The 72089-nt window shown below is 45.2% G+C and overlaps 2 protein-coding genes across 4 annotated transcripts; one reads left to right on the forward strand and one right to left on the reverse strand.

Annotated features, from left to right (window-relative positions):
• Window positions 1–2681: 2681 nt before the first annotated feature.
• Window positions 2682–50993, reverse strand: KCNK6 (potassium two pore domain channel subfamily K member 6). Its single transcript, XM_088450171.1, has 4 exons — window positions 50744–50993; window positions 43721–44034; window positions 10420–10815; window positions 2682–8125 (listed from the first exon to the last, which is right to left on the reverse strand). The coding sequence occupies exons 2-4, from the start codon at window positions 44025–44027 to the stop codon at window positions 7902–7904; spliced, it is 927 nt and encodes a 308-aa protein (XP_088306297.1). The 5' UTR covers window positions 44028–44034; window positions 50744–50993; the 3' UTR covers window positions 2682–7901.
• Window positions 50994–65637: 14644 nt separating this feature from the next.
• Window positions 65638–71455, forward strand: YIF1B (Yip1 interacting factor homolog B, membrane trafficking protein). Of its 3 annotated transcripts, none has more exons than XM_088450109.1 (8): window positions 65638–65752; window positions 67442–67668; window positions 68247–68351; window positions 69138–69216; window positions 69328–69385; window positions 69848–70003; window positions 70106–70199; window positions 70299–71455. In XM_088450109.1, the coding sequence occupies exons 1-8, from the start codon at window positions 65725–65727 to the stop codon at window positions 70452–70454; spliced, it is 903 nt and encodes a 300-aa protein (XP_088306235.1). In that variant the 5' UTR covers window positions 65638–65724; the 3' UTR covers window positions 70455–71455. The 3 variants fall into 3 exon arrangements, with proteins under 3 accessions (XP_088306235.1, XP_088306236.1, XP_088306237.1); XM_088450110.1 differs by lacking the exon at window positions 65638–65752 and adding an exon at window positions 65753–65836; XM_088450111.1 differs by lacking the exon at window positions 65638–65752 and adding an exon at window positions 65753–65797.
• Window positions 71456–72089: the final 634 nt, after the last annotated feature.

Consider the following 72089-nt stretch of genomic DNA (forward strand, 5'->3'; position numbering starts at 1 on the left):
ACCTAACCCTCCCAGTGGTGCCTAGCCCTAACCCACCCCCAGGGGTACATAAACCTAACCTCCCCCTCCCCTCCCCTGCTAGAAACTGCGCGGGTTAGCACTACAGGCGCAGTCACTGCTATCCCCTGCTCTCTGTCTCACTAGGTTAGGCTGGGGCTAGGCTGCCTGTCACTCTTCACACAGACAGCGGCAGCCAGACATCGTACAGCACAGCTCCTGTCCCCTGCAGTTTCCTTCCCTCACTAACAGGCAGCCAGGCAGTAGCTCCGCCCCTTAGAAGAGACAGACTCGAGGAGCCTGTGCTGGGATGAGAGCTGCAGTTGATGTAGTGACACCATGGTGGTGTTCCTGTGTCAGAAATGTAAACTGACACCTGCAATTTACTTTTAATTGCTATGTTTTGCACTGTGCCACTCCCTCCCTGCAGCTGGCTATCTATCTGTCTCATGTCTCTCTCGTGTATCTATTCCATGTCTGTCTTTCCCATCTCTGTCTGATGTCTATCTCATGTCTGTCTATCCCATGTCTCTATCATGTATGTTTGTCCCATGTCTCTCCCATGTCTGTCTGTCCGTCCTATGTCTGTCCGTCCATCCGTCTGATATCTATCTATCTATCTAATATCTATTTATCTATCTCTCTCGCTCTATCTATCTATCTCATATCTATCTATCTAGCCATCCATCCATCTATCTTATATCTAATTTGCGTTTTTTGAGTCTACACATTTTTTTTCGCAAATGCAGTCTGACTTGCGATAGTGTACTATTAGGGAGCTGGAGTAGATATGTTCGTGAGGGGCTAGGCGGAGAGTTTGGAGGAAGCAGGGGCGGCATAGTGAAACTTTGCCTAGGGCGCCTTAAAACCTTGCACCGGCCCTGTGTATATATACACACACACACATATTCTTTTTCTCTGTCAAAATTTTTCAAATATCCCCATTATTCCATTTTTATTCAAATTTAAGTCCATTAAATAATCTGAAATGGTATAAAAGGTAAGCAGAAAGCTGCTAGAGGTTAAACAAAACAATTTAGATTCGAAAAAATGAAAGATAATGTCAATTTCAGAGTTATAAAAAAAGGTCTTTATCAGGGAACAAGCAATGGGCTAAGGGCTTACAGCTGCTGCAGCAATGAAAAGAGGCTTTCCTGGGCCATCAGGCACCGTCAGTGGACTACTAAAGACTGAAATAAGGTTTTGTGGACAGATGAATCAAAATGTGAAATCTCTGTTTCATCACGCAGGGTTTTTATATGCCGTTGAGTAGGTAATAAATAAACATTTAACTGGATAACATAGTGTGAGGTTGTTGTGAAATAATGCTCGATCATGTTATTTAGCGGTCTATTCATTATCACTTGATTTCTACAAAAGCAATTAACATTTTCACCTGCAATTGTAGAAATTAAGTTATCGGGTCATTAATCAAGATGGTAAAACAGGAGAAATCACACTTCCTGGAGATGACGTGTGAAAGTGGGCGTCTTAAGACAGGATGGTGGGCGTCTGCATACACAAAGTGTTCGCATGCCAAGACATAGTGGGTGTGCTAATGCCTTGCTGGGCGTGCGCTGGATTTGCATACACTGGGTGCGAGCGAACGCATCTAGCGAGCGGGTCTGAATCAGCTCCTCACTCCCAACCATAAGAAATTTAGTATAAAAAAATGGAAATTCAAAAGGCTGAAAAAGGGAAATATATATACTATATATATATATATCTCGATGTAACCTATACACTAATTCCTCACATAAATTATAAATTTTCATGAGAAAGATTAAAATTCAATGCTCTCATTTAACCCCTGTGGACCCAGGATGTTCATTTTGAACATCCATAATACCTCTCTAGAGCACAATGTTTTAAACCTCTCACCTCCTCTCCAGGTTTTTTTCACATGTTGTACCCCCGTGCATATCAATCCTTCCGGATTACAATTATAAGAATCAGCAAATTAGGATTTGATCAGGATTAATGGTGTCCTCAATGCTGAGAAATACAGACAGGTACTTATCCATCATGCAATACCATCAGGGAGGCGCCTGATTCGCTCCAAATGTATTCTGCAGCAGGACAATGACCCCAAACATACAGCCAATGTCATTAAGAACTATCTTCAGCGTAACGAAGAACAAGGAGTCCTGGAAGTGATGATATGGGCCCCACAGAGCCCTGATCTCAACATCATCCAGTCTGTCTGGGATTACATGAAGAGACAGAAAGATTTGTGCAAGCCTACATTCACAGAAGATCTGTGGTTAGTTCTGCAAGATGTTTAGAACAATTTCCCTGCTGAGTTCCTTTAATAACTGTGTGCAAGTGTACCTAGAAGAATTGATGCTGTTTTGAAGGCAAAGGGTGGTCACAGCAAATATTGGTTTGATTTAGATTTAACTTCTGTTCATTAATTTTGCATTTTGTTAATTGATAAAAATAAACTATTAACACTTCTATTTTTTAAAGCATTCTTTTTCCACACCTTCCTAAAACTTTTGCACAGTACTGTATATATATATATATATATATATATATATACCCACATGACATCTTATACACGGCATGAGTATAAGCAAGCAAGCCACTCAGATCACACATCGCCATAATCCTTTACATCTACACCTGACCGAAAATAACATAAAACGTGATAAAAACATAAAAAGTGATTAAATAACATTTTATTAAAAACAAATTTACTGCATTGACATCAGGCAGAGGAAGTGAGTATACAGTTTTTATTTTATTATACATACAATAATATAGGAGAGAATAAATAAATGAAATGGCACAACTCATTATTTGATGAGGTAAATCAGATCATAAAATGAAATCTACAGCTATCTAAGGGGGAGATTTATCAAAACTTCTACAAAGTGGAGGCGTTGCCCATAGCAACCAATCAGATTCTTGTTATCATTTATCTAATACAGTGTAAATGATAGCTATAATCTGATTGGTTATTATGGAGAGCATCTCCACTTTTTCTTTTTTAGAAGTGTTGATAAATCTACATGGGAGTATATTTATTAAGCAGCGGGTTGTCATACACACTGATCATCGGCGGCTTTGACCAATAGATTTAAAATAGCAATAGAAACAAAATGCTAAATCAGGCCTGCTTAGCATTTATTTCCAATGCCGCTATCACTCAAAGCCGCTGTATAGTAAATATACCCTATAAGGGCAGTATCGTTCAAATGTATAGGAAAGGTGCACATACTTCCCTAATATATTCCTCTTTAATATACAGATTGCACGGAGACTCTTTCTATAAAGTGTTTCTGTGCAGATCTACCATTACAGTGATACAGTTGTATGTAACGGCTCAGTGTACTATGATGTAACCTATAGCAACCAGGCCATGTAATTATTCTAGTGCACTTCATGAAGTAAAAGCACATGTCCATTTGCCATAGATTACAGCATTAAGTTATTGGATAAGACCCATTGTGGGGTTTTCAATGAAAGTGGAACACTGCTTAACTGAAATATTATAAATGCTGAATCATTAACATGAGCAAAGTTTAGCTATAAACTAAGTGTAAATAAGTGCATTTTAAAATTAGATTTGGCAACAACTAACCCTGATGACAAGAAGACCCACTCCAAAGAAGCAGATGACTGAAAGTAATACATGAGTATAATGAAATTATTTATACAGGATAATATATTTAGTAGGGAATGGTATCGAAATACCGGCGGTTCAAATCCCAACCGCAGAAGCTCGACAGGAGATCCCGACGAGGGAAGGAACGTACCCTAACCCTCCCCTCTCCCCCCCTAACCCTCCCTTAGCCTAACCCTAACCTTCCCGGGGGGGTGCCTAACCCTAACCTCCCCCCGTTGGAGACTAAACGTAAACCCCCCTTCCTCGGGGACATGAGAATACTTACCCGGCCGTGGATGTACGGGATTCATGCGGTTCGGTATATCGACGGCCGGCATCCCGTCCGCCGGTAATATCACTGCATCCCTTTAGTAGAATACAATTTGTGTGACTATTGTATTAACAATTACTAACTAATACATTAATATATAATGATGAATATAAAAACATTTTACAATAAAAATGACTGCAATATAAACGGAATCTCCTGTGTGGCGCATTATACAATAGTCTTTTTAAAGGATTTTATTTCTAAAAAAACATTTATACTAGTTTTTATTGTATGCGCTATAGCACTTACACTACAGAATACCCCATCTGCCTTATTCGTGGAAGGATGGGAGCCAGCAGTTTGCAGCCACTAAAACACTTGCACACCAAAATAAACAGCTTTCATAATAAATCTACTTTCTCTCTCTCTGTGATCCAAATGCTGGTGGGGGGCTGTTGCAAAAACACCAACTTTCACTGCCAATAAGTCTTTTCTCCCTTTGATAGATGGTAATGGTAACTGTAGGGCTATAACTCATGCTTGCTGACATTCTGTCAGCCCCTGGGAGGGGGGCAGCCAGGTTGTCCAAGCGGGGGGGCACGGCACAGCATAGGGGGGCGCGGCCGGGGATATTACCTGCCAATAGGGTGGAGTGGGGGGCATGGCCACACGATTGTGTCTTTTTAGCCCAGCCCACGCGACACAGTTCTGAGATTACTGGCATTGTGAAGTAGGGGGCGGGGTCATAATGACACGATTCAGCGAGAATCTCATCATTCCCCCCCCCCCCCTTCACTGCAGGGTTTTGTCTGGGAATTTCGGGCGAGGGGTTCGGGGGGTCGGCGGCCAGCCAGGAGGCTTGCCTACTTTTCCGGTGGGTAGGGAGCGCCACCCAATTTTCGGGAGATTCTGTCCGAATCGGGAGACTAGGCAAGTATGCTATATATTGATTAGACTTAATAGTTATTTAAAAAATAATAATTTTATTTTTTTATTATGCCTACCAGATTTGTGGATTACCTTCATCAGGAGAAGATTGCCTCTTTAAAATAAAGGATAATTCTCTGCCTAGGACACCAGGCGGTTGTAGTCTAACCTGTGGTCTCACCTATTTATTCTCCTTTAGAAAGAAGTGTAAGTGTCCTGGGGGCGTTTAGGGCAACTAGCTCTTCTTACCTATAAATTAAACTGTTCTACCTGTTATTTACTCAGTTTCACTGAAGATTCAATGAAAAAAAAAACTGATTAAAGGGGATGTTTCTTTAACAACCGGTTTATGGTCATGTTCTCCAGCAATTTTTGAGATACGTAAATCTGTATGTAATGCTGTGTTATGTACTTGTTAGCCGTGATGTATTTATATTATCAGCGAATTTTTTATTTTCAGTGCCCAGGTAATGACACACTCTGCTGTTGGGGTTGCACTGGACACAGTTTTATCCATAGAGCAGTTTGGTGTAGAGTCTCAGGCCAACAAATTCTGCCTGATGATGTGCAAGCATGAGTAAGAGACACAGAATAATAATGTATCTAGTACAAGCAGCAGAAGGGCATGTGCAAGTCAATAGATTAAATTTAACTGAACGAAAGTTATAAATATAAAGCAATGTATTTAGTAAAGCTTGCAGGAAGGCGATAAATTAAAGTTATGTGGAGGTTGAAAAGTTCTTTAAGATTTGATGGCACCAGAATATATTTATGGTGTCAATATCAGAATAGCCATAGCCCTAACCCGAGAGACTACAGGACGTTCTCAATAAACACACAGATCTTACAAAGAACTTCAGCAGGTTCATAATATAACCGGTACATTCTCTATCAGCATAAATAATATTAATTTATTTCTTTAAATTGTACTGGCATCAAGTGTTTAAAATGCACCTGTCACCCACACCCAATGTAGGCAGCCATTCTGTGTGATGAACCAATATTAGTGTGAACCTACATTGTCCGCCTAGTAATCTCCAGGCATATGCTTCCCTCTCAGTAGAAACATTCCCTAAATCAAAGGGCGGGATGCATTATGATCTAATCTGCTGTCAAATCCTCGAAAATGCAGTTGTCGAGGGTTTGACCACATTTTTCATATCCACTAAGCTCCGGAACGTAAAGCTTTCTGCAGCTTTGAGCTGGCGTGCAACGCCATCTTCAGATGGCGCTGCCCAATAGAAGTCTATGGGTTTCTCTTTCAAAAGTTCACAAAGAGGGATACAATTGGATCCCTCCCAGTGTCCCCTGTGGCACGCATGTGCAGAAGGGGCCTCTGCCTAAATCCGGACGTCCCTCTCTCGCAAAGGACAGCTCTTATCGGGAGAGCTGTCCTACGTGATTTTATTCATACATACCAGCGTTATTTATGCATGAATGTGAGGAGTGCAAAATTAGATACTTTATGCAACCCGCCCAATGTCCTCTTTTAATTGAGACTAGAGATACCATTTGTTCAGTGCAACTAAATGATTCAGTTTGTATGCTCAAATACTGCCTGGTTTCAATGTGTTGGGTCCGATATCCCAGCAGTCAGGATCCTGACGGTCACAATGTCGGCTCCAGTATCCCGACTGTGAGGAGATGACAGGATGCATTTTAAAATCAGACTAACAATATACATATTTACCAGGAAGAGGAACATGCACAGACAATTCCTGCGTCCTCCTCCTGGGTTTTAAATCTAATCTCATGATACAGAAACATTGTGAGACGCTGCAGGTATAGGTCTGTATACACAGGATGTCAGGGACATTTGCTGCTAAACAATAATTATATTTTCCAAGATCTGCTTAAAAGACGCTACATGTATTTTCAAGCACATTAAAAGGTAATTTACACCAACAATATCTATATTCCCTTTTTATCATCCTTAGTAGAAAAATAAAGTGTTAATTATTACTAAACATTTTTGTGCAAGTCTCCCCCTAGGATTAGTAAATCAGGATATCGGTAATCCGCATAACTCCATTGTCTCACTAATGGGTATCATTGTCCTTTGTGTGATTTTCTGGCTTCAATGGTCCTAACCGCAGCTGCATAGAAATGTGGAGCCATTTACAGGAGAGACAGTGTAGGAACAGTACAGACGGCAGAGATCTCTTCTCCGCTGTTATTACACAGAAAAATGCTTCTCACAGGCATAATAATAAATAGATTATTGGTATTATTTCAGTCAGGTACGTACACAATGTATGTGTGATAATAAAGTATCCTAGTACAGGGAACCGTTCATGTGACCTGTTATGAATATGCAGTTAGTGTGAAACATCCGATGTACATAGAGAATTAAGATAAACAAAAAGTACTTGTAAAAACAAAGGCACAAGTCACTATGATAATAAGTGTGGCACTATCAGTATAACACACACATACAACATTCTCTACTCTAATCATAATGTAAACAGGTTCTAATCCCATTGGTGATGTCATATTTGCACCAACCTATGAGATAATAGAGGTGACTCCGCGGTCAGGTGATCTCTCTATATGTAATGAACAGATGGGCACCTAGGGCTCCATTTACCAATAAAGCATAACCCCCTTTAGTGCTCGCTGAAGAGGTTATGTCCTCGTTTTTGCATTTAACAAACAGCGATAATCTAAGATTACCGCTGTTTCTCACAGCATTGCTCTCTGGGCATCTTATAGATGGCGAGAGCAATGTGGTCCCCATTACCGGCAATGGAGACCCAGCGCTGCCTTTGCGGCTTCGCAAAGCCAGGCACTGCCGGGTCCCTGTGTCATACACATGCGCATAACACTGGTGCCCCGTCGCTGGCAGCATGAAGCTGCAAGCAGCCCAGCGGAGGACTTTGCAGAGGACAAAGACTTTGCTGGACTTCGCCGGAGGGGTAAGTATTGGTAAATACCAGTGAATTTTTCATTTGTATCACAGTGATAATAAATGAAAAATGCCACTGGTATTAGCCTTCGTTGGTAAATGGGGGCCTCTAGTGGCTTATTAAATATTAATATCAACATACATAAAACAGGATTGGCGTCTTCAGGGACCAATTTCCATCTTGTCCTGGGTTACCGATTGATTGATGAATAGCTAGGTTGTGCCCCTGTAGTGAGTTGCCTTTTGGGCTCAGTGTTCCTGACAGTGGAGTTTGAGGTCTCCAGAATGGCCTCTTGGTCCTCCTGGTCATGCAGACGAGGGAGGTAGAAAAGGTCAGTGAGTCCATGGAGATCTGAGGCTTTGTGGAATGTCTGCAGCAGGAGCAGCATGGCCATAAGGCCAAGTAGGAGGTAGACTGTAGAAGAAATAATTATATGTTAGGGTGAAGGAAAGGGGGATCCAGGAGAGAAGGGACCCATGCCTAGGTGTCAGACATGGTCCAAGCAGGAGCACAAATAAGGGTTACAGATGGGAAACATGGAGGATGTATGAAGGGAGCGAGATGTACGAGTTGAAAGGACTTGTAAGAAAAGAAAAGCCATTAATGCAGTGGTTCCCAAACTTTTTTGAATCACGGAAGTGCATCAGCATTATTTTCATGGGACCCCTAAATTGTGCTTACCTGTAATCCCTATGTTTTTATTAAATAGTGGTGGACAGGTTGGTGCTTCCTTTTGTGCACATAGTTAAATTACATTGACCATAAAGAATTTGATTTGGTGCTGGACCACCAACCTGAGGCACCCCTGCAAGTGTCCAGAGGCACCCCAGTGCACAGTTTGGGAACCACAAAAAGATGGAGGAATATTAGAGATGTATATAATAAGTAAAACAATAAAGAGAGACAATTTTGAAATTTGTGAGAACGAAAGTGAAGGAGCTATAAAAGAGACAGAAAAACCCAACATAGAAATGAGATATAGGAAGGACAGTCCAGGTGTAAGGAGAGGTGGAAATAATAGTGAGGTCCAGAACATTGCAAACATCAGTATTAGTACCATATATTAGCTGGGTAAAGCATTAAAGCTCACCAAGGTTCCTTCCAATCCTGTATATTATATGTGTATTGTAATGGTGGCTGTAGTGGCCTCTGCACATATCATCTTGTTATAGAAGGCTAACTCTCTCTTTGCACATAGGGATTCTCTTTGTGTACTGTATATATAAATCCTTCTCTACATGATACCAGTAGCACCAACCACCAATGAGATTACACAGGACTAACTTAGGGGTGTACACACAACAACATTGGACAGGGCAGATAGCCCTCACATACATACTCACATGAGTGGACAGAACAGTTTCCTACAAGATGTGCACAGACAAATTAAAATACTTTGTGCTGCTGTGAACACTGAGATGACCCGATCAGCTACAGACTATTCTATCCCCACCCACTTCTAAACTGGAACATACAGACAAGCAGGACATAAAGAGTTAATGCAAAAAGGTGCCATAGTCCTAATCAAATGCACCTTAATAATTTATATATAAGTTATCTGGTATTGTAAAGATATTCTCTATGGTATGGAGTTAGGAGGTTGACTCTCATTATGTCACCAGTGGGTATGGGGACCTCACAATGCCGTCGCTGGGATCCAGACACAGATGTAAGGCTACTAAGTTGTTTCCCCCTGCGGGTGTTAGAACTTTAAACATGCTGCTTACAAGTGTTGACCTCCCGTATCCAACCCATTTTCTATAGCGTCTGGTGACAATCTGGCTGGGAATCACTGACGTAATTTCTCAATAATATGGACATGGTCTCTTGTCTGTTATGATACTAACTGTACTGTATATTGTCAGTACCTCATGCAACTGAGATAGGCAAAAATAAATAAATAAATATGGACATGCAAGTTACTAGTGCAGCTACAACCACACTAGGGAATACATCACTATTCTCTAAGTGTATGTCCCAGTAGACCTTCTGTAGCACGTTCGGCAGAATGCAGTAGGGTACATAGCACCCCAGTGGGAGTGGGGAGGTCCCTACAAGTCTTCTTGTCTCTAAAGAGAGGCTGTAGGAATTTGGATGCTCTGCTAGTGCCAGTTTACAGATCAGCCTGGTCAATATAAAAATAAAATTTATTATTTGTTACACGAGGCGTAACCCCTCAGAGTCTTTATTTCGCTAGCGGGCCAGCAAACTGAGAGCCCATCCTGTAGCACGGGGAGTCTAGGACTAAGAGGTCAGGTTAAAGCATCAATCGATAGGGACTGTCCTGCCTTCTAGCAGTGAAGGAACAGTCATCCCTGTTATCCTGGGCCATTCTATAGGAAACTTAATACAAAACAATCTGTTTATTAGTTTATTTATTAATTTTTCTGCCCTTTTGTACGTATTTACAAACGCATTATGTCAAATACGTTCTTATTTAGTTCCCGAGGCCAAGGCTAAGTGACGCTCTTACCATTACTCACTTACACATACCACATTCCTTCCTCATTCCAAAATGAGCTAGCTAAATTCTATAAGTTCTTTTGATTGATCATGTGTTATAATGGAATGAGAATTAAGAAGAGAATGACATGCAGTGTGTCTGGTTCTGCCATGGAATAGGGCAACCAGAAGACAACTGCATATGTCCGAAGAAACCAGTACCATTACGTCCATCCATTCTGCCACCCCCACGACCCCATACTTACAGGCCACAGACACTTTGTAGAGCTGCCGGAGCCACTGGTTGTCCTGCTCGCCAGGGACGTAGTCTCCAAGCCCAATAGTGCAGAGAGAGATAAAACAGAAGTAAAATGCATCCAGGAAACTCCAGGAGCTCTCTATGGTGCTGAATATGGCAGATGGCACCACTAGGAATAGTGTTACCACCACCACGCTCATGAGCATGAAATGGACCCTTGTGACCTTCTTGCGGTCAAAACCCCGATGAATCTGGAAGTAGTGAATGGGCCTGTAGGTAAAGATGTCCATCAGACGCTGGACAGCTGCACTGAGGACCAGCAAGGTGAAAGGAACTCCCACCAGTGCGTAGAAGATGCAGAACGCTTTCCCGGAGTCTGTGAGGGGAGTGGTGTATCCATAACCTGAGGACAAGCACAGGAAGGAATGGGTTAATTATTACTGCACTGAAATTCATTGCGTTACAATCACATGTGAGCAGATGTCATACTCAACTAAAACCAGGGAGAACACAATTTTCCTTTGCACATCTCCCATTTAAACACTGGTGTTGTTGCTAGTGCTACATATTCAGATCCCACCAATGCTTATACAGTGGTAAGCCCATGGACAACCTACATCCCCTGATATTATTTATGACTAATTACATTCTAAATAAGCTCTCTGGCTTGTTGTGGAACTACAAGCCCCAGCATGGCAGACAGGCAGTCAGTCATGGCATGCTGATTTAGTGGTCTACACAATATACACTATTATTATAAAGGAAAACTTTAACTAGTACAAATGCTAATTATTTACTATAAACAAATGTATTCTATGTTATTGTGTGTTGCTATATGCCTCCTATTTCTTATTACATCGATTTCATTTGGTGTCACTGTGGCTACAACTGTCCATGCAGAAAACACTATTTGCAGACAGGGGATATAGTCATCATCCCTGCGGTCAAGATGCCGGTGCTCAGAAGACCGGCACCGGAATCCCAACAGCAGCCGGAAACCCGGCCCCAGAACCCCGACCGCTGGCATCCCAGCGTCAAGTATTGGGGTTAGGGGGAGGGTTAGGTGTAGGATTAGGGCTCAGACACTAGGAGGAGGGTTAGGTTCCAGGGGGGGGGGGGAGTTAGGGTTAGGCTGTGGGGGGGATTAGGGTAAGGCTGCGGTGGTGAGTTGGGGGGAGGGTAAGGTTAGGGGTTAGGCACTAGGGGGGGTTAGGGTTAGGCTGAGGGGGGAGAGTTGGGATTAGGCTGCGGTAAAGGTGGGTTGGGGGGAGGGTTAGGTGTAGGGTTGGGGTTAGATCGCCCAGGGGTGGGAGTTCGGTTTAGGCTGTGGGTTAGGGGGAGCGTTAGGATTAGGGTTAGACTACATACCTTCAGGCATCAGGATTCTGACTGTAGGGATGCAGCTGTCAATATTCTGACCACCGGCATTCCGACCGCTGGGATCCCGTACCCAACCCACAGACAGCAATATATTAAAGAGGAGTCTCAATAGAAAACTTGCTAATATGCATGTTTATATAATAAAATACATTACAGTGCTCAATCATCCTGTATATGTCACACTACATACCGTTATTACATGTAACAGTGATGAGTGTTATTGGCCTGTGTGGGATCATTTGGTATAGGAGTGGTCCGGCTTGAACACTGACATGAGCTGTCAAATTGGGAAGTGATCCTGTCACTCTATGCAGAAACTGCTGCCTGTCTGTGGCCAGCTTAGGCTCCTCTTTGTTTCAACTCTGCCCTGTAGATAGTAAGCCCTTAAGATCAAGGCATCGTGTACTACTTACATTTTCATGTAATGTCTGTGCAGCATTTCACATTGGTGCTTTATAAATGCTGGATGATTATAATATGTCATCTATCTTTACTAAACTGTTTAAACTCTAGGACGTTCATTCTGGCGGTGACCTTCAGATCATGTCATACATAACTGATTCCAGCTGGGACACTGAAGGACACTGCTTTGTTCTTTATCATCCCTAGCAGAGCCGTAACTTGTCTTTTTGGTGCTCTGTGCCAGAGAGAGCATTGGCGCCCCCCCCCCCCTCACTATATAATAGCCCCTGAATGTAGTGAGTTCTTCTTATACGTCTCCACATAAATTTATATATGTCTCCTCTCCACACAACCACTAAACGTAGTGCGTTCTTCTTAAACATTGCCACATACTGTATATATGTCTCCACACAACCATTGAACATAGGGAGTTCTTCTTATACATCTCCACATATACAGTATGTCTATATGTCCCCACACAACCACTGACGTAGTGAGTTCTTCTTACAGGCTTGGACTGGGCTGCCGGAGAGCCAGCTATGTCAGCCCCAGTTTGCATGTGGGCTCCCCAGACGATGCAGGAGAGACACAGCGCAGCACCTGCCAAGAGGAGCTGTCAGAGAAGCTGCCAGGAAGAGACAAGCTGGAAGCATGAAGAGCAGAGTAAGAGAAGCCTAAGGTAAGTAAACCAGTGCAGGTGGTTCAAGAGGATGAGGAGGTAGGGGAGTTGGGATCATTACACTACAGAAATATGGGAAAACTATTATTTAAGGTGGTAATATATATAATATACTGTAGTAGTGCTGCTATTGGGGCACTGCAGGGGCTCTGGATAGTACTGTTTTACAAAAAAAATGTGGCAAAGATTATATTTTTTTAAATATACTAGTAACTGTCCCTGGCTTTGCCTGAGCTTTCTTTCCCTCTTCCGCTTATTCCATCTCTCTCTTTCTATGCTATGGGGACCATTAATTAATGCGAACTGGGCATGGTAGTATGCCCATGATCGCATTGCAAAATGCGAACATAGTGCCGGGATGTATCATCCGGCACACACAGTGACAGGGGTTCCGAATGGAGCCTGTCTCTACGATGTGACTGGAGTGCTGTCGTGGCTACTGCGCAGTCACGCTGACTGCACATCTGCAACCGCCATTGCCGGGGAGGGTTCCGGGGGAAACCTCTGCTGGCTAATTACGCGATGTTAAATAAATACAATATATCAGGCGCCAAACAGTCACTGATCAAGTGAAAATGTGCAAGTGATATATGCTGCCGCTTGCCACCTGGGAATAATTGCCAATCTTCCCAACAGTAAAAATGGAACAAATTTAGGTGGAAAGCGCTGCACAGACACACATAGAATCAAAAGAAGTGTAATAAATCACTATTTAATAAACAGTAATACACAATAATATATCTCCAGTCTACTGATACTAGAAGGTTAATGTCTGGAATAGCATGGTACACTGCTAACATAAATAAACAATGTAACAATACCAATGGATACAATAAAAAATGTCAAATGAATTGTAGATTAAAATGACTGAATAGTCCCTCCTACATAAAAATAAAGTCACTGGTAGGACCGTAGTGTTTATCCATAGAAAAAAGATATTTGTTATATGCTTATGGGCCACACTCTAAATGAAGCAGTAGTGGCTTTGCTAGGTGAATGAATCAGGACAATTGATGGCTGTTGTTAGTTGATGAAATGTCCACATATATTGCACATACCCACAGCGTTTCCTCAGGTATCTGTCACTGCCGCAATGGATATGTCCTCCGGCAGCACAGTGGGATCGCTGTTCCTACCAGCTGTATATTAGCCCTGCGGTCAGTGCTAGGACCCATCCTCTCCTGTGGATATGCCCGTGCCGCACCAGTGTGAGCCGTGTCCTCACAGCCAGTCTGCTGTGTTGTAGAGAGGAAGTCCTACACCACACAGGGCGAGTGGGTCACGTCAGGAGTGTCAGCTATCCGACAATGCGGAGTAGCGGCGCCGGTGTAAGCGGCTCCACGGGACAGCAAGCAACAGCTCCAGAGATGTGGGAGTGCACAAATTGAACAGTCTTGTTCCCTTTAACGCGTTTCACCGCTAGCAGCGGCTTTATCAAAAAGGCAGCATAACTTTTCCATGTCCACAATGGGGTTTAAATAGCCTGTAGTTGGGCTCAAACACCTGTCGGTAGTTGATTAATTACCAGGCTTAGAATAGCATACCAGGTGCAGCTAGTTCCTTATCCACCATTAATATCAGTAGTTCCAGCAGCAAGCACATACTTTAATTTATTATTCAAAAAATGGTGAATAATGGAAACTAGAGTGAGAGGGAATACATAACAGAATATAAAATATATATATATATATATAAAAAATAAATATAAAAAAAAAAAACATTCACATTGAGATGACCATATGCATATAGATATATATTCTCATAAAATACAAAAAATATATGTATACAAATATGTATATACATATGTCAATTCCCAAATACATGTATCCAGATGAAAAATAAATAGTAACTTAAATGATTTGACGTGTTATACTATAATGAGAGAATTTAAAAATTATTCATTAATATTCAGGACCCAATCAGCTACACTCATTTAATACAAGCCAAATGTATATTTAGATTATCGCAAAAATTATATAGAAAGTATATTTATAAGAGGGTGAGGAAGCCACAAGAACAATAAATACAAGGAATTATTAATTCCTCTCAAGCCATTTATATAGAGCAGAGATACAGATACAAAATTAGATCTATTCATGTTGAACGTATGTTTCTATAATACACATATAAACGCATATAGACAATGCCCAGCGATTGAATCTAGACTAAAAGATATTTTGTAATGGTCAAAATATCATAACATTAATAAAAATAACATATACGTTTCTGCAAAATATGAAGGAAACCAAAATAGAATGAATATCTAACTGAAGTTCTGATTGAATATTGTGAATCAAAGTACATATATAGAAATAAATATAGAGAAAAAGGGTACAGATATATACTAGAGCTCATCCACAAAGCAGATCTAAACAGTACCCGGGAATAGAGTCTGAATGAAAAGTTTTAAATAGTACAAAAAAAACATATGTATGGAAGGAAGTGAAGAGAGACTAAAGGGAAATAGTAAGGAGAGTAGCTAACCACAACTCTGATCAATACTACATTAGATAGTAGATGTAAATAGCTAGAGTAAATATCAGTACTCAGATTAGCTAGCCCTAAAATATACACAACCCAAATGTATCTAGGGTGAACACCTTGAATTGCAGAAATACGTATGACAGGAACAGTAAAGTATATGTTTAGATTAATTCAAGATCTATTGTCTCATTGAGACCCTGCGGACTTAATGTCTGCATTTTAAGGATCCATGCAGCCTCTTGTCTACATAAGTGTCTGAACCTGTCACCGCCCCTTGGCATCTGTGGGATCTGCTCTACCCCCACCACCTTAAGGCCGTAAGGGTTACTGGAGTGATGTTCCAAAAAGTGTCTAGGTACACTATGGTTGACACATTTCTTAATAATATTCCGTCTGTGCTCAAGGAATCTTTGCTTAAGTGGCCTGATTGTACGACCGATGTAGTATAAATTACATGGGCATATTAGCAGATATATCACAAATTGCGAGTTATAGTTGATGAATGACCTCTCAAATTTAGTAGGAGCCACCGAAGCCGACACATATTTAGTTTTATTTAAAATATGAGAACACGTGATACATTTGTTGTGATTACATTTAAAACACCCACATTTTATTAGTTATTTGAATAATAACACTTTTGGTTTATCATTTACTCACGTTTGTCATCCCTCACTAATTAATTATTTGGACATCACATTGGAAGTGATTGAGAATAAGATTTCGGTTTCTACATTTAGAAAAACAGTAGATGTCTCTAGTTTATACTAGGGATGTGCAGGCTCGGTTCTACTCGGTTCCGTTCGGTTCTTTTTACCGAATCTTATTGGCTATCCAAAACTCGTGACAGCTGAAACCCAATAAGATCCGGTAAAAAGAACCGAACGGAACCGAGTAGAACCGAGCCTGCACATCCCTAGTTTATACCCTACACCAGTAATCATAAAAAGAAATGGCTCAATAACGTCTCGAAAAGCCAGCTTTACAGAATCCGTAGAAATTGTACATCGGTAAATAAATTCCGTGAGCATGCGGATGAAATGATGAAAGATTTCGCCAGGAAAGAATATCCACAAGCAGTTTTGGATGAAGCATTTGATTTTTCACATTCTTTAGATAGAGCATATATTTTGGGTCATGATAAGGAAGGCACCAATAAGAATATCAAGAAAGATAGGAAAAATAAGGAAAATTTAGATACTAACTTTAATACCTTGAGACCAACATTTATCTCAAAATACAATGTAGCCGCAAATAAAATGTGTGGTATCATGAGAAACAACTATAAACTATTGTTAACAGATCCTATCCTGAAGACCACCCTTGAACACAAACCATCTTTAGTGTTCAAAAAGGCCACAAATTTAAGAAACATCTTAGCTCCTAGTTTTTTTCGTAGCAAACATGATCCAAATGTTACTTCAGTGCAGAAAACTATTATGGGCCCTAAAGTACTTGGGTGTTTTAAATGTAATCACAACAAATGTATCACGTGTTCTCATATTTTAATAAAACTAAATATGTGTCGGCTTCGGTGGCTCCTACTAAATTTGAGATTAGGTCATTCATCAACTGTAACTCGCAATTTGTGATATATCTGCTAATATGCCCATGTAATTTATACTACATCGGTCGTACAATCAGGCCACTTAAGCAAAGATTCCTTGAGCACAGACGGAATATTATTAAGAAATGTGTCAACCATAGTGTACCTAGACACTTTTTGGAACATCATTCCAGTAACCCTTACGGCTTTAAGGTGGTGGGGGTAGAGCAGATCCCACAGATGCCAAGGGGCGGTGACAGGTTCAGACACTTGTGTAGACAAGAGGCTGCATGGATCCTTAAAATGCAGACATTAAGTCCGCAGGGTCTCAATGAGACAATAGATCTTGAATTCATCTAAACATATACTTTACTGTTCCTGTCATACGTATTTCTGCAATTCAAGGTGTTCACCCTAGATACATTTGGGTTGTGTATTTTTTAGGGCTAGCTAATCTGAGTACTGATATTTACTCTAGCTATTTACATCTACTATCTAATGTAGTATTGATCAGAGTTGTGGTTAGCTACTCTCCTTACTATTTCCCTTTAGTCTCTCTTCACTTCCTTCCATACATATGTTTTTTTTGTACTATTTAAAACTTTTCATTCAGACTCTATTCCCGGGTACTGTTTAGATCTGCTTTGTGGATGAGCTCTAGTATATATCTGTACCCTTTTTCTCTATATTGATGTCTATATATGTACTTTTATTCACAATATTCAATCAGAACTTCAGTTAGATATTCATTCTATTTTGGTTTCCTTCATATTTTGCAGAAACGTGTATGTTATTTTTATTAATGTTATGATATTTTGACCATTACAAAATATCTTTTAGTCTAGATTCAATCGCTGGGCATTGTCTATATGCGTTTATATGTGTATTATAGAAACATACGTTCAACATGAATAGATCTAATTTTGTATCTGTATCTCTGCTCTATATAAATGGCTTGAGAGGAATTAATAATTCCTTGTATTTATTATTCTTGTGGCTTCCTCACCATCTTATAAATATACTTTCTATATCATTTTTGCGATAATCTAAATATACATTTGGCTTGTATTAAATGAGTGTAGCTGATTGGGTCCTGAATATTAATGAATAATTTTTAAATTCTCTCATTATAGTATAACACGTCAAATCATTTAAGTTACTATTTATTTTTCATCTGGATACATGTATTTGGGAATTGACATATGTATATACATATATTTTTTGTATTTTATGAGAATATATATCTATATGCATATGGTCATCTCAATGTGAATGTTTTTTTTTTATATTTATTTTTTATATATATATATATATATATATATATATATATATATTTTATATTCTGTTATGTATTCCCTCTCACTCCAGTTTCCATTATTCACCATTTTTTGAATAATAAAATAAAGTATGTGCTTGCTGCTGGAACTACTGATATTAATGGTGGATAAGGAACTAGCTGCACCTGGTATGCTATTCTAAGCCTGGTAATTAATCAACTACCGACAGGTGTTTGAGCCCAACTACAGGCTATTTAAACCCCATTGTGGACATGGAAAAGTTATGCTGCCTTTTTGATAAAGCCGCTGCTAGCGGTGAAACGCGTTAAAGGGAACAAGACTGTTCAATTTGTGCACTCCCACATCTCTTTAGCTGTTGCTTGCTGTCCCGTGGAGCCGCTTACACCGGCGCCGCTACTCCGCATTGTCGGATAGCTGACACTCCTAACGTGACCCACTCGCCCTGTGTGGTGTAGGACTTCCTCTCTACAACACAGCAGACTTCGGCTGTGAGGACACGGCTCACACTGGTGCGGCACGGACATATCCACAGGAGAGGACGGGTCCTAGCACTGACCGCAGGGCTAATATACAGCTGGTAGGAACAGCGATCCCACTGTGCTGCCGGAGGACATATCCATTGCTGCAGTGACAGATCTGTCTACCTGAGGAAACGTTGTGGGTATGTGCAATATATGTGGACATTTCATCAACTAACAACAGCCATCAATTGTCCTGATTCATTCACCTAGCAAAGCCACTACTGCTTCATTTAGAGTGTGGCCCATAAGCATATAACAAATATCTTTTTTCTATGGATAAACACTACGGTCCTACCAGTGACTTTATTTTTATGTAGGAGGGACTATTCAGTCATTTTAATCTACGATTCATTTGACATTTTTTATTGTATCCATTGGTATTGTTACATTGTTTATTTATGTTAGCAGTGTACCATGCTATTCCAGACATTAACCTTCTAGTATCAGTAGACTGGAGATATATTATTGTGTATTACTGTTTATTAAATAGTGATTTATTACACTTCTTTTGATTCTATGTGTGTCTGTGCAGCGCTTTCCACCTAAATTTGTTCCATAATTACGCGATGTGTAGCCCATAGGCTACAAGCAGCTAACGCCATATTCAGATGGCGTTAGCAGCGGGGCCAATCTCCTGAATGCATTGCATTCCGTAAGTTGGTACATTTGGCAGCAACGTATCCCCCATAGAAGCCTATGGGGGAAGCGGCTGCCAGTGGGAATGAAGGGATCACAGCAAGTATCGGAGATATCTGCTGATGTCCCTCCTTCATTCATCTGGGAGAAACTTAATATTTGCGGTTAAACCCTGAAAATTGATGTTTTGGGGGATTAAGCAGCAGATATACAATGATACATGGGCCCCTATATCTTCCCCATTGTATCTATTTCTTTCTCCCACTTTCTTTTTCTCCTGCTACACTGTCTCTATATACCCCCTTTCTTTCTTCTCTTTCTCCATCATGCTGCTCCTGTCACTCCTGTCCCTCTCTGTCGCATCTGCCCCTTAGTCTTCTTCCCCTCCATCTCTTATTTTTACTCCTGTCAGCCTCAGTACCTCCTCCTCCATGGAACTGTCTTAGTCAGTTGCCGTGGTGGTCACACTCTGTGGCGGGCTGGGCCGGGGGCAGGGTGCCATGTGCCCCCCGGGCCGCAGCGTCATGCGGGCCGCGGGCAGTCTGTGTCACTGCGACACAGACTGCACCGCGTGTGTAGCGCTGACCGGACGGAGTTCGGTCAGCACTACACAAGTGACAAACACACAGCCGCCGGCTCCGGCAGCTGTGTGTTTGTTTTGATCAGCAGCCAATGAGAGTCTGTCAGACTCTCATTAGCTGCTGCTGCGCCCACTGCAGTAGCCGCTCCATCTTCCGGCTCCCGCAGTGGGCAATGGGAGAGGCGTCATATCGTCATATGACCTCTCTCCCATAATACAGAGCGGCCCGGCCCGGGAAGGACAGACGGAGGAGCGGATGGCGATGGCGGGAGCGGAGATTCAGGTGTTTTTTTTTTTTACTGTGTGTCTACTGGGGGGGGAGGCTGGCACTACAAGGGGGGAGACCACTACTGGAGGCACTGCAATGGGGGGACTACTACTGGGGGCACTACAAGGGGGGGACTACTACTGGGGCACTACAAGGGGCGGACTACTACTACTATGGGCACTACAAGGGGAGGAGGCAACTACTAGGGGCACTGCATATGGAAGAGGGGACTACTACTAGGGGCACTACATAGGGGGGAGGGGACTACCACTGGGGGCACTGCATCGAGGGACCACTGCTGGGGGCTCTATAAAAAGGGCAATACTGGGGGTAGTGCATAGGGGGGAGATTACAACTGGGGCCACTATTTAAGGGGCACTGCATAAGGGTTACCACTATTGGGGGCACTGCATGGGGTGTGGACTGCTCCTGGGGGTACTATATAAGGAGCACTGCATAGGGGGTACCACTACTGGGGGCACTATATAAGGGGCTTACTACTGGGGGCACAAGGGGCACTGCATAGGGGGGATCACTACTGGGGGCACTACTGGAGGCCTGCATAAGGGGGTCCTCTCCTGGGGCACAGGGGGGCACTGCATATGGGCACCACGACGGGGCTGTCCCTAATCTTTATTTTTACTTTACATTAATCCCATATGGCCAGCCTCCTCCCTGGAACACTTGAGGGGGGGGGGCGCCGTAGCACGCACGTTCTTCGGGCACCCTGGCTACACGCTACTCCTCTGCCAGGTCCGCCTGCATGCATTTGCCCCCCAGGCAAAAAGTTGCTAGCCAGCCCCTGGTCACACTGTACTCGGACGGGTGCATGTTGGCATCTAAAGTGCTCAGCGTGCAAACTGCTATACTGTAACCAATACATGTGTGGATTTTTCTCAGTAACTCCATGTGCAGCTAGGCACAATACATGGGTGTGAGCGGGATAGCATCTCCTAGTGGTGGTTGGGCATAGTAGGATGAGATAGATTAGATAGATAGGAGGTCCTGAGGATGGAATTTGAGAACCTGCGTATTACACGGATAGGGACCCACATTTTCTTTAAATACTAAAGAGTGCACATTATTACTGTTTTAATAAAAGGGGCGCATACTGTTCTCGGTGGAACGAGCATACGATTCTTGGATACAAAGAGCTGATCAAGCCACACAAGCAATATATGTTAAAAAGACATTTATGACAAAGTAAAGGACTTAACTTGCTTTCAGATCTACTTAAAACATAGATGGCTTCATTCCCCAGGAGCCTCTCCTCCAACACCTTGGAGCTGGGATCTCATACATCGAGCATAGACAAAAGGCTAACTGTATACTGACAGGTTACATCTTATATAGGGAGAAAACCCCATACTTAAGCAGTTTAACAAGTTTAAATGTCATTTGGAAATATTAAGTAAAAGAAAGATGAAAGAATAGATAGTAGGGGGCACTGTTGCCTCAATTATGAATGTTGGACATCTAACTATTTATGAGGGGTGTAATGTATGTACTCAGACACTGTTGACCCAGGATTAGTAATGTCTGTCCACATATCTAGTAACAATAAGACACTATTTGCTTAACTTAAACAGTGAACTTTGGGCCTGATTCAGAGCCGGATGCTCTGACCAGAGCGCTCGCTCTGAATCAGGGCCCTCCTCCATTAAAATGGAGCGTCCTCCTGGACGCTCGTATAGCTGTGGGTCACCACCCACAGCATATATGAGCGTGCAAAAAGATGGTCGCGATGGTCTTGACCATCGCGACCATCGGACTTGCGAGGGAAACCCTGCGGTCGGGTTTCCCAGCCACAAGCCCTGGAGTGATTTTGGCTCTATCAGAGCCAAAATCACTCCCACTGACATCACTAGTGATGTCAGTGGGGCCGGCTTCAGACGGTAGGCGTTCCCATGGGAATGCCTCCGTCTGGCAGGCACGCCCCCGGCACGCCCAAAAAAGGGGGCGTGCTGTCAATCAACATCGACAGCACGCCCCCTTTGGTGCGAGACCCGGAGCGATGGAAAGCCCGTCGCTCGCCGGGTCTCGCGCATGCGCAGTGGGGAACATCGACCCACTTGCGAGCGTACTGCCGCTCACGAGTGGGTCTGAATGACCCCCTTTGTCCTGTCCTTGGGTTCTGTCGAGAACACCTTAACATAACTATCCCTTCTAATGTCTTGACCATTGTCTGATGCCTTATACATTTATAAGATCACACAACAATATGGCTTCCAAGAACCATTCTCTGTACTCCTACCACACATACGATTACTATTCTACTATTACTATTCTACTATAGACTAAAAGGGGCACATATTATTATAAGACTATGCTGTGTTTTTTGTGGGATGGCATTGCCCCTCTAGTTGATGGAGAGGCAATCGGGAAGCCGACTGCCTAAATACCGGCAGCCGGCTTCCCGACTGTCTTATCCCGGCATGGGTGAAATGCCGGGCATCTAGATATAGACGCCCGCATTTCCCCGACGTTGGGAGACCGGCGCCCGGCATCACGATCGTACTGATGCCGGGCGCCGCGAGCGGTCAGCCGCGGGGGGGGAGGGTTAGGTTTAGGGCTCCCGGGGGGGACTTAGGGTTCGGCACCCCCCCGGGAGGGTTAGGGTCAGGCTAGGGGGAGGGAGGGTTAGGGTTAGGCACCCCCGGGGGGGACTTAGGGTTAGGCACCCCCCCGGGGGACTTAGGTTTAGGCAGCGGGGAAGGGGGTGGTTAGGGTTAGGCACTTAGAGGGGGGATTAGGGTTAGGCACTTGAGGGGGAAGTTAGGGTTAGGCACCCCTAAGGAGGGTTAGGGGGGTTAGGTTAGTGGATACTTACCTATCCACGATCGGGATTTCCAGCGCTGTCGGCCTTCCGCTGCGTCGCACTCTGCTTCTGTCGGGCTGCCGCTGACGGGAATCGAACCGCCGGCCATGCGGCTGACGGTATTTCATACCAATTCCAGTTGATGACCACACCTACCCAATGGCTGGTCACGCCCCTATGGGCCCCTGCCATTGCATTCCCCTGGTGGGCACTTCATGCCCCAGTCCGACACGGTCTTCTTATATGTCTCCACATCACCACTGAACGTAGCGAGATCTTCTTATGTGGCTCCACAAATTGGCGTATCTATAGTCAAGGGGAGCCCACACCGCACACCCTGGACCCATAATTATTCTTGCCTCTCCAGTCCCATGTCGGCCGTCACTGAAGAAGAGCATAAATCAGTGGGAAAATGGCGCAGCGACCATAATAACTGAATGTAATGAGCACTTCTTATATGTCTCCATATAACCACTGAATGTAGTGAGTTCTTCTTATATGTCATATTTCATACAGAATTGCCTGCAGGGTTACTGACTTTCTACCATTCTATGTTTCTGCCCTAAGAAATTTAGCATTTTTCAATCTGTAAAAGATAACAGTTAGGAAGTCGGTGCTAAAACCTGATCTAAACAGGGTAGTGGTACCACTGGCGTTGCCTTTTAGGTTTGAACAATGATCTTGATTTTGCGCTAATGTGGGGTACACACTGAGTCAACGGATCAGCCAGCAAAACGACCGGACAACTGTTCCTACGCAGTGCAGTAAGTTGGGGTGTGCGAGTGGTGCCAGTGTACAGAGAACAGTGCCCTGTGGATGGCACCACCACTAACCCACAGCCTCTGGATCTGGCTTTCAGGGTGTAGCCAGAATCGCTACTGCAGGGCTACCATAGCATCCTCAGGATGCTCCAGGCAGGCTCCCTGCAGCTCTAACAGCCCCCCTGCAGCATCCTGTGGATGATCTGGTCAGAGCTATAATTAACGGGACTGTCGGACCCGCCCCCTCACATGACATCATGCTCTCAGGGGCTTCATGGCCCGCACAGGGAGGACAGAAACCTCCCGTGGAGCAGAAGGGAAAGCCTATTATGGTCCTGTTCCTACGACTAGTAAGGTTTATGCACAAATGATCTTGTGCATACAGACTTACTAATCATCAGCCCAGCAGACTCCACTTGAACATGCCTGACAAATGTAACGTCATATTCAGTGGATTCTGCGCCCGATATATTGTTCAGTCATTTCATTGTGTGTACACAGTGCGCAATGTAAACGATATATCTGTACAATATGTCACATCTACCGTGCAGCAGGTCAGTTGCATATCTGTGAACAACATCGTTCACAGATATATATCGTAAGCACACACTGACCAGATATATCGTTCACCAGCTGTATGGACGATATATATCGGCTAGTGTGTACCCAGCATGAGGGACATTCAATGACTTCAGCATTTCTTTCTTCCCACTATTACCACCCTTTGTCACAGAGCTGTTTTGAAACATAATGGAGGGAAAGGTCAGAGTAATGTACTGTACAAACAAAGAGAAGTATTAACAATGACCTAATTAGCTGGTGGTCAGCTCCCTCCCTACCAGCCAGTTTATGGCTAGTCAGCAGGTACTGAGCTGGTCACATGGAGAATCAGTTTAATATTCGCTCTTAGCAAAAATCTTCGGCATCAAGTAAGATCATTTCATTATTATTAACATTAGATTTTATTTATAAAGAGCCACGTAGGCTCCGCAGCACCGTACATAGGGTAACACATACAACAAAATGCATAAGTACACAATGGTACTGACAAGAAGATTACATTATATATATATATATATATATATATATATATATATATAAAAGTTATGTCAGTGCTCGGATTGAATGATTACGTAAAGATTACAGAGCATGCACAGTCCCGTCACTGCTCCGACAGAAAAGATTCACTGCTCCGAAAAGGAATGATGAATTGATCCGGCAGCCACGGTGAGTCAGAAATAATGTTAATTATCGGGATCCGTTCGGACCCCGATAATTAACATCATGAATTGGCTCCCATATGAGAAGGCCCCTCTCCACTTTGTCTTCTCTACATAATTATGCTAGTTTCTCACTGTAATTATGTATTTAGGGCCCCATTTATTAATGATTGCAACTGCAAAGCGTTCTGGGTATGACATTACCCCCTATTATCGCATTGCACGATACGATCCTATTGTCGGAATGTATCACCCGGCACACGCAGGGACAGGGGCTCCGAAAAGGAGCCCGTCCCTGCGATATGCCCGGAGAGCTGCCAGGGCTGCTGCGCGTGCGTAGTCTCGCTGACTGTACATGCATGGCGCCATTGCCTGGGAGGGGTCCGGAGGAACAGTCTCCCGGCTAATTATGCGAAGTGTAGCCCATAGCCTACAGTGGCTATGGCGTTTGCTGAGGGGCCAATCTCCAGAATGCATCGCATCCCGGATGTTTGTAAATCTGGCAGCATCGCATCCTCCATAGAAACCTATGGGTGATGCGGCTGCCAGCGGGAATGGAGGGTCCTTCCTTCATACATCTGGGGAAAATGTAATATTAGCCGTTAACCCCCGAAAGCAGGTGCAAATATACAATGATAAATAGGCCCCTATGCGAGTTATACTGTTTGTATTAGACTGTATTTATCTATGCTGTTAAGCTGGGTACACACTTGAACGACCCGGCGATATTGCAACGGTCCGATACAATGTAATGACACACACTGCACTATCCGCCATACGATGACACGATATATCGTTACAGGATTAATGTTGCCGCTCCGTTCTTGCATCTGATGTGCAGAACATCAGATGGGAAGATGCAAACCCACAAAAAAACAATCAATTGGGAGAACACTCTATACAATGATTGTTGTGGTCCATCGCGGATCGCAAGATTGACCAATATTTCGTATAGTGTGCACTCAGCTTAGTTTCATCACCTTGTATAGCACTGCGGAACCCTAGATAATAATAATATTTCTATTCAATGTTATAAATGAGAAAAGAATGAGCAGTACGTTATAAGAAAAATTGTTATGAGTAAAAGAGTTGGTGCTATGGTGACACAGAAATTAGGTTTCACTTTTTGGCAAAAGTACCGGCAACCCCTCAAAAGGTCCCGCAAAGCGATTGCTCACATGCATTAGCCAAAATCAGAAGAGGGGGACAACCTGGCGCAAAACTGAATGCAATCCATGTTCATGTATTTTACAGTTGTCTAAATTGCACTGTAATAATAATCTCCCAATAGTCCTGATTTTGTAGGGACTGTCCTATTTGCAGATTCTAATAGAGTCAGCGCAGCATCATTATGTGGATGTGGTTGGGTGGATCAGGATGGGGTTTGAGCGGATTGAGGATGGCATTTATCTTGTCCCAATTCTGCCTAAATAATTGTTGGAAGATATAGGACTGCAGATTTGGGTAGTAATGGGTTACTCCAAATTAGTACTTTCTTAGTACAGAAGAATGTAGCAGCTGTCTGCCCAGCGATCCCCCTAATCGCATAAATAACTAGCTGAATAACCATGCCCCGACTTTAGAGGAATTATATGGGAATGAGGTTTATGAGAATTATTCTGAGGCAGTGTTTGCGTAATCATCTTTTATCCTTTATAACTGTATAGGATTATATAATGGAGTTTAATTGGCAGCCTGCTGCTGTGCATTTGTGTCATGGAGACAATACATAGGGGTCTACAGAGTTCATCATTATAGCTGCCCAGTGTAAATATAGACATCTCCACTATACTTTAAAACAGTGGTTCTCAACTCCAGCTCTCAAGTACTCCCAACAGGCCATGTTTTCAGGATTTATTTGTGTGGAAGCAGGTGAGATAATTACTGACCCGGCAAAATAGATTAAAGAAATCCACAAAACATGACTAGTCTTCATTCTAGCTCCTTGTACCTGTCACAACCCGTGCAGTTCCTCTTTCCTGCCTGGGGTGTTGCTCTCTGCTCTGGTGCTTCGCGCATTGGTCTGTATATCAGCAGTTTGTTGCATCAGCTGAGTGTGCTAGAAGCACCAAAGCAGAGAGCGACACCCCAGGCAGGAAAGAGGAACTGCAGGGGTTGTGACAGGTGTAGGGTGCTAGAATGAACACTACATGACACATTGGGCATGCTTGAGGAATGGAATTGAGAACAACTGCTTTAAAACATATCCTGCTTTCTTAAATGAGTGAAACAAAGTATACTGACAGCAGTAGTTCTTGCTCAGGCATGGTGATAGCCAATGATGGATGCGAATAAGTACATTCTGGGCAGTAAAGGGGTCTAGAACTTTCCTGTTTAATCTCAACAAGAATGTCTGTGACACGAGATAAAGTGAATGCAGAATAGGTGTCCTGTTTCTGGTGCAGAGCAGCGCCCTATACAATATTTGGCTATTACATGACTTTAAGCTCTGCAAATAACAATTCTCTTATGCTCCAGGTGCACGAGACTTACCTTAGGCTGCATTGTGACATCAGAGGGCATGTAAATGAATATGTCACTATCTGGGATGGAAAGTTGTATCTAAAGAAGGGCCCAACAGGGTATGCATACCCAAGCTTAAAGTGTATGGCCGGTCAGCCACCACAGGGTGTGGGCAACCGCCACAGAGGGACTTGGCCAAACATTAGAGAGGACATGCAAAGAACAGGGCTCCTTTATAAATGAGGGAACAGGGGTGTATCTGGACAAATCCACTTTGATTGGCAGGAGGGCTAATCTTGGTGTATTTTCCTTAGAAACAAACCAAGCAACCAAGTACATCCATGGTCCTGCTCCACCTAGATACTGACCCCTAGAGAAGGGGGTGGGGCTCTTAGGCAGTGGAGCCCACTGGGGATTTCCCAATGTACACCTGTGGGCCATACATGCCGACATTCAGTTCCCTCCTTCCAGGAGGAAGCTGAATGTCTGTGCACAGCAGGGGGCATGGCCGGGTGATGACGCAGTTTTAGGGGCGGAGCCATGCGGTCGCTTCATAGTGGCTCCGCCCCCTCTTCACAATGCCGAAAATAACAAGAGATATGGTGAGAACTTACCTTTGTTATCTCTGTTTCTACGAAGTCCATAGGGTCCACAGAGTTGACCTTGGGGTATAGGTTGGGAACCAAATCCGGGCACCACGCAGTTAAAGCTTTTAGCTCCCAGGATGCACTGGGTCAACTCTCCCTATAACCCCGCCCCCAAGCCAGAGGCACCTCAGTTTGTAAGTAGCCAAAGGCCTGGAGGAGGAGAGAAAAAGAGAGAGAAAACTGGAACACTCAATAACCATACTCACAGATATGGGAGACGGAAAACCGGTGACCAGCCACACAGCCCATATGAAGTCAGGTGCATCAGGGCGGGCGCCCTGTGGACCCTACGGACTTCGTCGAAACAGAGATAACAAAGGTAAGTTCTTACCATATATCTCTTGTTTTCTACTTCAGGGTCCACAGGGTTGACCTTGGGGATGTCCCAAAGCAGTTCAACCAAGGAGAGGAGAATCCGTCGTCAAAAAGGAAGCATCCTGAGAGGCAAAGGAAACCAATGCCTAGAACCTTAAAAAGGTGTGGACAGAAGACTACGTGGCCACCTAGTAAGGCAAAACAGCCGAGGCGCCACAGCGTGCCGCCCATGAGGGTTACATGGCCCGAGAAAAAACAAGCAACAACAGAAAGGCCTACCCATGGATAGGCCCCTGAGGAAGACATAAGAGGCCATCCAGCCAACATTTGGTTATAGGCCGGCCATCCTTTCCTGTGAAAACCAGAAATCTCAGACCACCAATAAGGAGTCCGATTTCCGTAAGGAACTTGAACGGATCACATAAAACCAGAGGCCAGACCACAGTCAATGAGGCCACACCAGCCGAGAGGACTGGGGACTGAATGGCCGTACCATAAGTTCCAGAATAATATGGAACCTAAAAACCACTAAGAAGAAACACAGGGCGAGAGCAACTCACACCCTGACATGATGCCCTCCAGAAGAGGGAGCCACATGAGAACGCTCCCAATTCAGACACTCTCCTGGTTGATATAAACACCCTGAGAGAAAGAGAGAGCCTAAGCAATAGACCATGTAATGGCCATCACAACCAGCAGTTCCATTGACTGTCCCTGGAGGGAACGAAGAACCACTACTAACTCCCAAGGAGTCCCTAGGGAGGACAAATGCAGGCATAATCCAGAAAACACTAAAAAGGATGAACTGGATACCAGAGTGGAGCAATTACATATCTTAACCATACTGACAGTGTAGAGATCCACACTGTCACGAAGGCCAGGCCGAGGGTGAAACCCAAGCCAGCCAGAAGTAATGCCAGAATATCCGGAAATCCTGGACACCGGAGGATCGTATCGACAGGTACAATACCATAAGAATTATGGCTGCCACAGTTTGTGGTAGGTCCCAGCAAAAGCTGATCTATGTGCTCTAATCATTCCAACGATGACAAAGCCAGGGAAGCCGTAAGACCACTGTAGGGACGCAGTCAAAGACAAACGACCCAGGTCCAAGGCAAAACCAAGGACCCTGAGACAACAGGTCCGGGCAGTGAAGCATCAGGAATGGAGTATCGATGGAGAGACTCCGAAATTCCAAGTACCCCTTACATCTGGGGTAATCAGGAGCCACCAGCAGGAGAGCATCTCCGTCTCGATTGAAACACTTCCAAAAGACCTCGAGGAAGAAGGGAGACCGGAGAACACAGGTACACAAAGTAGAAGGACCACTTCACCGACAAAGAGTCACTGAAGGTTGCTTCAAAATCCCCAGAGCTGGACTGTAACACCATAGTGTGATAAAGTCAGAAGGCCATGAGGGTCACCTCAGGAGATGAAACCTCTCTTGGGGAAGAGACTAGTCCCCGGGATGCACGTCGTGACGGCTGTCACTGTCCTGACCCTGTCGGACTGAACCTTTTCAGGTTCACCGGGAAACAAGAGTTATGCCAGAGTAAGTTAATTGACAGGGTGGAATCGACAGACGTCCAACTGCACTGAAATGGATGCGAGCCAGACACTGTCCATAGCAAAGAATACCCTGGACGAGATGGCCATAGCCACCTGGACAGGGACCGACTTGCCTCCGGAGAGAGCATCATCGTTTGAACAGTGATCCGACAGAAAAAACTCGTTCCATCTGGAGATGAGCCAATTATGGAAAGGCCTGGAATGGAACTGAGCCCATTCCACCCTTCCAAAGGCGGACACTGAATATTTGGCCATGCATCCCAGAGTGTAAAGACATATGTCGACTGCGTAGACAACCACGTACTCCTAATGGAAGAATGGAGATTCCGTCTTACGCCAGAAGGATTCTCAGATTCTGAGAATCCAGCAGGGCTCCTAGATGAAGAATACCCAGAGAGGGATGAAGGGAGGACTTTTTCCCCGTTGATTAAACGACTGCACCCTGAAGAAGCCACGGTCATCCTGACCTGGCTGTAAAGTACCCCGGTGATCCCGCTAAGAGGAGGAGGCCATCCAGGTACAGGGGCATTGGGATATACTGAACAGGAGAACTGTCAGAAAATCCAAAACGCTGGTAAACCCCTGTGAGGCTGAGGACAGTCCCAACAGGCAGAGCCCGAAAAATTGTAAGTGTTGCTGGGATACAGCAAACCTCAGCCCATGCTGATGAAAGGTCTCTGTAAGTACCCGTAGGCACGCGTCCTGTATATCCAGTGATACCATAAAGTCCCCAGGTTCCAAACATCGTATGATGGAGCATAGGGATTTCCTCCTGAGAACAGGTAGCTTTAGGAACTGGTTCAGGGAATTGAGACAGAGAATAGGCCAAAGAGGACCATTCAGCCACCGCACCAAAAAGAAAGCAGAACAACCAGTCCCTCGCTGAGATAGTGGGGATGGCCTAATTAGCTCCGCTTACCGCAACAACTGTATAGCTTTCTGGATTTGTAAGGTCCTGTTCGGGTCTGAATAAGGGCCCGCGTACCATCACATGTAAAAGAGGCCGCCTGAGCAAAGAGAGGGTGTACCCTCCTACCCACGTAGCCGCGGCAACTTGACACTAGTACCGGGCGAACTGAGAAAATCGGTATCTCCCAGTTGGAGGCCTGTCCCGTCAGGCTGAAGATATATTCGTAGGTTCAGAAGCAGGATCGGCTGGCAGTCCAGGCCTGCTCGGTACTGGTTATGTCGGCCCTTGTAGAGGCCGACAGTCTATGAAGAAACAGACCTTTAGGCTGACCCAGAGGACAAAAAGACTTAACAGACTTAGTCTGAGGCCTTGTAGTGGGCATAGCTGAAGGCGGTAAACTTGTCGTTAGTAATACTGCCAATGTTACTACAATCTTGTCAAGGTCAGGACCAAACAAGATCTACCCTATAGATGGTATCTGCACCTCTGCATTCCCAGAGCGCAGCCATAGGGTATTACGGAGGATACAGTCGCAGCTGGAACTCGTTAGGAGACTGGTATCCAATATAGGCATTTCCACATATGACAACTGCATATAGTACGTGAGCGACCAAATACATTTGAACCCCAGACGTGTTGGAGGGGAAAAAACGTTACAAATGCATCAGCCCAGTATGCAATAGTATTAACCAACCATGCTATAGCCATGGTAGGATGGGTAACAACCCCTGAAAGCGAGTATACTGATTTCAGGCAGAGTTACCACCGACGGATCGGAAGAATCTGACCACGCAGGAATGGGGCATAGTAACGTCTGTAATCAGACGAGTAACACGCCCATCCACCCCAGGAGGGGCTCGTGATGACCCTCAGGGAATTTGGGACAGGAGGCCAAACGCCATTGCAATACCTCGTATCTGGCAACAGCCAGAGTCCCGCCATGCGATCCACCCGCTAGTCAGCAACAGGGAACCCGAAGGCATGTAAGACTGAGGGTGTATGATACAGGTGCAGGTCAACATTCACTCTAACCAGAATGGACCTGCTACCAGCCCTAAAGCAGGGATAATAATACCTGAAATAGGCTTCCCCCCGTTTAAGAGGGAAAGAGCCCAAAACAGTATCCAGTTCACGGCAGAGCCAACTGGGAAGTAACCACAGGGCGTCAACCACGCCAATTTGCGCTTCGTAGAAAACGACACCACCCAGGGTGGCTGTTGTGGTAATCCCTGCAAGGGGAACGACAGACTATTGTGGCACCAGGGGGAATTCATATACTGCGGAAAAACCCCTGCAGGGAGCGATAGTCTGTGTCACAGGGGAAGAGTGCAAGACACTGCGAGATACCCTGAGACGAAAAGGGCAGTATGGAGAAGTAACCCCAAGTGAGGTACAACAATGGGGCCCGTCCGGTGATCCGCAATTGAGAGGATCCCGAGAAAACAAAACGCCCAAGGGGGTCGTGAAAGGGGCCGGCACCAGATGACGCCACATACAGAACCCTTTATGAGTCAAATCCTCTGCACTAACACCTGCAGCACATGACTTGCAGGAGAGTAAAAATGGGTGCAGTATAACGCTCTATCTCCTGGTCAGACATATCTGACCAACCCTCTTGGCGGAAATATCAAGCAACGCTATACTGGTCCTGACTGATGCCAAAAATTAGCTGCAGGGACCCATTTTCAGAGTATGCAACACACAGTTCCATCTAAAATATGGCAACGTGCAGCACGCAACAGTATGTGACAAACCTCACAAATATTAACAATTATATAAATGTGAGGTCTCAGAACCACCCTAAGTACAGCTGTATTAGGGCAGATTGTAAAGAAAAGGGATAGATATACACTGACAGGTGAGAGAATAAAGTACAGACAGTCAGCACTAGCATAAGTCACATACAATGCAGATATATACATATATACATAAACATGTCATATAATATACTGCACTATGTCACTGCATTCATCCTACCCAGATTTAATGACTGGGAAGGCTACAGCGCTGTGTACACTGACCTGATGGTAAGGTACGCAGGGGGACTGGACTCACTGCCATCTCCGGAGATCTGCTGCTGCACATAGAAAATGGCCGTCTGGAGACCTCAGAAGAAGCGTGGCCCGTGGAGGAAGCAGCTCAGCGACGCCAGACTATAATACTGAAAGGCACGATGAGCTGAGGGGAGGAGCCGCTGTAACAGGGAAGGCTTGCTCCCCTGGCCGGCTATTAACCCCCGGGACGCCGGCTCCCTGCGCCGATTAAGTCCCTGGTGGTCTAGTGGACACACGGGGTATGGGGGGCCCGCCGCCACCGCAGGCACCTCCGGTCTGAGACCGGAGGCATAGGACTGCATTTGAAATGCGCGGATCACCGCAAGCGGTGATCCGCGACCTTACCTGCTCCCCTTGGATCCGGCAGCAATCCTGGGCGCCCACAGAGTCCAGCTAGTACACATTCTGGGGTCCCGCTGAGATCCCCAGATCTGTACTGGCATCTCAGCGCCAGCGGGGTGACGGAGGTGCAGCTTAGACGTCCTATGGACAGTCCGACGCTGCCACTCTGAAGAGTCCAAAGTCCAATGGAAAAAAAATTGTCCTAAAAAAATAAAATAAGCTTAGGGGCTGCTAATCAGCTCCCTCTGCGCTAACGGTGACCCGACTCCGGCCGGGCACCAACTTAAACTGAGGTGCCTCTGGCTTGGGGGCGGGGTTATAGGGAGAGTGGACCCAGTGCATCCTGGGAGCTAAAAGCTTTAACTGCGTGGTGCCCGGATTTGGTTGCCAACCTATACCCCAAGGTCAACCCTGTGGACCCCCTATGGACCCTGAAGTAGAAATTGGCATTGTGCAGCAGGGGGCGGAGCCACGATGACGCGATTCAGCGCGAATCGCGTCGTCGGGCCCCCCGGCTGCGGGGGTTTCTTGTAGTAGTTGGGGGGGGGTCAGGCGGCAGCTGGCAGGCTTGCCTGCCTTTCCGGGGGTCGGGAGCGGCACCTGATTTTCGGGAGGCTCCCGAGCAAATCGGTCGGGTAGGCAAGCCTGCTGTGGGCCAGTCCAACCCTGGAAGTTACTATCTATGTTTACCATCTATCAGTGTTGTCCAGTACATCCCTTGTAGACATAACAAACATGTTAGGAATATAAAAAAAAAATTCACCATATTGTTTTATAATTTTATAAAAAAAAAAATATATATATATATATATATATATATATATATGTATATGTATATATATATAAAAAATGGTTTATACTATTTTAATTATAATTGCTATTTGTTGCTGGGACTGACGCTAGGAAAAGAAGAACTGAAGTTGGTATGTCTGCACCACAAACATGAGACAACTGCTTCATGATGTCTATGAAATGCAACCTAAGCAAAGGAGCAAGTCTGACTCTGCAACTGCAAATATTAGTATAGTATAGGGTGTGAGCAGACACCGTCAGCAGTCTATAAAGAGCATAAGCTAATAATATAGTTACCCAACTCCTTCATTGTGATAATTGCCTGTTTTATCCACTGTGTTGCAACCTTTGGATAGGTACGTCTGGCTCACATTACATGTGTATTATAGATTAGTGATTTGCTGTCTTTGTAGCCGTGAAAGGCCAGCAAAAGTGGTCTATTGTCACCATAGATACACACATTGGAATAGTTCAACTGCTTTGAATTTGTGCTCTTTAATCTGATTTACATATTTCAATTAAATGTCAGTTTATGGCTGAATTAACAATGGAAGTGAGGGGATTGCAGCACCAGGCATCCATATAGTAATAGGCCCAAAAGGATGATGATACCAGGCCAGCCACGTAGCATCAGATCCAGCTGCCTGCTGTTGCAACTTGCCTGCTTGTTTACTTCTGCAGTTTTATATGGGATCGGTATGAAATCCCGACACCGCAAGCCCAGCACCAGTGAAGATCCTGACTGCGGTAAGTACTAGCTAACCTAACCCCCCCTAACCCTCCTTTAGGGGTGCCTAACCCTAAACCCCCTCTAAGTGTCTAAACCTAACCCCCCTTCCCCGCTGCCTAAACCTAACCCTCCCGGGAGGGGGGGCCTAACCCTAACCCCTCCCTGGGGGTGCCTAACTCCCCCTTCCCCTAGCCTAACCCTCCCTGGGGGTTGCCTAACCCTAAGTCCCCCCCGGGAGCCCCTAACCTAACCCTCCCCAACCACCCGTGGATGTCCGCTCTTTCCCAGCATATTCCAGGGAGGGGCTCCGAAAAGCCCCTGTCTCTGCGGGTGCTCTTTAGTACACTTGGCCACTGCATCCTGCAATGCGATCATGGGCGCTAATATCGCACCCAGATGGCATTGCAAATAATAATAATAAAAAATAAATAGGCCTCTAAACATCATATGTACTTTGGCCAAGTGTATTCCCTCCTGCTGGGTAAATTGTCTGGGGGACTACTACATCCAGCATCACTGCTGCGCACCGCACTATCACACAATTCTGCTAATACTGTAGGTTATGGGCCCAGTAGCCTCAAGTGAAATAGGCTTTGGATCCCCATACACCTATTGGTACTCTGCTAACACCCCTGCCTCACGCCCCTCATTCTGTGTTTCCCCATGCTCTATGTTCCTGTTCCGCTTCAGTACAGGGGACTCAAAGTTAGGTGTTTTCTTCAGGTTCTGCTTCATTACCCTGTGCAGGAGGCACTCAGCTCTGTATTGTGGAATATTTGCAACTTATACCATAGTTTCCACTGTGACATTCTTATAATGTAGACAGGATGCAGCAATGTGAGGCTCTGTTTGACTGTTCACAGAGAGAGGGGATTTCCATGTTACACACCTACCTACTTAATGGTATCTTTGGGAAGCATCAAACACAGGGCCTGATTCAGAGCCGGACGCTCTGACCAGAGCGCTCGCTCTGAATCAGGGCCCTCCTCCCTCAACTTGGAGCGGCCTCATGGACGCTCGCATAGCTGTGGGTTACCACCCACAGCTATAGCGAGCGTCCATGATGATGGTCGCGATGGTCAAGACCATCGGGCTTGCGACGAGACCCTGCGGTAGGGTCTCGGTGACCGCAAGCCCTGGAGTGATTTTGGCTCTATCAGAGCCAAAATCACTCCCACTGACATCACTAGTGATGTCAGTGGGGCCGGACTCAGACGGTAGGCGTTCCCATGGGAACACCTCTGTCTGGCAGCCATGCCCCCGGCACGCCAACAAAAGGGAGCGTGCTATCACTCACCATCGACAGCACGCCCCCTTTGGTGCGAGACCCATAATGACGGCTTGGCCGTTGTTATTTGGGTCTCGCGCATGCGCACGACGGAGCTCCCTCCGTCGTGCGCATGCGCAATTCGGCACCATCGACCCGCTTGCGAGCGTCCTGCGGTCTAGAGCGGGTCTGAATGACCCCCACTGTTTCCAATGAGATGAGTCTACACATAAACAAGTAACAGATTATTTATCACATGGGTTTATCCTGAAATGAACTGACCCTTCTGATCTCACCCTGATGTAATATATTTACAACAGGCTGCTAACCCAGGAGTGGCCCTCATCCAAGATATGCAGTTGTACAGGGAGGGGACACATAACATAAGCTACAGCCAAGGCTTCAATCCTCCCACAGAGACCTGAGACGCAGCTGAGGGACATACAGCCAATAAACAGACTTATGCCTTCGTTGTTCCATTACTGGCAGCTCAGTGACAGTGTCACCAATTCTATATAACCAGAATTAGGGAGTTTATTCAGCAACTATAGGAACTGGATATACAAACCACCAAGTATCAGGAGAGTTTCTCTATCTTCCATTTATTACCAGTTATATATCACAGGCATAATCCGCAGCGTTTTGTATATAATATATAGTCATTCACATCAGTCCCTGCCACAGTGGAGCTTACACTCTATATTCCCTACCACATCTAGACGCACACACATATACATAAACTGCTGTAGTTAGCATGGGTATGATACCGACCTGTCACATTTCTGTGTAATTAAACATGTATGACCAGTGCAAATTCTTATAGGAGATATAATTAGCCATAGTAATGCTTAATTATTTTAATTAAAGAGATCATTTTCATTGACTGTAGGCAGAACAAGCTCTAGTTCAAACATCTCACTGTAATTACTCCACTCCGCTCCTACATGGGGGTGAGCCATTAACCATATTGCTGTAATAAGTCCATTCTGGTCACTGTGATTACTCCAATCCTGGCAATAACTTGGATTCCTCTGTGTCTCTAGTACAGCCAGGTCCTGCTACTATCAGGATGTCGCTGGCCTCGCTGTGTGATGGATTACTTACTATGGGAATTTACAGATTCGTTTTTTGATGTGTACTCAGCGAGATGTTTAAACAAAGTTCCGGAATGTTACTGTGCCCAGGAGGGAATTACATGGGATTACTGAGACTGATACGCGTCTTCTCTTTCTTCTTATTTGCGAAGTGTAACAGAAGAACAGGTGTTACTGCAGCAAGTGCATGTCACCCATCTGCTGGCACTAACCGGGAATTAGCTGGTCTGCGGGTGTCAGGAGACTGTGGGTCACATTGTGACGGGTGGGGGAAGAACCAGGCATGTGTGCTAAACGTCAACTTGGTCTCTATTTCCCATTCTGCTAGTGATGATTAAGGAAAGCCAAAAAGGAGAATAATAAAAAGCGCTGCTGATTGGAGACCCTTTAGCTTAATAATAATAAATACAAATTAATGTGACATACAAATGGCCATATATGAGAACACAAAAATACAAGACAATTTACATAAACGACAGTATATAAAATTGTTTTCTAAAATATCAGGTTAATATCTGAGCAAATAGTTATAGAGCAGCCACAAGATATAGCAGGCCGCCAACACCTCCACATATGTTGCTGTATTGTGGAAGTGAATAATATACATATAAATAATACACATTATTATTATTACCAGTTATTTATATAGCGCACACATATTCCGCAGCGCTTTACAGAGAATATCTTACCATTCACATCAGTCCCTGCCCCAGTGGAGCTTACAATCTATATTCCCTGTCACATGCACACACACAGTATATTTTTGGAGTGTGGGAGGAAACCGGAGTACCCAGAGGAAACCCACGGAAACACAAGGAGAATTTACAAACTCCGCACAGGTAGGGCCATGGTGGGAATCGAACCCATGACCTGTGCCCAGTGCTGTGCTGTGAGGCAGTAATGCTAACCATTACACCATAAACAACTCCACAGACCACTGGGCGTTCCTCTGGCTTATGTCCCAGAAAAATAACACTTCAAGGTTCCAAGTGTATTTTAATCTATACCATTTTGTTGGGTCAAGGAAAAATTGTATAGAAGTACTTTTTGTCCTTGATGGTTGAGAGGGACTTGATCATAGATATGTGTAAATACACAGTCTCATATGTTTTCTGTCCATTTAATAGTTGAAAAATTTCTCATGGAGAGATAGGGATCTTCCCATCACCCTTAATGGGATAGAATGTCCAGCCAGGTAATATCAGCTATCATTCATCCGCTTTGTATGCAGAAATAATTGGCAAAAGTCTTATTATTGCCCAGATGACGGTATTCACTGAGAGTTGTTTTTAGTAAGATTACTCACAGTAAAGCTGATCCAACAGAGCGCCCTGTATTGGTGGATGATAATGTGGAGCTGGAGTGTGTAACGCGTTTCCCCGCCTTGTGGTATACCTCAGCGGCTTCCTCAGACAGAATGATTAAGGAAAGGGATGCAGGAGATTTACATGTGTAAGTTCACCTCCTCCACAATGTGCTACTGGAACTGCTGGCAGAGGTAATGAAGTCCAGCTGAGAGTTAGAGTGTGAGGCAAGGTGCAGGGAAACAGCAGGTTCAGGTACTCAGGAAAGGTAAATGGAGGGTGCAGGGTGAGTCCAGCAGGTTTGGGGCAGGCAAGGTAACAGGCTAGTAGCGCTTCCAGGCAGACAGGTAAGGCACAGGTACTCTCTCTCAGCCGCATCTGAGAAGCACGTTGCACTGGCAATGAATGACCGCTGCCAGAGACCCCTCACCACAATGACCTCACAGGTAATACCAGGTGACCACCATGCCGATAAACCCTGGCCGTGACACTGGAGACCAGGACCTGTATGATACTGCATTGGCCCATAACCCGTTAGTGTCCTTATAACATCTTTAAACACTTATAACCATTTATGAATAGTTTAGAGAGCAGTATGCAGTAAAGCCAGGTCCTAAAGAGGCTGACCACTACTAAACAACCCGGCCACCTTCTATAAACCATACAAACCAGAGTGACTTAAGGTCTAGCAATTTAACTGTTTATTAACTCCTAGATACATGGGATGCTGTTTAGGGTCTGTCTGTTTGTATTACAATTTTATGACTTGTATGTGGTGTGGGTGAGGTTATTGGGGGTTGGGGTGTAATCAGTGATTACACATGTATGCTTCACTGTATACCCAGTAAGTTACAGGCTGCAGGCCTGCTACAAGGCTGCATAGGTTTTTATTTCAAAGTGGTTTTATATGCACAGCATAATTTAAAGAGTTAGACAAGAGTTAAACAGGAGGAAGGCAGGAGAACAACATTTAAAAAATAACTCTTTACAACTTGAAAACAATTGAAAAGGATCTTCTGAGCTTCTGGATATCCTGCAACTCAGTCACCAGCTTTCATTATAACCTGAACACACCTTTTGCCAACAGCCTGCTTCAGCATTGCAAGGAACTATCAGTTGGATTGCTGCATTTTAATTTTTGAAGGTATGTTTTTTTGACCCTACACTGTTTACATTATTCCTATACCACTGTCAATTTAGCTCTACACCACTAGTATCTACCATTTTTAAACACCTTCTCGTCTAGAAGAATGCTTTAGCCTTAAATTTAAAGTCCTGAAACCTTAACAGCTCTAGACTCATTTTGTTTATTATATACTCTTTTAGTTGTGCCTTTACATCTTCTAACACTGTTCTTCCTTTTCTCTGATTTATAGACATTTTAACTGTACTATTTCTGTATGTCACTCTCATCACTACTACTGCCGTTTTCTCCCCCCCCAATCCCTCATCTACGCATGTCTGACTTTTCTTCTACTCCCCCCTCACTCAGAAGCTACATAATTATTTCCTCTACCACCAGTTCCCATTTCTCTTCTCCCTCCATAGTCTCCTCTCCTCTATCTCCCTTCATCCCAACTAGTACTCTCCACCACATCTTCCATAACTCATAAGCCCTGCACCCTCCCTTTTCTCCAAGTTACACCTCTTCTTCTCAACACACACCACACTAAACCTCCACCTTGCCCACCACCTGCTGTCCTCCATCCTCACTCAGAAGCCCACCACATACCCACACTCTTCTTATTCCCCTGCTCTAAATCAATCTCAACCCCACACTACAGCAACCCTAACAATCTCCTCTCTCCTCCCAACTCTGTCCCTCTCTCCTGTCTCCTCTGGAAAGCCAGTCCTGTCTATAATCAACTGGTAACTGTCAATTACGGCTTCATATTCAACTCCTTCAATCTCCTAGCCATCACCAAATCCTGGACACCCATCTGACACCACTTCTTCTGCAGCTATTTCCTTTGGAAGCCTCACATTCTTTCACACTCCCTGGCCTGGAGGTTGCCACAGTGTTGGTGTTGGGGTACTTCTATAATCTGGTCACTCCCACCAACTCTTACCTTCTAAACTCTCCACTTAATTATTTGCATTCAATGCTCATATCAGTTGCCTTTTCCAACTTCCTCGAGTAGCTGACTTTCCTCATCCCCTGGCCTTAACTCAAAATTCCATGTTAACTTTGCTTCTTGGCTCCTAACCTTCAAATGGGCTCTCAAGACCCCTTTCTTCCTCAAAGCTTTCCAGCTCTCATCCTAACCTACTACTCCATGTTCCTTCCTCACAATCCAACCCATCTGTGTCACCAGTTTGTCTGCCCCTTCCCCTTTAGAATGTAAGCTCTCACGAGCAGGGCCCTCTTCCCTCATGTGCTTCTCCTTCACTTACTCCTAATTTCATTTACAACAGCACCTAATCCTTGGTTGCTGACCCATGCTGCTTATTTAAGTGTCATGCAGCAAAGTATAAATCATGTATTTGTCCTGCATTATTTGTACTGTTAATAACTGTGTGCTCATTTGTCTATATACTTGTCTTTTGTGTGCTCATTTGTTTATGTACTTTGTAAGGCGCTGCGGAACCCTTGTGGCGAAATATAAATAAAGGATAATAATAATAATAATAATACAACATATAAAAATATATTCCAGGCACAATTCAGTCCTGTGCAGGTGCATCTAAGAGTGTCATGTACTATAATATATGTCACTCAGCTCACTGAATGAGCCCCTCTGTAGTAGCAGTGATGGGGACTGTAGGGGATGAGGCATGTGATTGGACTAGCAGCAGCTCCTGTCCAATCAGTTGTCACAGGGCCTGCTTCAGAGGTGGACGCTAATGCATGCAAATAATCGCCCAGCTTCGCAAACTTCGACACTGCGTTCACCTTTGAATCAGGCCCAAATTCACTAAACAACTTCAAATTGGGTGTCCAACCCCAAAGCATGGACTCTAATAGTCCTTACACAGGACTCATGGCTGTTATTTAGTCATTATGTTCCTAGATCATTTTTACATATAGATTTCAAAGTAAAAATAATTGACCCTGTGCAGGACATTAGGAAATAATGTCACTGAAGTGGCACCGGAAGGCACAAAAGGAGTCAAATTACAAGTACCCAATCTCCCCCAACTCAGAGAGGATAGAAAAAGCAATTCCTTAGTGCCACTGGCAGTGTTGTCCTTCCACAAAGCAAAGCAAAATGATCAGAAAGATGTGCCCTCTCCTCCCAACGGCCAATGCAAACTTCTTCTCAGCCGCAATTGCTGCCATCTTGTTCCACAAACCCATGCACTTAGGTGGAAACCTAGACGTAAATGTGCAAATCAAGCCTTGGTGCTTTGCAAATCAGACCACTTTGTTACTACATGTGACTGGCGGTTTCCCCATGAAACATGTCACTGCCATTAAGTCACTTTATTTTCACAACAGACATGCCCTATAACCTATTAAACATGTCACTGTCACTAGATCGCACTGTTACTACATGGGCCGATGCTATAATTCAGGGGTAAGCAACCTGTGGCGCTCCAGCTGTTGTGGAACTGTACATCCCAGCATGCCCTGACACAGTTTTGCTGTTAGGGCATGCTAAAACTGTGGCAGGGCATGGTGGGATGTGTAGTTCCACAGCAGCAGCTGGTATGCCAAAGGTTCCTACACCAACTATGGAGCAGCATTTCCAGCAACGGTTAATTTACGTTCCCAGTGAGAACCACAGTCCCTGATCACAGGCTCTATAATTATTGTTACACAGTGAGCAAGGTTAAATAAGAGACACATTTTCAACAAAATCAACCTATCATAGATTGTAATTGTTGACTCAGAGAAGGATAAACAAACCCTGCATTGTGTTAGGTGCCAATTTAGCTTCACAAGGGAAAAATAATTACTTCCTGATCAAAAAAATGTACCCCCATTATTGCCATAGGTAACATTTATGTAAGAAAGTGATACAATCTAGGTGTATATCTGTGAATTTGCCATCGCCACCTCATGTGATAAGGGATTTCCCAACTTAACCGCCCTTACAGTATAAACCTCTTTCCTATACTGTTGGTGAAACCGACTTTCTTCCATTCACAATTAATTATCCATCTCCAAGCACCGCTGAAGCCGGCCATGCGACGCGATCCAGGTCACATTGACCCGTATTACACTGCAGGGTGGCACAGGAACAACCCGTGGCCAACCCTGCAAAATACCCGAGTTGGATCACCAGGTCCCTGGACCTGGTTGGATCCATTTATACCGACAAAAATTCCGGGTTGATGCGCATCAACCCAGGATTTTTAGCTCGGTGTAAAAAGGGTATAAGCCTTCTCTGGCGTCCTACAGTATGTATGGTGCCAAAACTGTACCCTATAATGGTAGTAATGTTTGCATTATGCATCATAGGATTTTATGAGATTTCTGCCAACTAGTATCCATAGTCCTTTTCTATTTCAGTTTTTTCCAATTAATGTGTAGGTAGCACAGTGTTTACCATCGCCTATGAGTATAAACATACAATTATCTACATTCACTTTAATCTGCCATATCACACCCAATTTGCAATTCGGTCTTTCTGTAGCAAGTCACCATTTTTCTCTGTGTTACTAACCCCGTATAGCTTAAGGTGGGTACACACCTATACAAATGTCAGGCCGTTCTTTCGATATCGAGAGAGAACGCCCGTTGCATTGGTGTGTACGCTGTCCCGATGCAGGAGCATTAGCCAATAAACTGCTTTCAACGCTCCTGCAATGGTCGGGATCGGGAGGTTGCATCGAATGTTCTGTTTAAAATGTGTCGACTCGACCTCCCGATCCCATAGCAGCACGTACACACTGTGCTATGTCTGCACAGTGTATACAGTGCTCTGCGGCAGCTGACAGGGGCTCACACTGGGGATAGACTGCACGAGTTTTGCCCGATCAGCCTGTAATTGTAAAGGTGTGTACCCAGCTTTAGTGTCATCGACAACTACAGGCATGTTGAATTTTAGACCATCAACGTGGTCATTAATAAAAATGATAAAGAATAAAGCTGAGTAATAACAACGTGATATACCAATAATAACTTAGGGTTAGATTTACTAAATGGTGGCTACTTATTTACTGTTCCTTTAGATTCAGTACTCTCATCTTATGCACTATACTGCCATGTATTGCTACTTTATGTCCTCTCATTGTGTCCATTCATGGTACTGTTCATTACCCCACCACTGATTCCTACTTACCCACAGTGGTTACCAATGTGCTGGAGAAGAAGAGGGAAGATGCCAGGTCCCATTTACTGTCGTTTGACGAGTTCGTCAAGACAGAGACCCCATACTTGTTGGCGCTGATGACTTTCTCCAGGAAGGCTTCCAAACTACTCTCATTCAAACATGAGCTTTGCTGCAATAACATCTGTTTCATTATTTTCAGCTCATTCCGCAAATCTTCCTCATATGGACCCTCAATCTTGGAGACCACCAAAGCACCCAACAGAAGGTAGATCACATAGCCACCAATCAGAAGTGTAAGCACCAGCCAGGACTTCATGATGGAACTGAAAGGAAGAACAGAGAGATTAGTCTGGGTGTATTACATTTTCTAATGTCTGTGATGATGGAAAATGTACTAGAAGAGGTATTTTGTACTGTAAATTCCGGCATGTTTCGTCATGTATCCAACAATACTCTGTATCACTATTCTGTTGTACAATTCTAGACTAGATTTGTAAATGTGATATCTCTCTCTCTCTCTCTCTCTCTATATATAAAGTTAGGTTCACTTTTACAGTAGGTTCTATGTTGTAGTAGTAAGACAAGTCCCTCCTCTAGTCTAGAACAAACTTGCAGAAGTAATGCAGATTACTGTCTTGTAAACTGTTCTACTAGGTGTTGAGACTATAACAAATAATTCAGAAATTCTTATGAAAAAAGCATCTGGAGTGATAGTTCTAGATGTATACTGGAGAAATGGTAATAGGTGTTGAAATCATTTATCTAGAGCACTGTTTCTCAAACTCGGTCCTCTGGACCACACACAGGCCTGATTCAGACCCGCTCGCGAGCAGGTCGATGGTAGGCCACTGCGCATGCCGGAGCCGGCTCCGACGTGCACATGCGCGCTCCGTCGCTCCGGGTCTCGCACCAAAAGGGGGCGGCTGTCAATTTTGATCGACAGCTCGCACCGTTTTGGAGGCGTGGCGTGGGGGTGGCTTCACTAACGGAGGCGTTCCCATGCGAACGCCTGCCGTTTGCGGGCGATGTCAGTGATGTCAGTGGGAGAGCTTCCGGCTCTATTAGAGCCAGAAGCTCTCTGGGGCCTGCGGCCACGAGACCCTACCACAAGGGTCTCGTCGCAAGCCCGATGCTTTTGACCATCGCGACCATCATCCTGGCCGCTCGCAATAGCTGTGGGTGGTTACCCACAGCTATGCGAGCAGACAGGAGGCTGCTCCAAAAAAAAACAAAAAAACAGTTAATATTTTCCAAGTCACCCAGCAGGTGCACAGGTGTCTTCATTGCTCACTGACACATTTTAACCACTTAACTGACAAATTCTTTTTCCAAAAACCGCTCCAAAATTGTCGGTTTCTTTTATGATTGAATTAGGTCAAGAACATAATTTTAAACTTATCCATCACTATTTTATTTTACATTTTTTTTAAAAAAACAACACAGTATACGATAAAAATAGCGATTTTTATGTTATACTGTAGTGATGGCCATTGACATCTGTACCATCGATGGTTCAACCATCATTAGAAACCATCAATTGTTTAGCGATTGGTCGAGATCTGTGTAGACCACAACTGCCAATGTTTCCCCAACATCGATTGAGGGTTGCCATCGATGGTGCAACATTGATGCCCACCAGCAATGGCAAACTACTTGTTTTCAGTCAGACCATCGATGGTCGGTTGCCATCCCTAATCAGAGGCCCTGCGATATCTATCAATATATATATATATACATATACAGTATTGATGTACACATATATATATCTGCTCTTGCTTACACACACGCGTATATATATATATATATATATATATACCTAATCACCCGTGTGATTTGTTTATTCCGGAGTGCGCCGCCGTGTGGATTATATATATATATATATATATATATATATATATATATATATATACACACACAACAGAATGGGCACGGGCAGCACTCCTCCACATACAGCAACAGCAAATAATCGCAGGTGCCCACCGTTGCAGCCAGAAAACAATCAGACAGCGAACCATAAACAGCAGCGGGATGGCGGCACTCAATGCAAAAAAAATGATTCTGCAGGCAGGTTGTTCATCAACATTTCAATACGTGTTGTATTTTCGTCAGGGTGCAAGACCTATATATATATATATATATATATATATATATATATACACATACATATGTATACATATACATATATATATGTATATCATTTTATTATGGCTTGGCCCTTTATAATAATGGGCGTTATGGGGGAGGAGGAGGAGCAGCTGAGGCCGGAGGGAGTGGCCCGCATACTTAGAACAGCTGCTGTCTCTGCACGGCCAGCGATCACTATGTGATCACTGCCGGAGCCGCAGCGGGAGGGTGTCCCGCTGGCGGCCCGGACACATAGCACAGCGGCGGCTACCAGAGCCGCCGCTGCTTCTACTCAGCCAGTGATCACTATGTGATCACTGTTGTGCTGGAGCCGCAGCGGGAGGGTGTCCCGCTGGCGGCCCGGTTACTTGGCGGCGGCGGCTACCAGAGCCGCGCTGCTGCTGCTTCTACACAGTGATCAGTGTGTTCCTGGAGCCGCAGCGGGAGGGTGTCCCGCTGGCGGCTCCGATACATAGCAGCAGCTTCTCACTGAAGGGGGTGGGGCCGGCCGGGCTGCCCGATAACTGCTGGCCACAGTGATCGGGTCACAGCAGCAGCCGAGGCTTCTTCCTCTATTGAAGTGCGCAGGTAGGGGGGTGCCGACGGTGCCCGATCACTGTGGCCAGCAGTGATCGGGACACAAAGGAGGGGGAGCCGCGGGTGTAGAGGGACCAGAAGGTCCCTCTGATATAGGTGGCAGTGGGAAGATTAACTTCAAATAGCCGCCTAGTGGCCATTTCTGACTGGTCGTATCTGATACGACCATGTCAGGGAAAGCCCAGTCTGGTGTGATCGTATCTGATACGGCCATGCCAGGCAAGTGGTTAAAAGATCCACAGGTGGAGCTAATTATTTCACTTGTGATTCTGTAAGGAGACCTGGAAAACATGCACTGTTTGAGGTCCTGAGGACCGAGTTTGAGAACCTGTGATCTAGAGCAAAGGCTCTAGGTTTTATACAATACACTGGAGTGATGTATTTAGCAAGTAAATGATCACTGGACAGGTGTTTCAGATGTGAAGTGATGGGTCTAAGGGGTCTATTTACTATGTCCTAAGGTGCGTACACACTAGACATTTGGCTCCATGAGCGATATCGTCTAGTGTGTCCCAGGCAGGGGTGTGCTCAGACATTGAGGGCATACACACTGAACAATATCATAAACGATATCGTTCAGTGCCGGGCACCCTCCCTCATCCCCGAACATGCAACAACCTGACAATATTGTCAGGTTGGCCTGCATATTCGGGCAATGAACGACTATGACCAACGACCCGTGGGAGTGCGCATCATTGGTATTTCGTTGTTATCAATCATCACTTTAGTGTACACACTGGCCGATATAGTGAACGACTGAACGATATCGTTCAAAATCGGCAAGTGTGTACGCACCTTAAGAAGGAGATAAATTCGACAGAGATAAGGTGCCAGCCCACCAGCTCCTAACTATAATTTTTCAAACACAGCCTGTGACATGACAGTTAGGAGCTGATTCACTGGTGCTTTATCTCCGTACACGTTATCTCCATCCAAGGCTTATTAAATAGACCTCATTAGAGATGTGTGCGAAACCCCTGTTTCTACCATCTTGGTTTGCTTTCAGTATCCCGGCGGACAGGATGCCGACGCTTACATTACCAGTGCCACAATACCGACGCCGGTCAGAAACCCTGCGCCGGCATACTGACTGCCGGGATGCCGATGGTAACGGTGTGGGGGGGCCAGCGTTTTTAGGGGTTAGGCAGTAGGGGGAGGGTTAGGCACTTAGGGGGTTAGGTTTAGGGTGCGGGGAGGGGGAGATTAGGTGCCAGTACTAGGGTGGGAGGTTAGGGTTAGGCACCAAAGAGGGTTAGGGGGGGGTTAGCATACCGACCAACAAGTGTCGGTATGTTAACCCTGTCGGGATTCTGACCGCCAGGATCCTGACTGTCGGTATTTCATACCGATTCCACCATCACGTGTTTTGGTTTTAGCTGTCATTAAAAAAAATTGATAAAAACAGCTAACATCATGTAACTTGTACCTGTTTTTATTCCTATAGTATTATGAACATCAATAACATTCATTTCTAGTAATTTCCCGAAAATTTTTAGCAATTTTGGCACCTGAAATCACGAGAGAGGGACTTACATGAAATCCAACACACGCAAGATCTGGTTTTTAGATCCGAGATGTGATTTGAGGAAATACCCGAACTGGGGCTCCGTTCTACTCGAAACTCCAAAGTGTTTTTTAAGCAAAACCGAATGCTCATCTATAGTTTAAATGTTGGAATTATGTCATTTACCTAAAATAATTACTATTGAATTAAAAAATACTGGAAAGGTAATTGAAGCGATGTTTCTAGGTGTCAGGATATCATGATCTAGTGATGATTCTAGAAGTGCTCTACTAATTTCTTTGCCATCTAGAAGAGGATCCACCGGTGAAGTGAGGTTATACATCAGAAGAATGTGTATAAGAGGAGGTCCACTAGTAGATACCTACTTATACAGTGATAACTAATGAACGTAAGAGTTCAATGACAAAGGAATGTAACAGCCTGAAACTAGGAGATAATTAGCAATCTATTCAGTTCAGGACCCCTCATTCTACACATGGGTGTGATCCTGGCTAATTGGCGTGGTCTGCATTTTCTGGACTTCTCACCACTGTCCTCCATACATGTTCTATAATAAACCTGGAAATCACGTTATACACAGGCCAGTGCTATACCTATCTTAATTTATATGTATAAAACCTGTAAACATAAATGAATGATAAACCATGAACACTCAACCAGAATCAATAATTTCAGTACAATATAAGTGACTTTGCCATGTGTCCTACAATATACTATGTGCTGCAACATAGACGTGTTGTCTGTTATATCAGAAGTAGGCAACCTATGGGATTATCAGTATAACTTGATAGTCCTAACTTGGCAGGGCATACTGGAACTTCTGGTTCCACTACAGCTATATAGCTACATGTATAGGTCCATATATAACTAATTTAGAGGACAATTGGTGTAAATCCAAACCCGAAATACATACGTAGAATGTACCAAATAATGAAAGAACGGAAGTGCAGCATGATGGTATAGTGGTGAGCATTACTATCTCACTATGCTGAAGTCGTTTCTAAACAAGGTCCTATCTGTGTGGAGTTGAATGTTCTCTCCATCTTTGAGTGGTCCCATAGTCCATTAAAACAACATGATGGTAGGTGAAATTAATACAAGTTCTTGTGTGGTTGAAAAATTATATATGAGGCAAGGACTGGCATGAATAAACTAAATTAAACATCCACTAGCCAGTAAAATGGTGGCACTATGTAACTAACTAAATAATAACATTAATAATAAAAAGCTTATAAAAAATCAGCTAAAAGACGTAGGGTGAAAGCTGCTGACTTCCTGCTTATTAAAGTGCACTGTACTGCAGATGTTCTAAAAAATGGTCCTCCAGAACCAGGAATTGTCCAAAGTAATGAACGTTCTCTTATAATATTCCCAAAAGGGACTTTTTGCTTTTGGCTCTTGTGTGCATTATTGTCAGTTAATAATAGTTGAGTATGATCCTTGCTAATCAGGAAGGTCCACAGTATAACTTTTCTGTAAACCTCCCTGCACTGTACAGTCAGGTCCACTGGAATAACCCACCCTATGATAACCTGGCAGACCAGACAGTCCATGTGACACTCCAAATCCAACTATTAGTGATAATGATACAGAGTAACTGACTTTTCCCACAAGTAAATGTCTCAACCTGTACAGAAACCTCATTGTTAGAAACAGTACACCTGACACATTTAGAAGTGTCTGGAGACAGGCCGATGAGACAGCCGAGGTGGGACAGAGACGCCAGAAAACTGACACACCTGCCTGTTTCTCCAGGGGAGCCCCCCACAGACACCCAATGTGTCTAGCAATAAAAGATGTCTCTTACTAACAATGAAAGAATCAATAGAATTCTACAGCTGGGTACACACCTAAACGGCGCGTCGAACTAACAACGGTCCGATGCAATGAACGATATATTGTGTCAGCATACACACTACGCGGTCTGCTGTATGATAGCACAATATATCATTACAGGGGTAATGTTACCGCACCACATTGTATGTGTGTCCAGACAATTCACCAAATGATGAAAGGGTACACACAATACAATGGTCAATGGGATCCATACTGGATCGCAAATTGGGCTATATATTGTATAGTGTTCACCCATCTTAAGAACTAAAGGCCCACACACACGGAGCGATATAGAGGCCAATTCAACGGATTGGGACGATATCCAGCTATATCGTTCTGTTGGTGGGCATGATATCGTCCGCTGCGTGCTCCCGTGGGGTCGTCCGTCACTCCTCCAGATCTTTCTGCATGCACAAGAGATCTGGAGAAGCGATGTACGATTCCATGCTGGCTATGCGGGTGGGAGAGGGGGGCGGCATATCGGGCGCTCCATGTGTGGGGACCGCCCGATATGTCGGCCGTCGGGTCGTGAATCGCATCGCTGGGTACACATCGTACCGTGTGTACCCAGCTCTAGGGGTATATTTACTAAAGGTTGATTTTAATTGTATTAAAATTAATCAAACTCGATGTTGTGTTTCTGGGGCTGAATCGCACATTTACTAACAGACAATTTTTTTTTTTTTTATGTATTAGTAAATGTGTGATTTACCCCAGAAACGCAACATCTGTTTATCGATTTAAAAACAATTAAAATCGATCTTTAGTATATACCCATAGGAGTAACATTCCATTCCTGTAGCATCGAACCTGCGGAAGTTTCCCTGTTTTGTTGAGTTGTTAACTACCAAAGTGTAAATTGCTTTAGAATATGCTGGCGCTATACAAGTATATGTTAATAGATAAAGAATAATGTATCTGGTTGTTATAGGCAAGCGTGTGTCACTCACCTGCTCCGTCTCAGTAAGTCTCTCCCTGGTTTGTCAACTTCTTCTTAGAAAGGTACAATCTGAGCTGCTGTGGTCTCACTATTTATCTGGTCAGCTTCCCTTATGTTCAGACCTCGCACTCTTTGTTAATCTGACTGTCACATCATTTTTCTAGTCTCCCCTTGTTCTCTTTTTCTACATCTGTCTCCTGTCCGGTGTGCTCTCTCTCAGTCTATCATACTCTGTGTGTCTTCCCCTTCTCTCTCTCTCTCTCTCTCTCTCCTTCTCGATTGCCCTCTGAGCACAAAAACTTTTTGCTAACAGGAAAAGTCAGAACTTCCTGAGACGGCAGAGAGGGAGGAGAGACAGCTGTGTAGGAGGAGAGACAGCAGACAATGAGGGAGGAGAGACAGAGAGTACAGGGAGTTCTGTACATTTGGAGGACAGGCATTAGCAGGAAGGCTGCAGTGAAGGATAAGTGACAGTTGTGTAGAAGAAGAGACATAAAAGCAGGCAGCGACAGAGGGAGAGACACAAGTCTTTGTATGGTTTACAACACAAATCCCTATTATTTAGGGACCCTTCTCCCCTCCATAGCACTAATTATAATGTACCACCTAGAATAAATGAGATAGCGCAGCCTCAGTCTTCATATAGTGTATGCAACATATGTGCCTGAAGCCAGATATTTATTCGAGTGCAAAAAGTTTTTAGATTCCATACATTGATAATTGTAGCTACACCTGGGGAGGGGGTGTATACTTCTACCTGATTCGTTCTAGTTTTCTAAACATGCAAATTACAAATATTAGGGCCTAAAGGTTTTATGAGCGATTGCAGCTTGTACCTTTTGTAAAAGAATTTTTGACAGCTGTCAATGCATTCACTAGATAATTTTGCCACACGTGCTGTAAATAGGGATAGGGTCAGTGGAGGCGGAGGAGAACAGGTAAAGAATGAGGTAGGGGGAAGAAGAGAATAATAATCTGAGTGTATTACATACATATTGACAGATAAATACACATTTTATGGTTCTTAGAGGTATATTTAGGTACATTCAGATGTAACTGTCCAACATGTGCTACTGTGGTACTAGACAATTTAGCAATGCAATTCACTAAACTAATGACTCACTGCAACCCTGAGATGGCATTATGTCAGAGGCGTCACTAGGGTTGGTGTCACCCGGTGCTGTAACTCATGGTGACACCAGAACTCTCCCCCCCCCCCCCCCTCCACCAGATAAAAAAAAAAAAATCAGGACCAAGGTGCGCAGCTCTGTGCTCTCTCCCCCCTTACCAGTCCACCAATCACACTGCAGTGCTCCTCCTAGAATGCCATGTGTGATGACGTCCCTCCCCGCATTCTGAGTAGAGAAGAGAGGAGGACGGTCTGACGGACTGGACCAAAATACTGCCGCCGCCAGTCCGTCCACACCTTCCTGCCTGCACGGCGGTGGTGGTAGTGGAGAGCGGACTGGTGGGTGCAGGCAGGAGTGTGGTAGTAGCAGCGTATGTGCTGGGGGTGTGAGAATGCAGGGCTGCCAGGAGAAATCTTGGGCCCTGGTACAGCAACCTCCCGTGGATCCCCAGGAGAGGAAGTGGCCCGAGCATGTTGGGAGAATGGCTGCACTTTTTTGGGGTTGTGTCTAGCATGTGAAAAGCACCCACTCATAGGAACATGACAGGTCAGCATTTTTTAAGAGCTGACCATATACTGCCCACTTTCTTTTTGCAAACAAATAGATTTTTTAACAGTGCCCAGAAACTGCCCCACTTTTTTTTTTTTGGACGCAGAATACCCAGTAACACACAACACTCCCCCTGAAACGCAGAGTTAATAAGCACCTGGAAAAAGAAAAAAAGTTTGTATTACATTTGAAAAACAGGGTGCCCTAGCAAGTGTGACCAACTTTTTTTCTTTTTCCAGGTGCTTATTAACTGATAGCCCTGGGTGTGGTCCTGTCTCTTTAAGGCAGGACCCAGTTTCATGTTTAAAATGTATGCAAGCTTGAGCCAAAGGTGGCAGATCAAGTTTATTTATCTGAGAATCAGTGTAGGGACTGGCCAGATGGGAACGACCGTGAAGCGGTGCTCAGCTTAACAAATTATTGCAATATTTTGGAACCAACATTCTCTATGTTCAAAGGAGTTGCAGTTTGAAAAGCATGTGAGTGCCGAGTTTGTATGATATTTTTTACATATATATATAGTGTTCCCTCTAGCTCTGGCGGCAGGCAGGGCGCCGGAGCTAGAGAGGGCAATGTTGTGCGCGCGCCTTCGGCGCGCGCGTCTGAAAAGGGGCGTGGTTACGAAAAGGGGGCGTGTCTATAAGACGCGTCCCCCTTTTCGTCATACTTGGGGGCGTGCCCGGCGCTTACGGACATGCCGGGCAGCCCCCAAGCGCTGCAGAAAGGGAGAATAGACGCCGGGCGCATGCGCCCGGCGTCTATTCCCCGGCGGTGACCGGGTCACCGCATGTTTGTCCACCCGCGGGACACTGCGTCCCGCGGGTGAGAACGGCTCCCGCAGGCTATTAGGGCAGGGCGCTTTTTGCCCTCCTCCTGGAGGGCAGGGTGCTTTTTGCCCTCCAGAAGGAGGGCAGGGCGCCGCGCCCCGCTAAAACAGCCTAGCGGGAACACTATATATATATATATATATATATACACACATAGCCGCACAACACAACAGTAGCAGTCCAGACAGGACATCGGACCGGCCCAGGAAGCATCCCCCCAGGGCAGTTTCTAGAGGCTGGACCTCCCAGTGCGAACATCCAAAATGCGCACCCCCCCACACACAAAAAAGCTTAAGATAGTAAATTTGGTCTCACATCAAAAGACTACCTTATGAATAAATAGCGTTACCATAACCATAGGATTAGGGACAGCAAGATCTGTTAAAATTTCCAAGGTACATCATCAGTGCCCCACCCCTTCCTCCCGCAGGAAAAAAAAAGCACATTGCTCCCCAATAGAAAAATAGCATTGCTCATCCACGGAGATACATAACATTGCTCCCCCACATAGATGCATAACATTGATCCCGCACAGAGATGCATAACATTGCTCCCCCACAGAGATACATAACTTTGCTCCCGTACAGAGATGCATAACATTGCTCCCCCACAGAGATGCATAACATTGCTCCCCCACAGAGATGCATAACATTGCTCCCCCACAGAGATACATAACATTGCTCCCACACAGAGATACATAACATTGCTCCCCCACAGTGATACATAACATTGCTCCCTCAGAGATACAGTCAGGTCCATAAATATTGGGACATTGACAGAATTTTCAGATTTTGGCCTCTATTCACCACCACAATGGTTTTGAAATGAAACAAACAAGATGTGCTTTAACTGCAGACTTTCAGATTTAATTTGAGGGTAATTACATCCAAATCGGGTGAACGGTGTAGGAATTACAACAGTTTCAATATGTGCCTCCCACTTTTTAAGGGGCCAAATGTAATGGGACTATCAACTCAAAAGCTATTTCATGGACAGGTGTGGGCTATTCCCTCGTTATTTCATTATCAATTAAGCAGGTAAAAGGTCTGGAGTTGATTCTAGGTGTGACATTTGCATTTGGAATCAGTTGCTGTCAACTCTCAATATGAGATCCAAAGAGCTGTCACTATCAGTGAAGCAAGCCATCATTAGGCTGAAAAATCAAAACAAACCCATCAGAGAGATAGCAAAAACATTAGGTGTGGCCAAATCAACTGTTTGGACCATTCTTAAAAAGAAAGAAAGCACCGGAGAGCTCAGCAACACCAAAAGACCCGGAAGACCACGGAAAACAACTGTGGTGGATGACAAAATAATTATTTCCCTGGTGAAGACAAACCCCTTCACAACAGTTGGCCAAATCAAGAACACTCTCCAGGAGGTAGATGTATATGTGTCAAAGTCAACAATCAAGAGAAGACTTCACAAGAGTGAATATAGAGGGTTCACCACAAGATGCAAACCATTGGTGAGCCACAAAAACAGGAAGACCAGATTACAGTTTGCCAAACAACATCTAAAAAAAACGCCATTACAGTTCTGGAACAACATCCTATTGACAGATGAGACAAAGATCAACTTGTACCAGAGTGATGGGAAGAGAAGAGAAGGAACTGCTCATGATCCAAAACATACCACCTCATCAGTGAAGCATGGTGGTGGTAGTGTCATGGCGTGGGCATGTATGGCTGCCAATGGAACTGGTTCCCTTGTATTTATTGATGATGTGACTGCTGACAAAAGCAGCAGAATGAATTCTGAAGTGTTTCAGGCAATATTATATGCTCATATTCAGTCAAATGCTTCAGAACTCATTGGACAGCGCTTCACAGTGCAGATGGACAATGACCCGAAGCATACTGCAAAAGCAACCAAAGAGTTTTTCAAGGCTAAAAAGTGGAATGTTATGCAATGGCCAAGTCAATCCCCTGACCTGAATCCGATTGAGCATGCATTTCACTTGATGAAGACAAAACTGAAGGGAAAATGCCCCAAGAACAAGCAGGAACTGAAGACATTTGCAGTAGAGGCCTGGCAGAGCATCACCAGGGATGAAACCCAGCGTCTGGTGATGTCTATGCATTCCAGACTTCAGGCTGTAATTGCCTGCAAAGGATTTGCAACAAAGTATTAAAAAGTGAAAGTTAGATTTAGGATTGTTTAGTTTGTCCCATTACTTTTGGCCCCTTAAAAAGTGGGAGGCACATATAGAAACCGTTGTAATTCCTACACCGTTCACCTGATTTGGATGTAATTACCCTCAAATTAAATCTGAAAGTCTGCAGTTAAATCACATCTTGTTTGTTTCATTTCAAAGCCATTGGGGTGGTGAATAGAGGACAAAATATGAAAATTCTGTCAATGTCCCAATATTTATGGACCTGACTGTACGTAACATTGTTCCCCCACAGAGATACATAACATTGCTCCCCCACAGAGATGTGTAATATTGCTCCCCCACAGAGATACATAACATTGCTCCCCCACAGAGATACGTAACATTGCTCCCTCAGAGATCCGTAACATTGCTCCCCCACAGAGATACATAACATTGTTCCCCCACAGAGATACGTAACATTGCTCCCCCACAGAGATACGTAACATTGCTCCCCCACAGATACGTAACATTGCTTTGCCACAGAGATACGTAACATTGCTCCCACAGATACGTAACATTGCTCCCCCACAGAGGAAAGCTCCCACACAGAAAAAAACACGTGTCCCCAGCCAGCGAGCACCCCCTTCTGTGTCCCCAACCAGCCTGCCCCCACTTCTGTGTAGCCACCCAGCACCCCCTTCTGTATACAGCCAGCCCCCACATCTGTGTCCCCAGCCAGCCAGCACTCCCTTCTGTCTCCCAAGTCAGCCTGCCCCCCTTCTTTATACAGTCAGCCCCGACATCTATGTCCCCAGCCAGCACTCCCTTCTGTCTCCCAAGTCAGCCTGCCCCCCTTCTGTATACAGCCAGCCCTCACTTCTGTCCCCAGCCAGCACCCCCTTCTGTCTCCCGAGTCAGTCTGCCCCCTCTGTATCTAGCCAGCCCCCACATCTGTCCCCGCAGCCAGCACCCCTTTCTGTATGCAGCCAGCCCTGACTTCTGTATGCAGCCAGCCAGCCCTCACTTCTGTGACCCCAGAGAGCCAGCCTGTTTTCCCTTCTTTGTCCAGCCCAGTCCCACCTCACTTACCTTCCTCTTGACAGCTCCTCTCTTCCAGCGGCGAGCGGAGGAGTGGGCGGGCAGCGGGCTCCTCTCAGTGGTGGCACAGTGTGACATCACACGCCGCGCGTTCTTTGGAAAAAAAATTAAAAATTCTTCTAAGCACTGCGGCGGACGGCGGCTGGGGATGTGGGCGGGGGAGTGGGCGGATCCTGCACGGCTCGCCCGCCCCTAGCTGCTGTGTGGTGGCGGGGGGGAGGGTGCGGGCATGAAAGTGCAGCTTCTGGTGTCACCCCCTTGGAGGGTGACACCCGATGCGGCCTGCACCCCCCTTGTGACGCCACTGCATTATGCTTTTGTCTATAACTGCGATAAGACTATCTTATCACAGTTTTGTAAAGTGTCCTAAGACTGGGAACCCTGTAACCTATTACGGGGATGTTGTAAGCACTGATAATGAAGGGACCATGGCCACCATTTATTAATGATCGCTATTGCAATGCGATCTGGGCATGACATTACTGCCCATGATTGCATTGCAATATGCGATCATATCACCCGGATATTTCATCCGGCACATGCAAGGACATGGGCTCAGAAAGGAGCCCTTCCCTGAGATGTGTCCAGAGAGCTGCCGGGGCTGCTGCGCATCCGCAGTCACGCTGACTGCACATGCACGGGCGCCATAGCCGGCTAATTATGCACAGGGTAGCACATAGGCTAAAGTGGCTAACGCCATCTTCAGTTGGTAAATCTAGCAGCATCGCATCCCCCATAGAAACCTATGCGGCTGCCAGCAGGAATTGAGGGATCACAGCAGGTATCGGAAATACCTGCTGCAGTCCCTTCTTAATACATCCGAGAGAAACGTAATATTTGTGGTTAACCCCCAAAAACTGTTTTTTTATTCGGGGACCATATCTCAAATACACAATGTAAATGGGCGCCTATGAGACATCTGTGATTTCTCAGAGGTTACCGTACAGTAAACAGTGATAATCCCTTTTTCCGCTGCCTAGTAACTAAACACCTTTGTATAAAAAAAGCAGAGGAAAGTTCTGTAAACTATTGTACATTAAATGTTCAATTATTAGATATTATACCTAAATTAACAGGAGCAAAACACATAGGAGCTCATTCAGACCCATTCGCAAGCGGCAGCTCACTCGTACGCGGCTGATGGTAAGCGACCGCGCATGCGCACACTTTGTTCTGCGCGTACGAGAACTAATCGGAGCGATCGCAATCCACTTGCTTGCCCAGCAAAGACAGCCCAGTGTAATGAGTATCAAAAACAGAAATTAGACAGCGCTAACAGACAATTAATTTAATAATGACAATAAAATAAAATGTAATGGATACATATATAAAATAAAAAACAATACATATAAAAAAATCAACAGTCGGCCGGTGTTGAAAAAAAATATAAATATATAAAAAAAAGTCCCAAGAGAACAAATAGATGAAACTCAATGTAAATGGGTAAATTCCTTCCTCTGAGGAAGCCGCTGAGGGTTAAGAAGGCGGAGAAACGCGTTAAGGGACTGCACAACAATTGAATTAACTGGCCAGTATTGATCTATTTAATATTCTCCCGGGAGCATTGTAAGTACAGGCTTTAAAACCACAGCGGAGCAGTTTTTGTCAGCGCTCATATGTCCACTGTTGTGGATCAAGGTATTTACTGCATGTGACTCAATATCTTTTCAACTAAACCATGCGGACAGGGGTGTATCTAGGGATCCAAGCGCCCCTGGCAATGTAATGTACTGGTGCCCCCCTACCACCCTTATGCAGTGCCCCCAGTAGTTATCCCCCAGTAGTAATCCCCCCTATGCTGCATTGCCCCTAGTAGTAGCCTCCCCTATACAGTGCACGCAGTAGTAATCCCCCCTATGCTGCATTGCCCCCAGTAGTAGCACCCCGTATACAGTGCCCCCAGTAGTAATCCCCCTTATGCTGCATTGCCCCAAGTAGTAGTCCCCCCTATACAGTGCCAACAGTAGACCCCAGTAGTAGGTCCATATACAGTGCCCCCAGTAATAGTACCCAGTAGTAGTCCCCCCTATACAATGCCCACAGTAATAGTACCCAGCAGTAGTCCCCCCTATACAGTGCCTCCAGTAATAGTACCCAGTAGTAGTCCCCCCTATACAGTGCCCCCAGTAGTAGTCCCCCCTATACATTGCCCCCAGTAGTAGCCCCCCTAAACAGTGCCCCCAGTTGTAGACCCCCTATACAGTGCTCCCAGTAGTGGCCATCCCTATACAGTGCTCCCAGTAGTGGCCACCCCAATACAGTAGCGGGCACCCCCCATAAAGTGCCCCAGTAGCGGCCAACCCCTATTTCAGTGCCCCCCCCCGTAGTGCCAGGCTTATCCACACACACACACACAACAAAAAAAAAATTCTACTTACCTGGTCCCCGCTCCTGACACGACCGCCGCTGTCCGAGTCTCGGCCCGCTCTTCTCCTGCATGGGAGAGATGTCATGACGTATGACGTCTCTCCCGTCACATGTTGCGGGGGGAGCCGGAACATGGAGCTCATGAGTGAGCTCCAGCCGGCTCCCTCCGCGGACGACAAAGCAGCTAATGAGAGTCTGTCTGACTCTCATTAGCTGGCTGCTATTACAAACACACAGCTGCAGCTGGCGGCTGTCTGTTTGTAAACTGTGTAGGGCAGACCGCTCTCACTGCGGTCTTCCCTACACTTGTGGGGCCGAGGGACTTGTCCACCCCTTGGCTACTGGTGGCACTGACGGGCGGCGTCCCCCCTTTGGTAGGTGCCCCTGGCGAGTGCCATCCTGGCCAATGGGTAGATACGCCCCTGCATGCGGACACAAACTAACAACTGATGAGCTTATGACTGCACTTGCCTTCAGCTGACAATCTGAGTTGCTTATCTTACCGCTGGAATCCTGTTTGCATGCATTTAAAACTGCTGTCTTTTTGCCTGACGACTGCTTGCTTATTTCACTATATATATAAGCAATTTTAAACCAAGCCTAATGATTCCTCTCTGTTCTCTGCTTGACTGACATTGCATAGCATTATAAATATTGCTGTTGGAGATCTGCTTGTCATATATCTAAGGAAAGGAAGGAACAAAATTATCTACAGAGGCAAAGGACACTGATTAATTTTTATACCCTATGCTGAAATTGCAATATTGATATTGAGTTTCATCTATTTGTTCTCTTGGGACTTTTTTTATATATTTATATTTTTTTTCAACACCGTCCGACTGTTGATTTTTTATATGTATTGTTTTTTATTTTATATATGTATCCATTACATTTTATTGTCATTATTAAATTAATTATGTTAGGGCTGTCTAGTTTCTGCTTTGATTGTGTTTATAGGTCCAGAGCATATACCTATCTTTGATAGCAGCTATAGATTATTTATTCACCAATTTTTTTAGATATTTTTAGGATATTGCCTATGAATATTCATTGATTATAGTGCGCTCGATCCCCTTTTTCTTTTCGTCCAGTGTAATGAGTGACAGGAGAGGCCGTTTGTGGGTGGTAACAGGGGGCAGGACAATAATAACGGGGAGTGGAGGTGCAAACACAGGCGTGCCTGGGTGTTTCCATGCCGTTTTAGAGGCCTGCATAATTATCAGCAAGCGTCATAGTACACGTCACATGCCTGTTTTTTTACATGGAAGTCCCCGCAGTGCTTGCGGTAAGGTAAGGCAACCACAAGCGCTGCGATCCCTTCCGATGGTCCCCGATGTACCAATGTTTTAATACACTTCCTGGAGATGACGTGCGCTAGTGGGCATCTGTACATACACTAATGGGCGTCTATAAACACAAAGTGATCGCTCGATAAGACAAAGTGGGCGTGCTTATTTCTTTCCGAGCGAGCGCCTGCCATGCCGTCACTTAGTCGAATTTGCATACACTTCGGACGAGCGATCGCATCTAGCGAGCGACTCTGAATGAGTTCCATAGCCAAGCCCTGTAGAAAAATTGGTGGGGAGTTACGAGGGCACCCCTGAGCAAAGGGGTGCAGAGATGGACATCTAGCGAGGGGATACGCTGTAGAATATCTGGGAGGGGGCATGGAGGTCTGATCTTGGGGGGGGGGGATGAGAAATTGCTTCAGTGTGCCACTTCTCATTCAATAATTTGTACATTCTAGTTTTACTTTTATGGAAATCAACATTTTAATCAATGTAATAAAGACATAAAAGTGACAGACTATCCCAAGTCCTCTCAATCTCAGTCATCAATGAGACAAAAAGGACCTGATTCTGAGTCGTACACTGTGCCTCACAGGGTATATGTTTATGAAGCCGGCAGACGGAATGCTGACCACTGGCTTCTAGACTACTTAATCCCGGCAAGGGTTAAATGACTGGCGTCTAAATGTAGACGCCTGTCATTTTACCGCCGGTCGCAGACATCCGCGGGGGGGGAGGGTTAGGGCTCTTGGGTGGGACTTAGGGTTAGGCACCCCCCGGGAGGTTAGGGTTAGGCTAGGGGGAGGGAGGGCTAGGGGCACCCACGGGGGGAGGTTAAGGTTAGGCACCCCCCGGGGGACTTAGGTTTAGGTGGCGGGGAAGGGGGGGTTAGGTTTAGGCACTTAGAGGGGGAATTAGGGTAAGGCACGGGGGGGGGGAGGTTAGGCACCCTAAAGGAGGGTTAGGGGGTAAAATTAGGTTAGTTTATACTTACCTGGGGACGATCGGGATTTCCTCCTCTGTCGGGCTGCCGGGATTTGAACCGCCGGCCCTGCGGTGAGGAAGCTCCACAGGTAGCCCAGGAAAATACAGGGTACATTGTGCAAAGAGGACATTGCTCATCGCCATGTTCAGAAACTGGGTAGGGGTGCTCATGGAGGCTGCGGAAATATGCACAGGTGCTTCTTCCGCGGGGACATGCATCTGATAATGATTACGGTAGCTGTAATACCAATCTCTCATCCATGATCGTCCTGCCCTTCCCAGCACATCCCAGTGGCCGGGGGTTGTGGTGACACTGGAAAGATGCAGGGGGCAGGACTGAGAAGCAGGAGGCTGTGGTGAGATGTAGGGGACTGTGGTGACATGGCGTAGGTTGTTATGAGATGCAGGGGGCTTTGGTGAGATGAAATTGTTCCCATGCGAAGCTGAGGCAGGTCGCTAGTAATTATATAAAGCTGGCTGGCATATCACTTTCTCAACTGATCTATTGCTGCAGACATGAAGGTGGAGGAAGAAAGCAGATCCCCATGCTATGATATGGTATGAACCAAAATACTGTATAAGTGTTAGAAACAATGAATAGTGTCCCCAAATGTCCAGTCCCTGACCTCCAAAATGATGTCCTCCATACTCTGAGTGAATGCAACAGATTGCTTGCGATTACAAACCTCCAAAAAGGTTTGTAATCACCTTAATTTGTGTCCACCTCTATCCCAGTTTCTCCCACCCTAAGGGTTTGCAAAGCATCCTTGCTCAGTTGTTATGGGGCATACACACTAGGCGATAAAAGTGAACGTTATGAACGATAACGTTCAACGATTTATCGTTCATATCGTCCAGTGTGTATTCACCAAACGACCAACGATGTGCGCTCCCGCGGGTCATTAACAATGTTTGCTGTCGTACAAACATGCAGGCCAATCTGACGGTATCGTCAGAAAGTGCTAGTTCAGGAATGTGACGTCACTGAATATCGTTCAGTGTGTACACCCAGTCTTTCCCAATATCATTCATACAGCACATTGTCTAGTGTGTATGAGCCTTTAGGTTTGCTATTTTTCATGGAAAAAAAACCCGCTTCCTATTTGTTTCTCTGCCAGACTGTCAGTGAACTGCAGAGCTTAGTGTCACAGGTGAGTCCAGATCAAACTCATACATTTATCTACCTGGAATGCATCTCCCTGCAGCAGGTAAGTACCATGCAGGGGATATGTGTTATTGGCGTACTTGCCTACTATTTGGAATTTCCCTTAAGGGGATGTCCAAGAAGTAAGCGAGAAGTGAAGGGTACTCACAACCCCGTTGCAAAATGCCACTTCACTGGGGAATCAAGGAGTGTGGACTACATTACAGGAGAGTAGAAAAGTAAGGCTATAGGAGAGGGATGGGGAAGAAATGAATGCCTATAAAGGGAAGTGGGGATATTAGAAGCAAGGGCAACGCATGTGCTGTCACAGTTTTTGTGAAAAAAACCCTGAGAAGTGCAGGGAGAAAATTTGCAGGAACAGAGGTTTCTCGGAAGCTCTGTCTCTGCATGCAAAGTCGAATTCATTCATGTGATATTTTTTCCTAAATTCTGCAAAAATATCACACCACAACTAAATGTTAAATGCGGATTGTGGTAAATAGGCCCCATAGTCTTTTCTTAGTCCAGTCATCTTATTTCACATTGATGCAAGTTAAGTTTATTACAGCCCCTTGAAATAACTATAATCTCCAAAAGCGGCCCTTGAACCGAAAAATGGTTGCGCACCCGTTGTCCAAATCAGTACTAGTACAGATCCTTTTCTGGTACTTCTCTGTGGCTTGCATAGTAATTTTGGAAAGAGTCAAGGGGAAATTACAACATAGAAATACTCAAAAAGAAAGCCCTAAACCAGCATTTCTCAAACTCAGTATTCATACGACTAAAGGCCCCCATACATCAGAGATGGATTGCGGCAATCGTGCAATTTGCAATCGATTGAAAAAAGGGAAAGATTTTTATACACAATCGATTGAGGCAATTCTGCAATCAATTGAAAATGGGAAAGATTTTTATACACAATCGATTGCAAATTGCACGATTGCTGCAATCAATCTCTGATGTATGGCGGCCCTAACAGTGCATGTTTTCCAGATCATCTGGCTGGAGAACAGTTGTGTTAATTGACTAACACAATAGATCTGCAGGTGGTGCTAATTATTCATAAAGATACTTTAAAAACATGCACTGTTTGGGTTCCATGAGGGCCGAGTTTGAGAAACACTACCCTATTAAAACTTGAAAAACGCTGCATCTCTGAGGCCTCCAATCAAAAATGGGTCATAACCCCAAAAGCACTCATTTCTGATGCTAAAATGGTTTTTGACATCAATTCACTATTTAACAAATAGTGGTAAGCTTAGCTTACCACGGTTTATGAATCAAAATGTACACCATCTAAGCGCTCCTAAAAACCGGCTGGGTTCAAGCACTATTCGCATGTGCAGGCACCCATCACGCATTTGTCAAGGACCTGTTGGCAACAGCGTTAGGCTGCCAGTAACACAGCAGAATACGCCGCTAAGAAAGGAGACCGCACTGGGCTTCTCTGCACGGGTAAGTCATGTTAAATACCAGCAGCATATTAGTATCACTGCAAGATGCAGCTATAACATTAAAAATATAATAAACCCCTTATTGTATAACAATAAAGGGGACACATTATAACAAAAAAAGGAACACATTATAGCAATAGGGGGTAAAGTATTTATAACACTAAAGGGGAACATTATAGATAACAAATGGGCCATCTTTTTATTACGTTTATATACAGCACCATTTTTTCTTTTTTTTTTCTTTGTACATACAGTGGGCAGGATGCATGACGCATCGCATTCGGTGCATCCCGCCGCTCTTCGCATGCATGCCGGCGTTGGTAACGCCGATATGCATGACGAACACCACAAAGGACCACTCTCTTGGTTAAGAACGGGGTTAGGTCTAGAACGAGGTGCTGTACAGGACCTCTGACATCACAACCATGTGACCCACGACAAAAGGGGGAGGGGCAAGGTTCAGAACGAGAGGCATAAAGTGTCCCCTTGCCACACTTCGGGCACGATGCCTCGCTTCGCTTGCCACAGGTTTAGATTCCCCCTCTATGCCCACATGGATAGTGACAATGGTAGCTTACCAGCCCTGCTGTAGTGGCCACTTGGTTGTGACTTCAGAGGTCCTTCAACTTGGATCGGATCCCTCACCTGATAGAAGCCCATAGGCTTCTATAGGGTAACGCCATCAGGGAGATGATCACACTCCGGGGTTTGGTGCATGAGAAATGCGGTCAAACCCGCATTTTGGGGGTTTGACCACATTTAGACCTTTGATGCATCTCGCCCGGTATCTGTACGGAATAGGCAAAATTTACTAAGCAGCAGGTTCTAAACTCCGGCGCTTTGGTGGTGGGTTCTAAATGACAGCCCTGTTCTATTCTAAAATTTGTTTTAATGGCGGTTTTGGCCTTAGTAAATCTGCAGAAAGCAAAACCGCCGCCAAACTGCTTGGGTTTAGAACCCTCCGCTTAGTAAATTTTGCACATTGGGTTGGAGAGATCACAGGTAATGGTGTTTTCCAAATCGCCGGCAGTTTAGAGGAAATCGACAATTATTTGGCGATTTCTCAAGTGGATTCATAATCACCCTCCAAACCGCTGACATTTGTTGGGCAAATCACCATCGATTTGTGGCGATGTCATCACCGCCGGCTATTTGCACCGATTGCAAACCAGTCGGTTTGCTCACCACCGGTGATCTGCGGTGATTGCAACACCGCCGGCAAACAGGATTTCCGTCTAGCGGTTAGAGGTGCTGGGGTATGAACCTTAGCATTAAAGGGAAATAAGCTCTACGGCAGGCCTTGCCAACCTGTCTCTCCAGCTGTTATGAAACTACAAGTCCCAGCATAACCTGCAACAGTTTTAGCATTCCCTAATACCAAAACGGTTGCAGGGCATGCTGGGACTTGTAGTTTCACAACAGCTGGAGAGCCACAGGTTGGCCAGGCCTGCTCTACGGTGCTTGTGGTATGCTATGCCCGTACAGCAGCGCATAGTGACAGCACATGCCTGCCCGTATCCACGCCAATTGGCTACCGCGCGCAGGACGTCTATCAGGTGGACAACGGTTGCTAGGAGACAGCCGGGCGCGCTAGGCCGGGACTGAGGCCTCCGTGTGAGATGTACAGCAGCCGAGGGAAGCCACCGTAGCCGCTGCTTGTGAAAGGCACGTATTGCCTGTATAAACTCAGCCGGCTGCCGCCAGGTTCTTCCCTGGCCGGCCAAAACCGGCAAATGTGAACCTGGCCTGCTGCTGTGCTGCGGGGAGCCAGCCGTGTGATAAGAGGAGTTGAATGTCCTGTCATGTTTGTCCTCCGGCGAGCTCCGCCCACTTGTATGATTGCGTGACGTGTCCACCTCACCCCTACTTACATGTGACGTTCCACGTTCACGCCCCTGCCACATCAGACTTTTTTTTTTTTTTACACGTATCACTAAACTTTATTGGCGAGTGTTCCCAATGTCACGCTGTCCTAGCAGCCCTATGATTGGTCAGCCGTACTGCTGCGTGACGTGAAGTAGGAGGCGTGTCTGCGCCGTCACATCGGAATCATGAACCGGGAGAGCAGCTTCAGGGCCCGTAAGTACTAGTACTCAGATCCTGGGGAGAGGCGGTGTCACTAGCGTAAGCTGAGAGGTTGTCGCCGATGCGCCTGGGTTATAGGTGATGACATAGGGTATCACCGCTGCTTCTAACTAGGAGGTGGCGGGGTGAACTCCGACCTGGGGGGCAGAGGGGTGACTGACTGCCAAAGTGCATGTGAACACTGTGCCAGGAAGCTTAAGAACGATAGGTTGGGCAAGGAAATGCCTGGGGAGGCTGTACATGGAGAAACAAGGGGGGGAGGGGGTAGGGGATTGTGACTGGGGATGGGGGCAAGCTAAGGGAGTGTGGTGACTGGTGATGGTAGTATGCTGGAGAAGCGGGTAAGCTGCGGGACAGGGGAGACTGCTGATGGGGGGGGGTATGTTGGGGACAGGGGCAACGGGATGGGGGTATGCTGGGGTACAGGTGGTGACTTACTACCAAAGTGCATGTGAACACTGTGCCAGGAAGCTTAAGAACAATAGGTGAGGCAAAGAAATGCCTGGGGAGGCTGTACATGGAGAAACAAGTGGGGGATGGGAGGGGTTAGGGGATTGTGACTGGGGATGGGGGCAAGTTAAGGCAGTGTGGTGACTGGTGATGGTAGTATGCTGGGGAAGCGGGTTATGCTGTGGTACAGGGGGGGGGATGCTGGGGGACACGGGAGGCTGGGGATGAGGGTATGCTGGGGGTTGGGAAACTGGGGATGGTGTTGTGCTGAGGTACAGGGTTGGGATGGGGGTATGCTAGGGGACATGGGAGACTGGGGATGGGTATATGCTGGGGGACAGGAGTTATGACATGGGAAGGGGGTGACAGCGGATGGAGTCAGTTGTCTCTCTGCCCCCCAGGTTGGGGCATGCACAGTCTCGGACTGGGGCATGAAGGGCCCACCGGGGGAAGGCAGTGGTAGGGGCCCATGCTTAAACGGTGTGGCCAGCCTCCAGAGAGTCACCACAGACACTTGGCTAACCATTATAGAGGACAATTGTCTGTAGACAACATGGATACTACACTGCATGTTCTGTTCATCCATGTTCCTGGTCTACCTAACTAGCTGACTCTGTAGTAGAGTAACAATGTATTCAAGTGCACTGTCTGAAACCTGACAATAGAAGAGGTGGTGGGGCTCTCAGGCAGTAGGGCCCACCGGGGATTTCCCCTGTACCCCTGTGGGCCAGTCCAACCCTGGGCATGCATAGGTAAAGGGGGTATACTGGGGGAGAGGAGTGTCTGGGGATGAGGGTATGCTGAACCATGAAGAAAAGGGGTGACACTGGATGATGGCATGTGAAGACAATTTGCTGAATGGTGACTAGTATGACACTAGATCTGGCAATTAAGTCTACAGTATTGGACTGCTGCACTGACTAGTATTTGGCTGCTACAAGGCTCTGCAGTGTACCTTTCTGTCTATTACACGACAACACTTTTGTTGAGTGCTTTCCAGCAGCTCACTACCAGAACAGGTTTGAAAATCAAATGCTCTGATTTTTGTAACTGGCTACAGACAGAATCTGTAGGTCTTCTACAGGTATGATGCAATAAATTGTGCCACCTGGAATGAGTTTGATTACCACAGCCTTGTTGTACAGTATAATATAGAGCGTTCTGTTTTCTGTACGCCTATCTCTTCCATAACTGTATCTGCTATATATTCATCAACATGTTTTTCTCAATCAGCCTCCAAACGGCGCCTTCGAGGTTCCAACCCCAACATGTCTGCTCCACATCAGCTGTTTGATGACACCAGTGCAGGGACTGGACCTCATGGCGCAGAGTTCCCCAACCATGGTGCTCCTCCCCTGGGCATTCCCACTCAGGCCTTCTTATCAGAACCAATGTCCAACTTTGCCATGGCCTATGGGAGCAGCCTGGCTACCCAAGGCAAGGAGATGGTGGACAAAAATGTAAGTCCAGTTTGGCGTGCAGTGCATATTTCTTGGCCTAAATGATTCATATTATCCTGTGTGGGCTGACAGTAATATTCTGTGAAAGGGATATTTAAGATATGTTTACACTTCAGTTTTGTAGAATTTAGACGGCCGTTTTTTTTTTTTTTTTACAAAAGTGCAGATATTAAGGCAGTGATGCAAATGTTTGAGCCGGCGGTTGTCAGTGCTGAGCTCCGGACTGAGCAATTCAATTGCTGCTCCAATTACTGTGCACCCGACCAAGAAATCCATTTGTTGCCTCATCCTGTCGCAAACAGGCGCTGGCATTTCTGCCCGCTCCTCTCCTGAGGCGCTGAGCAGAAATGTGTGAAAAGTCTGTGGTTTTGACACCCAAATTGTAGTTTGGGTGCCCTAACCAGGAGCTACTTTACGCGTCCAAAACAAGTGAATTGCTACATCGTGTGCCCATTAATTAGTGTGGTGCCCAAAACAATTGAATCGCCCCCTAAATGTTGTTACTGATTTTATGTCCCCTGTGTTTACAGTGTTGATTCAGTGCGATCAGTATAACTAGTTGTTCTTCTGTTTCCCAGATTGATAGGATTATCCCAGTGAGCAAGCTCAAGTATTATTTTGCAGTGGACACAGTCTACGTTGGGAAAAAGATCGGCCTGCTCCTCTTTCCCTACATGCACCATGTAAGTTCCAGATCATGATCTGTCAGGGACCTGCGATAGCACGAGGTTGGCAATCAGTTCATGATACCCACCCCTTTAACTGGCGAGGAAGAGTCTGTTTATTCCCTGCTGAATGTTTGTAGCATTCTGCAATTGTGTGACAAAATGAATTTGGTATAGTTATAATTGCTAAAGCTGGTCACACACATAGCGATATTTTACCCGATCTGGCCGATTCCGACACATTGGAACGACAGATCGTGTAAAATATGGCCAAATTGAGAGTAAATCGTGAGTCCCCACTCACGATGCGATGCGCGTCCCCGCTGGTCGCACATCGCATCTTCAGATCTGCCGTGCAGTAGGGCAGATCTGACAATCTAGGATACTATGCACTGTGAAAGTCTGGATGCAGGAGAGATCGTGTGAAGATTGGACACCAAATTGTGTGGAGATCGTGTGCTGAGCTGCCGGGGAGAATTTCAAGGGAAATCGTACACAGCAGCTGATCGTGTGCAGATCGCCATGTGTGTGACCAGCTTTATCGTCGGATCTGTAATCCACTCCACAGGATGGCGTCACATTGTCCTTAAATCCTAAATTAATAACGGGACTACTGTCTTAAGGGGGAACTTTGTTTTACTTTGTGGCACAAGACAGCTGAGCTAGTAGATGCATGCATTTTAGGATGTACCGCATGTCTAGTTTTTTTTGTTTATACAATGAGGATCAAAAGTTGACAATTTTGATTTATTATCCTTTATTTGTATGGCACCACAAGTGTTTCAAATACTTTGTTTATTTCAGGACTGGGAGGTGAGATACCAGCAGGACATCCCTGTTGCTCCCCGGTTTGATGTGAATGCTCCAGATCTATACATTCCAGGTGAGTTGGAGAAACTGACATTCTTTGCTTGACTACTATGGTATGACAGACTGTGGAAGTGTATATTCTGCCTCTGGGGTGTTCCACGATTAATGCTGTCTCTTTCCCCAGTTATGGCATTTATCACTTACCTGCTGGTGGCTGGGCTGGCGCTGGGAACGCAGAACAAGTGAGTGCGTTTTTTCCATTATAGATGGGAATAAGGAGTGTAGTAGTAATAGAATCTGTCCCTGAAGCTCTCTGAACTGGTAATTGAAGATACTGGATGTGAGCCATGTGCTGACTCAGCCGGTGATGCGGAGGACATTGCTGCACAGTTGCATGAACCGTCAAGGTCTTGTTTCATGATCATTGATGGCTTTCCCTCTTTGCTGTAGTAAGGGATGACTGTTTGGTAATAGAGCAGTACTCTGCTTCAATATGAGTAGTGACCTTTGGTCAGATGTGCCTTTGAAAATGAAGCTAAGCTTAAAGTTAGAAGTCCTTGTATTGCATTTTTGTATTGAACTTGCCACTAGGTGTCACCCTAAATCTACCTACATTGATTTGACTTATTTCCTAGGGCTGGTGGTAATTGGTGTAACTGCATTTTGTGCTGTGCTCTATAATTGATTTTAATTCTAATTCTCAGCTTTACCCCAGAGATCCTGGGCATGCAGGCCAGCTCTGCCCTCGCCTGGCTCATAGTGGAGGTGTTTGCAGTCCTACTCAGTCTCTATCTAGTGACTGTAAATACTGACCTCACCACGGTGGATCTTGTAGCATTTTCTGGCTACAAATATGTGGGGTGAGTAGAAAGGGTGTTGAGAATAACATCACACACACACACACACACACACACACACACACAGCCCTATACTATTATGACTCTGATTCTTCTCTCATTTAGAATGATATGGGGCGTTCTCTCCGGACTCCTTTTTGGGAAGACCGTATACTACGTGGTCCTCAGCTGGTGTTGTGTGGCTGTAGTATTTTTCATGGTGAGTAATGCCTAATTAACTTATTCATGTACAGCAGAATTCGTTGCCATGTACCCAGTTCTCTATAATATATGGACATCTCTTGTCCTACCATCCCAGATCCGCACCCTGAGGTTGAAGATTTTGTCAGAAGCTGCAGCGGAAGGTGTTCTTGTCCGTGGGGCTAGGAACCAGCTGCGCATGTACCTGACTATGGCCATTGCTGCTGTGCAGCCTTTCTTCATGTATTGGCTGACCTATCATCTGGTGAGATGATTCCTTAACCGTGTAGTTATGTCCTGAGGACAGAGGTGACCATGTCTGGGTTCATCCCTACAGCCTAGACGATTTCTCGGACACCCTGCAAAAGGCATTGTTCTTCACTGATTTTGTACTGTTTTCTGTGCATGGACCTTCTTGCCTGGATATTAATTGTACAGGGGTCCCAAGTCCAAACCTCTTCCTAGGAGCCTCTATAGCTGGAACATCTCCATGACATGGACCACTGGACGACTTGCTCTCGAGGTGATAGTATGCCTCACAGTTGCCGTCTAGGGGAGCTTTTGCTAAGTGCTGGTGAAGCCCACGCTTGTCTAAGTTTGTGCAGCTGTGTATTGTCTCTAAGGGTCTACTCCATCCTTCGTTCCCAAAGGATGGCCCAAACATCTTTAGGACACAAAAAAAAAAATAAAGGCTTATTTTTTTTAACGTTTATGCTTTATCTTCCCAAAGTAATTAAAACTCTAACTATTTTTACATGCACGGTTGAACCCTTAGGTGTTTGGCCATATTGAGAGTTCCCTTCAAAGTACGCATTTGTGACTTAATAGTCTGCTGATCCATGCAGCTCCTGGTATACGTAACCCCTTGCCCTCCACCCAGACTCCCCTGTACATAATGTCAGGTGAACTGCTCATTTTCATTAAACTATGAGCCTACTTCAATTTTGGAAGAGTGGTGGACAAAACGCATCCTCGGGACTTCCTGGCGCTGCGCCGATTTGGTTCTTGTTTTAAGGGCTTTGCCTTATTAACCCATTCAGCCGTGCAGGGGAGCTACATGTGAGCCGAGGTTTGATATTGATATGTTTGGACCTTTGTGTGCTGTAGGTTGGGGATCCCTGTTCTTGTGCAACATTTGGCTGTGAGTTTGTCTATATTATGTATAGTGAAGGTTATGGCGGCAGCGCTCTGGGATGAAAACTTCATAGACGACTCTGCGTTCTTATTTTTGTGTAAGTCTGTATTCTATCATTACATTAAATTAATAATTTTCCAGTGTTGTGTTGAATATTTATTTTGTAATTTTACAGTTTCAATCTTCTTTAAGGAGAATGTCAGCGAGTACCTGCTGTGCGCAGCCCCCACGTTACCACTCTCTGGAAAGTGAATATTTTGTCACTGGTTCTTGTCCTGCCCTTATACCACCTTCTGTTTTGCGTGTACCTTTAGCTAAGGCCGTGTGTTTATTTTTATGTAAGCCCCTGGTGTGCTGTACACATGCGCTGACAGGAAGGACGATGCCAGGGGCTCAGCACTAACAGATCTTTTGGTCATCGTACAGAAACGGCAGCACACTGGGCTTTATGCAGTTACAATGGAGCGTGAAAGCAGATGTTCATGGCACCCAACTCAAAGCAATGTTAACTTCTATGTTCTGTGTACAGAACCTACAGTTAGCACACTATATGCAATTATAGTGCGGCTTTGTGTTTCTTGTCCTGCCAGCCTCATTAGGAGCTCTCTAGATGCAATGTTGACTTCTATGTTCTGTGTATAGAACCTACAGTTAACTGCACTATAATTGCATGTGGTGTGCTTTTTCTCTTATCCTGCCAGCCTCATTAGGAGCTCTCTGCTTCTTTTTTTGAGGAGTTAGAAGCTGTGAATTATAGGCGCTGGTGACCTCTAA

The sequence above is a fragment of the Taudactylus pleione genome, unplaced genomic scaffold (genome assembly GCF_031769625.1).
Source record: "Taudactylus pleione unplaced genomic scaffold, aTauple2 ptg000507l, whole genome shotgun sequence".
NCBI lineage: Eukaryota > Metazoa > Chordata > Amphibia > Anura > Myobatrachidae > Taudactylus > Taudactylus pleione.

Excerpts from the sequence above, each read along its gene's own strand:
- KCNK6 (XM_088450171.1), bottom strand. The coding sequence starts at position 44,027 with ATGAAGTCCTGGCTGGTGCTTACACTTCTGATTGGTGGCTATGTGATC. Across the intron at positions 10,816-43,720 it reads CACATTGGTAACCACTGTGG|GTTATGGATACACCACTCCC; the intron begins GTAAGTAGGAAT and ends GCTTGTCCTCAG. Across the intron at positions 8,126-10,419 it reads CTACAAAGTGTCTGTGGCCT|TCTACCTCCTACTTGGCCTT; the intron begins GTAAGTATGGGG and ends TTTCTTCTACAG.
- YIF1B (XM_088450109.1), top strand. The coding sequence starts at position 65,725 with ATGAACCGGGAGAGCAGCTTCAGGGCCC. Across the intron at positions 70,004-70,105 it reads TCTGGCTACAAATATGTGGG|AATGATATGGGGCGTTCTCT; the intron begins GTGAGTAGAAAG and ends TCTCTCATTTAG. Across the intron at positions 70,200-70,298 it reads TGGCTGTAGTATTTTTCATG|ATCCGCACCCTGAGGTTGAA; the intron begins GTGAGTAATGCC and ends CTACCATCCCAG.